At 32.4% G+C, this 58549-nt stretch overlaps 5 protein-coding genes, 1 non-coding gene and 1 pseudogene across 7 annotated transcripts; 3 read left to right on the top strand and 4 right to left on the bottom strand.

Moving 5' to 3' along the window:
- Window positions 1-7073: 7073 nt before the first annotated feature.
- Window positions 7074-12385, bottom strand: LOC146941938 (purine permease 3-like). Its single transcript, XM_085755802.1, has 2 exons — window positions 11612-12385; window positions 7074-7648 (listed from the first exon to the last, which is right to left on the bottom strand). The coding sequence occupies exons 1-2, from the start codon at window positions 12362-12364 to the stop codon at window positions 7328-7330; spliced, it is 1074 nt and encodes a 357-aa protein (XP_085611928.1). The 5' UTR covers window positions 12365-12385; the 3' UTR covers window positions 7074-7327.
- Window positions 12386-17530: 5145 nt separating this feature from the next.
- On the bottom strand, window positions 17531-19443 carry LOC146941937 (purine permease 3-like). The gene is made up of 2 exons (XM_085755801.1): window positions 18617-19443; window positions 17531-18163 (listed from the first exon to the last, which is right to left on the bottom strand). The coding sequence occupies exons 1-2, from the start codon at window positions 19373-19375 to the stop codon at window positions 17807-17809; spliced, it is 1116 nt and encodes a 371-aa protein (XP_085611927.1). The 5' UTR covers window positions 19376-19443; the 3' UTR covers window positions 17531-17806.
- Window positions 19444-26333: 6890 nt separating this feature from the next.
- On the top strand, window positions 26334-26405 carry TRNAG-UCC (transfer RNA glycine (anticodon UCC)). The gene has a single exon. It is a non-coding gene; the product is annotated as a tRNA-Gly (tRNA).
- Window positions 26406-26605: 200 nt separating this feature from the next.
- On the top strand, window positions 26606-30123 carry LOC146941935 (protein DETOXIFICATION 27-like; annotated as a pseudogene). Its single transcript, XR_015032520.1, has 8 exons — window positions 26606-26988; window positions 27072-27603; window positions 27693-27779; window positions 27884-27940; window positions 28932-29169; window positions 29292-29410; window positions 29604-29690; window positions 29806-30123. The product of XR_015032520.1 is annotated as a protein DETOXIFICATION 27-like (transcript).
- Window positions 30124-33217: 3094 nt separating this feature from the next.
- On the top strand, window positions 33218-42592 carry LOC146941934 (protein DETOXIFICATION 27-like). Its single transcript, XM_085755798.1, has 8 exons — window positions 33218-33603; window positions 34561-35102; window positions 38072-38158; window positions 38441-38497; window positions 41506-41863; window positions 41938-42027; window positions 42133-42249; window positions 42400-42592. The coding sequence occupies exons 1-7, from the start codon at window positions 33301-33303 to the stop codon at window positions 42205-42207; spliced, it is 1512 nt and encodes a 503-aa protein (XP_085611924.1). The 5' UTR covers window positions 33218-33300; the 3' UTR covers window positions 42208-42249; window positions 42400-42592.
- A 1832-nt stretch (window positions 42593-44424) lies between these two features.
- LOC146941933 (blue copper protein-like) lies at window positions 44425-45089 on the bottom strand. Its single transcript, XM_085755800.1, has 2 exons — window positions 44924-45089; window positions 44425-44831 (listed from the first exon to the last, which is right to left on the bottom strand). Exons 1-2 carry the CDS (start codon window positions 45087-45089, stop codon window positions 44425-44427), a joined length of 573 nt encoding a protein of 190 aa, XP_085611926.1.
- Window positions 45090-49476: 4387 nt separating this feature from the next.
- LOC146941932 (putative clathrin assembly protein At4g40080) lies at window positions 49477-50840 on the bottom strand. The gene has a single exon (XM_085755799.1). The coding sequence runs from the start codon at window positions 50811-50813 to the stop codon at window positions 49803-49805; it is 1011 nt and encodes a 336-aa protein (XP_085611925.1). The 5' UTR covers window positions 50814-50840; the 3' UTR covers window positions 49477-49802.
- Window positions 50841-58549: the final 7709 nt, after the last annotated feature.

The following is a 58549-nucleotide window of genomic DNA, read 5'->3' as shown; positions in this document are numbered from 1 at the left end:
CATCTCCATTCCCTAATCTTGAACTTGCTATCACTTTAGAAACAAATAGTTCATAGAATTCTCCAGTTCCATTTCATATTTCAACTATCTCTATCTCTCTAAACTTTCTAATAACCTTGATAAGCTTTACACATCAATCTGAAGTCCTTAAAAAATGCTCGATATTACCCCTACACTAAAGCCTTGTCCTCTGAGTATCTGCTACATTAAAAATCAAACTGAACCTTCACTACAAGAAAAATGGCCATTTGCCAGGGATTTTGACAGGAACAAAAAACCCCTGGCAAATTTGCCAGGGAAAATGGCAAGGAAACCCTTCACAAACAGACTTTAAAAAATGCGGGGACCACTTACCATAAGACAGGGGTTTGCCCTGGCAAAAAGACACAACCCCTGTCTTTAATTTGAGCGCCAAACTTGAAATTCAAAAAATCTAGTTGTGCAGCTTTTTCAAAAAATAACCTGCCAAAAGAAGGGATTCCCTGCAAACCTGCTGTTTTGACTTGACAAAACCTGCTGCAAAAACTGTGTTGCCAGCATGCCAGGGGTTTTACCCCTTGGATATTGCTCTACGGCCGTGGCATATTCCTGCACCACTGCCAAACCGTGTACCTTCAATTTTATATATCACCAAATGTGTCCACAACTTATGTTTTTATCCATTTGGTGGCCATTGCCACTAACACACCATATGCATCATATCCATTTGAAAATCACTCTGAAGTCTGAAACCGCTAATGAAGACGTTGCTGCTATGGTTCCTAGTTCTTACACTCTATTTCCATTAATCATTGTTTTACTCATGAAAGCTTCTTCTTGTTTTTCTTTCTATTTTCAATTTAGCACCTTCTTCATGCTCCTTCTTTTACACGTGATCTTCTAGTTAGGGTGTCAAGCTAGTACTTTTACTCATGAGCTTCTCTTTATATTGCTGCATTTTTCCTTCCTATTACAAGCATGACCTTCATAGCGATTACTGGTTCAAAAGGAAGATGATGGTCATGGCATTTTTTGTAATCATTTTCTTGTCTTATTGTTGTGTGATCTTTTTAGTGTTGCTCTTAGATCTGGAAAGAAAAAAAATCGGTTGTCTATCATCTTTGCCCAATATTGATAACAATTGTGTTTTGTCATAAAAAGACTACATAATACTAAAACCATCTTTTAAAATAAAATTGTTAAGACTCAATAACGAATTATGTCGTAAAATTCAATCTATAGTAAATGTAATTGTTATATTAAAATGTGTGTTATATCAATCCTTATGATTTTCTGAATATTTCGTTCATTTTAACAACACAATTTTTACATGTGGATAAAATTAATTCAATTTAATTAATAAATTTATAAATATCTTTTATGCCAATATTTTTTGAAGGATCTTTTATGCCAATATGAAAACAACTTTAAATATACATTTTTTTCAAAAACAACTTTGAAGAAAAATCGATTTTTAATTAATTTAAATACATTTTATTAATTAAAATTATTTTAAAAACATTTAATTAATAATTAAAAAAATCAGTTTAAAAAATAAAACCGGTTTTAAAAAAAAATTAATATACCATTTGCCAGGGGTTATACCCCTCACAAAGGCCTTGGCTTAAGTTACCCTGCTGATTTGACATTCCGTCAGTCAGCAGTCAATTCAGAGCAGACCTGCATAGTTGCAGACAAAAGTGACGAATTTTGCCAGGGAATAAGACAGGACTTATGTGACGCAGTTTGCCAGGGGTTTAGCCCCTCTTTTTTTCCCAGGGGTGTAACCCCTGGCAAAATGTTAGGGACGAGCGCTTTTGCGAGTGCTTCCGCCCCTGGGAAATTCCCTCACAAACGTCCCGTTTGCCAGGGATTCTGTCCTTTTCTCAGGGATTTTGCCCCTGGCAAAATGTAATGTTTCTTGTAGTGCTTTGAACACGTGGAAGACGAAGATGAGAAAGAAGCAACATTTAAAATAATTCATCCTTCCCACAATCAGATAATTGCATCTCTTCAACACCAAAATGATTAAGTGGTGTGTCTGGTATTGCAAAGTGGTCAAGTGGAAAACATAAATACAGTTAAAACTCTATAAATTAATAATGTCAGGACCGGAAAAATTTATTAATTTAGAGAGTTATTAATTTATCGATAAATTAATAATTATTAATTTAAAGAGTTTTTAAGTAATTATACTGTACATACCAAACCAAAAGGCAAATTAGTCTATGCCTCTTAGAATTACGTTGCAGCGAACCTTATGACTCAACGTAAATTAGTAACTACTGTGTTCATATGCATTGGAAATCAATAATGACTTTTGAAGTACAGTAAATGTAAACAAGAGGAACAAATGTGTTCAATGTATTCTTAATATATTTTTTTTCAGTTTCTATGAATTATTAATTTATGATTTTCTTGGGACCGAAAATTATAAAGGGATCTCCCGAATAATTATTATCTTATTATTTTATCGAGTTTTTCAATTTTTTACATTGGCCCAAGTCGGGACCGGACAAATTTATTATTTTAGAGAGTTTATTAATTTACCGAGTATTAAATTAAAGAGTTTGTACTGTATTCTGCAGAAGGAAAAAGCGCTTGTTAGAAATTTCAAACAACTACTCTAATGAAAACCAATCCTTGTGATGAAAAAGAAGAAAACGTGATGATGCAGAACAAGGAATTAAATCTACATGTAAGTGCAACAAAATTAGTCGAAATCAGCAGCAGGAAAATTAGTAATAAATCAATGGACACTCTTCAAAGAAATAAGTATAGCTTTGATGCAACAAGAGATGGAATCCTGACAAAGTATGTAGCTAGTCAATGGAGTACTTAAACTGAATTTACACTAAACTCTCTTAGTGAATAATGGTATATACGTAAACTTATTTTACACTAACCTCTCATAGTATAATTGTACATACGTAAATTGAATTTACACTAACATCTCATAGTGAGTAATTGTACGTATGTAAATTGAATTTACACTAACCTCTCATAGTGAGTAATTGTACATAACCTCTCTTAGTGTAATTGTACATACGTAAATTGAATTTACACTAACCTCTCATAGTGAGTAATTGTACATAAGTAAACTTAATTTAAACTAACCTCTCACAATGAGTATTAGTGCCTACGTAAAATCAAATTACGTTTACCTTAATAATTGATACATAATCTTAAATAACGTCTTATTCACATTGACCAAAATATTATGGAAGTGACTGAACCAAGAATCTCTAGAGGAGCATCTGCCCAAACAAAATTTGCAGCTGAAGAAACCTACCGAAATAATACTTACTTAATCTAAACTCATGTCTACCTTATATGTCGCCCACGCAGGCAATCTCATAACAAAACAGAAAAAGAAACAACGAACAAGAAATAAATGGAAACTCTTCGATAATGAAATTCATGAAATTCACTAACATTTATGAATAGCGTACCGATCAATAAAAAAGATGTTGATTCAATCTTTGATCTTGGTTTAACATCTATGGTGGTTTGTGGGTGAAAGAGGTTGAAGGTTCAGAATGATAATGAAAATGGGTTTTTTAGAATTTTACATCGAGAGGACAATTTTGGTATTATTGTAAAATTTTAAATAAATTTAGATGTGACTAGAATTATATGGGGTGAGACTAGAAAGAGTCCTTGTAAAATTGATTTTTGATGAAAAAGTAAAATGATTTGCGTGAATACATTGAGTAAAAGGGAATAAAAAATAAATTTGATTCTAAAAGTTAATTTTTGAATCAATAGCTATACATTACAATTACAAGTAAAAACAACTCAAAAACATTCAAGTGTTATAATCATTCTACACCTGCATAATCAATTCTAATTTTTTTAGAAGTGCAACTAAACATACACTAAATGTTGATTTTCTAAATGTTTGGATATACAATTTATTTGCATCTTATAGCATAAATGTTCACCATGATAATTGTTTATGTATAAGTTTTTATAAGCTATTTTTATAGTTAAACATAGTTGGTTTTATAAACAATATTGGAGAACTTGATAGAATAATTTTATTTTTTTTTTAGAAAATTGTCATAAGTCGTCATGATAAATCCTCTCAAATAGTTTTACAAAGCTTATGATAATAAATAAAGTGAAATAAGTCAATCTAATCAGATTCATATTCTATCAATTTAATACTACTTGGTTACCTTTGCTCTAAATTGTAAGCATTTCAATTGTATCTCTTTTTAATTGTATAGGCGTGAATAGGGGTGTAACAATCTTTTTTGGATCAGTTTTTTGCTCAAAAAATGTCTGAATCGATGGAATATTCGTCGGTTTGATTCGACACAGTATTTACTGTTTTTTTTTAAATGAATTGAACCAAACAAATCGATTTGATTCGGTTTGGATCAGTTCGGTTGATCGGTTTGTTTGAAAATACAATTTATTTTTTACCAAGTTCTTTTTAGTTTTATTTCATTATGTAGTTCTAAAATCTCTAACATGTAGGTTCATTCCCAAATCCTTGATACCTATTACTCTCACCCTAAATTTTATGGTGTTCTTTTTCTATGTATTCAGTATGATTTGATAAGGATTATTACTCATAGAAGAAAATTAAATTAAATGGGAAGTTTCAGAAACTGGTAATTGATTCTATACATGCCTTTATTCTTTTTAATTGGTACAAATCTATTACGCCTATTTTGAGATAACAAATAGATAATGGCAACTGATTCTTTTTGGCGTGGCTTTCTAATCTTCATTAAACAACGGCATATGATGAATATAAATCATTGACATAGAAAACGGGCATAAAATACATTGTAAGATATAATGAGTATAAATCAATGGCACAGAAAACAAGCATATAAGACAATGGAATATAACGAGTATAAATCAATGACATAAAAAAATATTTTTTTCCAAAAGCAGGAAGGCATAAACATGATAAAAACAAACCAATAGACAATGGATGATCTCAACGGTGGTGAGGAGCAATGAGTTAGGTTAGGTTTGACTTGTGACTAGGGTTTCCTTTTAGTAGAAATGAAATAAATTTCGAGTGATGAGATGATGATGGGAGAAAATAAATGAGTTAAGGAGTATTTTAAGCTGGCCTATGCCTAATCATAAACATGTGTGAGGAGGGATAATATTAGTAAAATGGGGAGTAAAGTTAGCATCAGTTCGGTTAATCGGTTCCTTGGATCTCAAAATAAAAAATCGAGAACCAAACCAAACTAGAGTGGTTTATATTGGTTTGGTTCGATTCGATTTTAAACCGAACCATACAAGGTTGGATACTTTTTCGGTTCGGTTTGGTTTGGACTTTCAGTTTTGTCGGTTTTGTTTGAACCACTTACTCCCCTATGCGTGAAGAGTGTTTGTAAGTGGAGATGAAGCGGAAGTAATTGAATTCCATATTACTAGGGTTCTCTTCCCCTAAAAACCGAAGAGTCAGCACAAGTATTTTAGCATTTTTTGTCAATCCTCTAAACATCCATTATTATTTTATTGAATTCCGCGTGTATCCCAACAAATGATTAAATATTGAAAAACAAATCAACTACCGAGGTTAACTGGTTGACACTATACTTCCTCCGATCACAATTATAAGCAAATTTCTACTTTTTAGATTCATTCAATAAATGATGTATGTGGCCTACAATATAGACCACATACATCATTTATTAAATGAACCTAAAAAGTCAAAATTTACTTATAATGGTGACCGGAGGGAGTACGAACCATAACATTTCAATGCGTTTGGGCAAATCAAAAAGAAAGGTGGAACATGCTTAGCCACTTTGCTGGGAACACAATGTGGTGCAGGGAGATAAAAATGGAGTAGCATCAATTTGGTCTTTGAAATTAATAGTGGAAGCTTGCATATGCGCCACCAAAACATTTAGCAGACATCATAATAGTCTCTAACCATTGTTAAATACTACTCCCTCCGTTTCAAAATGAGTGTCGCTTTAGGTGTTTACACACATATTAAGAAATGCAATGATTAAGAGAAAGAGAATGGTTATTTTACCAAATTATCCTTATTAACTATTGGTTAGTTTTAAAAGTAATACTTTGGAAGTAGTGTGCAGAGTATTAATTGGAGGGTACAATTGAAAAGAAAAAGTTATTATTGCATTGGAAACTGAAAGCGACACTCATTTTGAAACAAATTTTTTTGGCTAAAGCGACACTCATTTTGAAACGGAGGGAGTAGTTACAAACTATAACGGATGGACATAATTGATTAATGTTTTGAAAATATATATAGACTATATTGATATGAGCAGTGTCTAATTTTCATGACAAATCTTGAATGTCATATACTTTTTTTTTTTTTTTTATATTCTTTCAAAAAAAATATACTTTTTTTTATACTCTTCCTTGTTTGTTTCTCTTGTCACTTTGGTATATTATTGGTCAAAAGCCGCAAACGAAATAGAAGAAAGCTCCAAAGTTTATGACATTTGTTTTTGGCTGAATGATTTGCTTAATTTCAAACTAGTATTTCACTATTTTATGATGTACTGTCGGTCTATGTTGGTAATATTTTTGGTCAGAGCATTACGCTTTCATATGATTATTATTTAGTTGATGGATTTGCCACGGTTTTTTATTTATTTGTAATAAGGAAAGGAACACAGCTAATACAATCAAATATAAGAATCTGAATTTTAAATATGCTTGCTTCCACTTTGGCCAGTAGAAATAGTTGGTGTTCCGTGTGGATAATGTTGGTGGATACCCATATTGAACGGTGGAAGAAATGGCCGTCTGTTGTCCAGTCGTTTGCGACCTCAAGCTAGCAAGTAACATCAGCTGACCCACGAGATGACACAAGTTCAACATTCTTATTCTTTTTCATTCATTAAGGTAGTTTTTTTTTTTATTTTTTACTAGCCAAAAAACGAACATTCACATGCCATCTTTCCGCTCTTTTACTTTGCTAAAATTTGAAAATTATGAACTATGTTTTCTTAAAAAAAAAAAAGATTATTTTTATTAAAACTAAAAATATAAACGTTTGTTGCTTTCTGGTTATGACAAACCAAATTAACATGATTATCTATTTCCAACGATATAACAAAAAAATATAATTCAAATTCTTTTTTTTACACCAACAACAATCTTTATTATAGAAAAAGTTGTTAAAGGGTATAATTGGGATAATAAAAAAGTAAGTCTATAATGTAACCATACTTATCAATATCTATGAGACTAGTTACACTTGCATTTCCCTTCTTTCCCTAAAAAAGTAAGACATTTAATTAAAGCATTTAGCTTAATTTAAAACACACAAACATTTGTATACCCTACATTCCAATCACGGAGCAGGTACCCCCTCAAGAGTTTGACCCATCTATATTTCTAAACCACGTTTCTTCTTTTCTGCCTTAGCATGTTTAATCTCACCAAAGAAATAGGACACAAAACCCCAAAGAGAAAGTACAAGTGACACCGCTTTTTCTGCTTGGAATTTTTCTTTGTAGAAAACAACTGCCAACACTTCTGTTAGTGGTAACAACACAGCAATCAAAATACCCGACACTAACGATGAGGCACAAAAAATAACCCCAATAGCTCCCAAGAAAAACGCTTGCCACATTAACGCACTAACAACCACCACAACATAGTAAGTGCTTTCTCCTAGCCCAAAATTTCTAGCTTCCCTTGGAATCACCTACAATTTCAAATCCAATATCTCATATTAGTGTTCCTTTATTGATCACAGTTCTTTTTCGTTAGGCCAAATACCTCTCTGGGTCCTTTAAGTTTCACGTTTGTAACAGATAAGTCCTTTAAGTTTCAAAGGTTACAGATAGGTCCTTTAAGTTTCTAAGGTTTCAGATAGGTCCTTAACAGAGGTTGATAGAAAGGACCTATCTGAAACAAACTCGAAACTTAAAGGACCTATCTGAAACCTTTGAAACTTAAAGGACCTATCTGTAACTTTTGAAACTTAAAGGACATATTTGTTACAAACGTGAAACTTAAAGGACCCAGGGAGGTATTTGGCCTTTTCGTTATTATTACCAGCGAAAAGACGGGCACTCACGTGCTCGTCTTTCCGCTCTTTTTATTGTACTAACGTTTGAAAATTATGAACGATGTTTTCTTATGAAATTTTAATTTTGATCAAAAGAAAATATAATTGTTTTTTACTTTCAAATTATAACAAATCAAACTAATCATGATTATCTATTTCAATGAAACCAACAATATAAACAAATATTTAATCTAAATTCTTATTTTTTTTAATGACACTAACAACAATCTTTATTATAGTAAAATATGTTGTTTAAGGGTATAATTTCGATAATGAAAAAATAAATATATATACATTCGTCTAGTTTGTTACACTTTTTAAATGATAAAAAAAAATCCATTTGTTACATTAAATTTTTTTTTATCTATTTGTTACATATGTTATTTGTATAGAAAGTTGAGGGTATTTTTGGAAGGAATATTTCAACCTAAAAGTGTTGAAAGGGGTAATTTTCTTTATATATAGTATAGATTATTATTATTATTATTATTATTATTATTATTATTATTATTATTATTATTATTATTATTATTATTATTATTATTATTTTCTTTCGTTACCGTATAAAAGTTTCCTTTTCATTTTTTTTTCTTTCGGTTATCACATATCATTTCCATTTCCTTTTTATTTTTATAGATCTAACTACCATATCATTTCACATATCATCTTTAAAATAGTTGATAATTTGACTGATTCAAATGATAATTTAATCATTAAAAACTTCATTTTTTAATGTAATTTTTTCAGGTTCTTTGTTTCTCCTATATTATATTACTTGAAGTTATTTATTCTGACTTTTTATTTGCAAAAATCACTACACTAAATTATAACATTACTTTGCTTTCTCGCTTTGACTTTTGAAATATGTTTACTATTTTCAATTTATTTATTTTAGTTGTTCTTTTAACATAAATGCAGTCTAATATGAAGGTTGAGAAATAATAAATTCAGGAACACAACCTGTTAATATTAATTGTTAAAAAAATAAAGTTAATAGCTTAAATTGGTGTAATTTTTGCACATTTTTTTTGTTGCTTTTGTAATCGTTTCATAACATAGTACTGAAGTAGCACATGACAACACATCATAACTTTTTGTTCCTTTTCATTATTGTTTTTTGTGTTGGTTACTACATAAGAGTTTCTTTTCCTTATTTTTTTTTTTAAAGATTTAGTCGCCTTTGGGATTAGCTCTTTCTCAAAGCAATTCCTTTTCATTATTATCTTTTTCTTTCGGTTATCACATAATAGTTCCTTTTCATTATTCTTTTTTTTTTCTTTCCGTTACGGAATTCCATCCAAAATCAAACTGAACCGCATATAATTTTATCTTTGGATTAGATGAGTTTTTGCCTAAAAATTGATCGAAACCAGACCGTGAACACCACTGCCAGTTCCTTTTTATAGATTTAGCCGCCCTTGCGGGTAGGACAAGTTTCTTCGTGTAGACTTTGTTGGAACAAAATGTGTTTAACAATAAACCTTAAAGAGTTTTGATGATAACAAGGTATTAAAAATTGTAAATTGGATTAGCTAATATTTGTTCAAGTGTACAGGACCATAATTATAAAGTTACATCATCATTGGTTCTGAATGAGCAAATAAAGAGCTATGGAAACAACAAAAATTTGAAGCTTGGACGCTCCTGAAGGCAACTTGCTCCTGAAGAAAAAGCGCTCCTGAAGTCAAGCTGCTCCTGAAGAAATAGCGCTCCTGAAGTAAGCTGCTCCTGAAGACAAGAGGTCCAGAAGTCACATCATCAGAAGCTGCAGAAGTCATCTCATCAGAAGCTGCATCATCAGAAGCTGCATCATCAGAAGCTGCCTCATCAGAAGCCATTTCACCAGAAGCTGAATATCAACTGGATTTGCAAAGAATCAAGAATTGAAGAATCATCAATGCAAAAGCTGTCTATTGGATTCGAAAACACAAACAAAGGATTAGTGGAGCTTGCAACGGTCATTTCAAAGGTGTTTGAAGGTGTGTGTTTGCAATTTGGACGAAAGCGTTGACATTGTACTTTGTACGAATTGTACAACCACGTTCTCCACTACTCTGTTTTGTGTCTGCACTTCAAGACAAGAAAACAGCTCCAGAATACGGTCTCGCCTGCATAGATGTTCCTTTGGATAAGGAATGGATTTCAAATTTGTTCTTCATAGGACAACAACCAAATCAGGCAAAAGATCATTGGTGAAAGATCAAGCTTCAACAACGACTCTTTGGTGTGCTGGCAATTTCACAACGTCTCTTTCACACCTCTATATAAAGGAGTGAAGACCTAGAGAATTGGGAATGCAAGAACGCTGAACGAAAGACTCACAAGATTTTCACAAGTACCAAACCTCTGCTGAAATTGTTCTGCATTCACTTAGAATTTCTGTGTCTCAAAGTCATATCTTAGAAATTCTTAAGTCCATTGAGTCTGTATCTGATTTGTATTATGAGCACCTCTGATTGTATATCAAGTGTTCAACCTTAAACAATTTTCTGTGTAATTTTGTTTAGTTAGGAAGTCTCTTGCAGTTGTGCTTGAGCAGGAAGTCTCTTGATTGTGTTCTTGAGCAAAGGAAGTCTCTTGCTTGTGTGCTTGAGCATTGGAAGTCTCTTGCTTGTGTGCTTGAGCATTTGTAATCAGATATTACTCATAGTGAAATCTCCTTGGAAGTGCAAGGGGGACTGGACTACTTCCGGATTGTGGAAGGAACCAGTATAATTGCTTTGTGTCGTTCTTCTTCTCTCTCTCTGTTTTATTCCGCTGCATTTAGATTCTGATCATCACTTCAGAAGCTGTCTCACTTAGCTTCTGATCAGTGTATTCAGTTGTTTAGAGAAACGAAGAATTTTTCAAAACACAATTCAACCCCCCTTCTTGTGTTTTTCTCACCTTCAGACTTTTGTATATTGTTTTCTTTCGATTACAAAGTTCTTTATGATTTATCATTTTTAGTGCGTTCATTTCCACTTTTGATTAGTTCCACTGAATTTAATTTATGACTTTGATTCCATATTCATTTTTGTTGATGCAAACTAAATGTCACTAATTTGCTTATTTGAGATTGTGCATGTAGAAGTTTGATTGTTTCTGAGTTTAAATGTAACTCTACAAGCAATAATATAGTCAATTTGATCTTTTATATATGAAACTCTACAAAACCCGATTAGAGTCTAGCAAAAACAAAAATTAACAATTATGTCCTGGAAGATCCAAACCTAATCAATTAGGGTTTGAATCTTCTACACCAGAAGAGATTCTCCTTCATAAATTCAACTACTGTGTTTTCCACTTAGTAAAATTCAAACTCTAATTGTATGAAGCACATATCAGACACAACACAGACAACACCGATAAATTTTGAGAAAATAATTATAAATGCCGGTGTTGTGTCGAACATGACGCAAGTCATATATCGGAACACACCTTCAATCAGAAGTGTCCATGCAACAAGGTTTTCATATACTCTCGAACAAAATATATGAAAATAGCTTAAAACTTGTACGAAAACAACAACTTTTATAAAAGTAACTCAAACTATAAGCTATAAATTGCAAATAAGTTGTTTATCTAAAAACACTACCTTACCTAACATAATCTTACCTTAAAGTCATTGTTTGCAATCATGCCTATAGCACAGAAGAGAGTGGCAAGCATGCACATAACGAACTGAAATTCCATAACAAGAGAATAAGTGATGGGTTGTTTAATCTTCTTATAAACCAACTCAACCGAAGGCAAAACAAATCCATACAATGCAGAAGCAGCAACCGTGGTTGAAAAACTAATCGCATATTGTTTTGCAGAAACACCAGCAGGACGATCACTACTCGTATGCATAGCCAAAACACCAGAACCAACCGTAAGCAAAACAATGGCGTTTACAGTAAAAGCTGTAAATTTTTGTTTCACAAGAAGAAAAGCGAAAAACGCGGTGAAACCAAGCTGAGATGCTATTATTAAGGAACCAGTGGAAACTGGAAGCCGAGCAACGCCATATGCGAAGAGATAGTCGTCAAGGCCGGTGAGGATTCCGATGAAGGCGGCTGCGAAGAAAATAGAAGGTTTCATGGAGATTATATTTAGTTTTTCTGTGATGGAGATGGTGGTGGATGGTGGAGGATGGTGGTGGAGACGGTAGCGTATGATGTATGAGATTGCGAGGGGAATGAGCATCAAGGGGAAACTGGCGGTTTGGAGGAAGGCGGAGAGCCAGACACGTTGGCCGCCGTGGATGAAATAGAGACGCATTATGAGGGGAGCACCGGAGGTACCTAGGGCTAACATGAGACAATTTACTATCAGAAGGAATCTCTTCATTTTTTTATCTGCAACTTGTTCCTTTCCTTCTTCCATGTGTGTGTTCTCTCTAAACTTAATGCTCAGATATGTAGGGGCTATATATATATATACACGCACCTTTTTAAGGTAGATATATTACTGCAATAATGAAGTTGAGCATATACAATGCTTGTGTTTCTTAGGATAAATATACTAATATGATAATGAAGTTTCATCTGAAATTTTAAACAATTTGTAATAAGGAATACAGTTAATACAATCAAAATATAAGAATCTGAAATTTCAAATATGCTTGCTTCACCTTTTGTGTTGTTTTCTTTTTTCTTTCCCTTTTGCCTTGTAACCAAAATAAACATGCTTGCTTCCACTTTGACCAGTAGAAATAGTTGGTGTTCCGTGTGGATAATGTGGGTGGATTCCCATATTGAATGGTGGAAGGAAATGGCCGTTTAGTGAACCTCAAGGCTCAAGCAAGCAACATCGGCTGACCCACGAGACGACCCAAGTTCAACATTCTTATTCTTATTCTTTTTTGAATGTGATGGTGAAGATCTCTTCCGGCTTAAATACTAGAGTAGAGATTCTTAATTTGAATTCACTCATAAGTATTAAAGTATGTGTATGTAGCAGCGCTTGATCGGTAAGGGAGAGTTTTGTTGCATAGTGCCGTCTTACTTGATTCACACAACAAGCAGTTAAAATTAAATCTTACATTAAAATATAAAAAATTTAAATATGATTTTAATTCCTACAATTTTAACAATTTTTTTTGGTTTTTCCTAAAAAAAACATTTTTTTGGTTTTAATCTCTCAGTTTTGTTTATTTAGATTCAATCTTTGCAAATTTTAAAATTGTCATTTTTGAGCCAGTGTCATAAATGACTAAATAAAACCATGTCATGGACCCAACATCAATTTGATGTCATGAACTAAAAAGACTTTTTTTTTAAAATATGCAAAGATTAGGTACCGTTTGACCCAACTTTTTTTTCGAGCTTCTCTACATTTTTAAGGAGAAGTTAAAACCAAAAACAATATCAATAAAGTACCTTATTGAATGGATAAAATTGAATGGAATGAACTTTGACCAAAAGTTGTTGTTAGCTACTTCAAAAAACTACTTCTCGGCAATTTATTTCACAAACACCTCTCTTCAACTCATGCTGGCAACATTTTTTGTTCTTTTTTAATATTATATTTCAATTTGCTTTTTTCTTCCATTTAATTTAATTTAATTTTTTTGAACCGGTCCATTTTTTTTTGAAGGAAAGAACTGGTCCATTTAATTTTTTTTAAAGGAGGGTCCATTTAATTTAATTATATTTTTTTGAAAGAATTTTATTATCTTTTTATCACTTATATATTTAATTTCTATATCGTTTAATCATCACAACCTCATAAATATTTTTATTTCCTTTCTTCAACCTCGCAAATTCACACACACTCACATTAGCGTTTAGAGTAATACTTTATGGCTGTCTGTTAGTTTTTTTGTTACGCTAATGCGTATAATTTCTTTTTAGTGTTGCATAATGCATATAATTATTTTTATAAAATTTTGATTTCAATTAAAAGTACAAAGTATAGATGCCGAAAAAAATTATACTTATATATATTTTGCACCTTTATATTGTAACAAACCATGCATATCTTTTTCTTATTCAAAAAAATTAAACATATCTTTTTCAATGACACCAACAATCTAACAAATATAATATCATATAATATAAATTCTTATCTTTTTGAATGACACCAAAAATATGGTATTCTTATAACAAAATTTGTTATAGAGTATAATTGGAAAAGAAAAAACCAACTATTTTAATATTATTTATGTTATTATTTGAGCCTCCTTAAATTATTTTTCTTATTCAAATATTTAACAAGTCCTTTATATGATGATACGAATTTGTATTCATGTTACACAAAATAAACGTCATTGAGTAAATATAGTATTTGTAAAAAAAATATCTTTTATATTTAAAACACTTTTTAAACATTTTTTATTTATTATGTTAATTCATAATAAATTCAAAGTTTTGTACAATAATTTGCCAAACAACTTTTAACTTAAAAATAGCTTTGAAACTAAAAAAAATAAATAAAGAAACCAAACAACTTTAGCTTATTTTCTAAAGACATTTATTTTAACTTTGTTTTAAAGTAACTTTTAGACCGTAAAAAAGTCTGACCAAACGGTACCTAGATCTAAACAAAAAAAAACTTACATGGACTAAAAAACAAACAAAAAACTCACCGTCGTCAGCATTATCCTAAATAAAAACTCTTTTTTTTAATTTTATTGAATAATCTATATGATTTATATTATTTTTTTTGAAGAAATCTATATGATTTACATTATAAACCAAATATATTGATTATTTAATAAACCTTAAAAAATAAAATTTTGCTTATCACAATGAACAGAGGGAGAAGTGTTTAACGAAGTTGGTGTAGTTGTCTTAAAAAAAAAAAAATACTAAATTGGTGTAGTTGATAAGAAATTAGTTTGGTGTAGTTGTCTTAAAAAAAAAAAATACTAAATTGGTGTAGTTGATAAGAAATTAGTTTTTACTTTTAAAGAACATAAGTTTAACTTTCATTGTCGACATAAGAAATTGTTCGTGAATAATTTGTTGGTACTTGTACTTATGTGAGGTCTATTTAAACCTTGATATTTGCTCTAGTCTACGGTTTCCAAAACTCAACTTTGTATAAAAAATTTCTCATTAAGATAACAAAAACAAGATTTCGACACAAATTTCGATATCAGATATAGTGTGTGTTTGGCCACATGTTTTTCCCAGCCAAACCTCCGTTTACTTTCCCAAACGCAATTTCCTTGTTTTCTATTTTGTTTGGATGAATGAAAATTGATTCCAGGAAACACAGTTTAGGCCTCAAAACGTGGTTTATGCTGAAGCTGGTATTCCTAGCTTCCACGGCAGAGAAAACGTGGTTTTGGCTTTAATTTCTCAAGTGGCAGATACTTTACCAAAATACCCATAACAGAATTGTAGATCTGTCCTAATTTTTCAGATTTGCAGGAGAAATAGAGAGAAGATGGGAAAACATGATAAATTAACTTGAAACAAAGAAAATAAATCAAAGCTGTTTGATTTCTGTTCTTACTCAATGTTTTTATGGAGCTGTTTCTTTCATGCGGTGAGTGGGAGCAAGCTTTTCTCTTGATTTGGTTTATGAAGACAAAGGACAACGGGTAATGGATAAAAGCCAGATCCTTTTTTTTTTTTTTTTTTTTCATAAAATGCCAAATTGTAAACAACTAAACATAAGAGTTGACATGTTTTTTTGTACAAGACATTTATTTATTAGTTTTTTTAAGGGAATTTATTAGTTATAATAATAATAATTACAACTTTTGTTTTTGAGGGAATTAATAATTACAACCTATTTTAGTAATATTTTAAAACTAATTATAAATCGTTACCTACCATTAAAAAGATGTTAAAAAAAATACAATTAAAAGGGTAAGTTGGTCATTACACATTCAAAATCAATTTTGATTCAAACTACCCAAACAACATCAACTCCTAAGAATCACTTTTAAATAAGTGTATCCAAACATAATCAATTCTCATTCAACTCACTTTTAACCAAAATCAATTCTCTCAAACTCAATTATATCAAAATCAATTCTCCCCATCGCCATACCAAACACACACATAGTCATTCACCATTACATAAGAGTTAGATAGTACTTTTGGATAAATGCTATTATATTTATAGGAGTACCTCTCTGTTAGCGCTTTTGTGAAAGCGTTATTATACGTTTGTATCCAAATTAAAAAATAAATACAACAACAACTAAGCCTTGTCCCATTAAGTGGGGTCGGCTACATGGATCAAATTATGCCATAGTGCTATATCATAAATCATATTTGGATCCAACTCACTGACTTCTAAATTCTTTCTAATGGTTTCTCTAATAGCTTTTCTAGGTCCCCTCTACCTCTTTTAACATGATACTTCTCCATTTGATATACTCTTCTTACGACGACATCTACGGGTCTTCTCTCTACATGTCCAAACCATCTAAGTCTATTTTCTACCAACTTTTACTATAGGTGCTACCCCCACTCTCTCTAATGGTGTCATTTCTAATCCTATCTCGTTTCGTCTTACCACTCATATCCAGCGCAACATCCTCATCTCCGCTACACTTACTTGATTCTCATGCTGACTCTTAACCGCCCAATATAAATTAAAAAATAAATATTGTGCAATATATTTTTCCTATTTCCGTGTTTTAATTCTTTCTCACACTCTCGATACTCACTCCAACCTTCTTCTCCTTAGTTCTCTTCCAACTCACTTGAGCCTAACCCTTCTACGTTCTCTTCTATGTTGACCACTGTCGTTCTTTTTCTTCGTTCTCACCTGAAGCTAACCCTCCAACACCCAACACACGTTCTTCTTCCCCGTCGACTCACCATCATTCCTTCGTGCGACAAACCCCACCCCGTCATTCATGAATGAAAATACAAATGTGGAATATGTATATGCTTTTGTCATTTTATAACTATGTTGAATAAATGATTAATCACTTACACTTTATTGAATTTTTTTAAGGGAGACTCGCACTTTAATGATTAATGAATTACTTTAGGTGATTAATGTGAAATATGTTGGTTAAATAAGTGGGTGATATAAATACACATTTAAATGGTTAATAAAATATGGAAAATGATAAGTGTCCTTAGGGCACTTGATAAGAAATTTAACAACAAAACTTTATCTTAAAAATGATGCATTCAACACCTTAAAATTTTAAAAAACGACTTTTCTATTTAAAAAAAAAAATACTTTTTCTACCTAGAATTGATCCCTTGTTTCCTTTTTTAGCAAAACTCATAAATATTCTAAGTGGTTCCCTAAAAAAGAAAAATACTCCAAGTGCTTAATAACTCAAATCTATATTGCAAAAATATTTCTCCATTTTGAAAAGAAAAAAAAAAGAAAAGAAATAAAACATGGTTTACGGTACAAATACGGGACAAATGTGTATTTTACTCTAGTATTTGTGTCAAATTGTGTATTTTAAATAAATAAAAGAGAAAGACTAAGAATATTATCTCTAACACCCATCTTTTCATTTGATAAAATTAATGTGGATTTTACACTTTAAAAATGAGGTTAACATAAAACGGTGGAGTTCATAAGAGTGTCATCGTACAAAAGAGTAAATATTAAAAAGAGTAGTAGAAATAGAGTATTAATAAAACTCCTCTTAAACAAAATACACTCTTTTTTACGATAAACGAGAAATGCACATTATACCAGCTTTAAGTGAAATTCAATTATATTATTGGTAAGCCTGCCTATACCGTAACCATACTTACTGGGATCAATATTTATGAGATGAGACTAGTTTACACTTGCATTTCCCCTCTTTTTCTAAAAAAAAGTAAGACATCTAATTAAAACATTTTGCTTAATTAAAACACTCAAACATTTTTACACCCTACATTCCAATCACGGAGCAGGTAGCCCCTCTATAGTTTGACCCATCTCTATTTCTAAACCACGTTTCTTCTTTTCTGCTCTGGCATGTTTGATCTCTCCATAGAAATAGGACACAAACCCCCAAAGAGAAAGTACAAGTGACACCCCTTTTTCTGCTTGGAATTTTTCTTTGTAGAAAACAACTGCCAACACTTCCGTTAGTGGTAACAACACAGCAATCAAAATACCCGACAATAACGATGAAGCACAAAAAACAACTCCAATAGCTCCCAAGAAAAACGCTTGCCACATTAACGCATTAAAAGCCAGCACAACATAGTAAGTGCTTTCTCCTAGCCCAAAATTTCTGGCTTCCCTTGGAATCACCTACAATTTCAAATCCAAAATCTCAATCACAATTATTATTAAGTAGAACTAATTAATAAAATAATAAAACAAAAATCATTTAGTGTTTGGATCTTCTATACTAGTAGAAGAGAGTCTCCTTCATAGGTTCAACTACTCTATTTTCCACTTAATAAAATCCAATCTCTAATTGTACGAAACCTAGACCTAGACACCGGGCACGACACTAACATGTGATAAATACAAATAAAAAATTAAAAAAATCACAAGTGTGGTGTTGTATCGGACACTGGACACGCTTTCAATCAAGAATGTCCATACAACATAGAATTTCATAAACTCCCAAACAAAATAGATGAAAATAGCTTAGAATTGTATGAAAACAACTTTTATAAAAGTAACGCAAACTATAAGCTATAAACTGCAAAATAAGTTGTTTATCCAAAAACACAACCTTAATTAATGTAATCTTACCTTAAAATCATTGTTTGCAATCATGCCTATGACACAGAAGAGAGTGGCAAACATGCACATAACGAACTGAAATTCCATAACAAGAGAATAAGTGATGGGTTGTTTAATCTTCTTATAAACCAACTCAACCGCAGGCAAAACAAATCCATACAATGCAGAAGCAGCAACCGTGGTTAAAAAACCAATTGCATATTGTTTTGCAGAAACACCAGCAGGACGATCACTACTCGTATGCATAGCCAAAACACCAGCTCCAACAGTAAGCAAAACAATGGCGTTTACAGTAAAAGCTGTAAATTTCTGTTTCACAAGAAGAAAAGCGAAAAACGCTGTGAAACCAAGCTGAGATGCTATAATTAAGGAAGAAGTGGAAACTGGAAGCCGAGCAACGCCATATGCGTAGAGATAGTCGTCAAGACCGGTGAGGATTCCGACAAAGGCGGCTGCGAAGAAAATAGGTGGTTTCATGGAGATTATATTTAGTTTTTCTGCAGGGGAGATGGAGATGGTGGTGGATGGTGGAGGATGGTGGCGGTGACGGCAGCGTTGGATGTATGAGATTGTGAGGGGAATGAGCATCAAGGGGAAACCGGCGGTTTCAAGGCAGGCGGAGAGCCAGACACGTTGGCCACCGTGGATGAAATAGAGACGCATTATGAGGGGACCACCGGAGTTACCTAGGGCTAATATGAGACAATTTACGATGAGAAGGAATCTCTTCATTTTTTTCTCTGTCACTTGTGCTTTTCCTTCTTCCATGTGTGTGTTCTCTCTGTTCTCTTCTTTGTCACTACTTTGGTTTGTGTGATTGCTTAATAATGAAACTTGATGCTCAGATATGTAAAGGGCTATATATATATATATATATATATATATATATATATATATATATATATATATATATATATAAATTATATTTGCCGTATTCGTTTTCAATGGAGAAAATAGAGAATAGGTACTTAAATTTCTTTAGAGTGGTGATACATGTACATCCCCATGTGACAATACACCCTTTACACTCACACAAAATTCTGACATGTAGCAAGGAAGAGGGAGTGAAGATGAAAGAGAAAGTGTGGTTGTAAGATAAATTTATCGAAATGTCCCTGATGCATCGGGGTGTGTGGTTAAAAGGTATTCATGTAACATTTTCCAAGTCTTTAAGGTAGATATTTGCAATGACGTTGAGCATACACAATACTTGTTTTTTCTTATAGAAATATAATATAATAATGGAGTAGTATTTGCCATATCTATAGGAACAGTTTTCTCCATATAACATTATTCTAGCAGTATTTTTAGTATTATTGTTTCTAACCTCTCATTTGAAAATGTGATTTTTTAATATAAAATATGTTCTTAAATTTATCTATACTATATATAAAGAAAACTACCCCTTTCAGCACACTTTTGGGTTGGGATTTTCTTTCCAAAAATACCCTGAATTTTAAATACAAATAGCAAATTATAAAATAACATGTGGATTAATAATCAATGTCACTAATCGTCACCGCTAACTTTCTTTTACCATCGTTAACAACAGATCAAACTCACAAAAAATTTAAAAATTATATTTGCATTCTTTATGTCTCTTCTCATGAATTCAAATCGATCCAGAATTCATTATAGTACCCTCTGATCACATCTCATCGCCTCTAAAAATTTAAAAAGTTCCAAGACTCACGAACTTGATTAATACTTCTGAAGCACCATTGAATGGAATATCTTTAAGGTCCACTTCATGAATTGAATATCTTTCTGTTTTATCCTTCGAGCAATTTACTTTCCGCCAACATTACAATTCAAGCTTTGTTTTTACTTTTTTTTGTTAGAAGAATGAATGAATCAGAATTTGAGAAAATCAAAGTTGAACAATAATTACTTATGAAAAAAAATAATCCAAAGTTTATGTTTTTTTCCTGCTTTATTTCTCATGAGTCTATGAGTTTTTTTAATTTTTTTAAACAAAAATAATAGCCGATGAGGATTAGACTATAAATCCTCTAAAAAAAAATTAGTAACAAACGTGAGCAAAAAATATTGTTAAAGATTGGACTTTAAATCCTCTAAAAAAAGATTAGTAACAAACATGAGCAAAATATAATGTTAAAGATTAGACTTTAAACCCTCTAATAAAAGATTAGTAACAAACGTGAGAAAAAAAAAGATTAGTAACAAACTAAGCAAAAAATAATGTTAAAAATTGGACTTTATAAAAATATTAGTAACAAACGTGAGCAAAATATTATGATTCAAAATCTTTTAGAAAAAGATTTGTTAGCACTATATTAAATCGACTATAAATCCTCTAAAAAAAGATTAGTAACAAACGTGAGCAAAAAATATTGTTAAAGATTAGACTTTAAATCCTCTAAAAAAGTATTAGTAACAAACATGATCAAAAAATAATGTTAAATATTAGACTTTAAATCCTCTAATAAAAGATTAGTAACAAACGTGAGCAAAAAAAAAAGATTAGTAACAAAAAAAAAATAATGTTAAAAATTGGACTTTAAATCCTTTGATAAAAATATTAGTAATAAACGTGAGCAAAATATTATGATTCAAAAATCTTTTAGAAAAAGATTTGTTAGCACTATATTAAAAATATTAATAAGTAGGGTTCTCACAGTTCATAGTTCGTTCCCGCATTGTTTAGTTTTTCTCAACCTCTCTCCGCCCTCTGCATCAGAATTCAGAATTAACCTGTAAGTTTTTTTTTTCTTTCATGTTACAACTAATCAAAGTTGGTTAATTTTATGGATTATTTGACTTTGTTAGTTTATAAGTGATTATGATTTAAATTATTTACGATTAATTTTAAGAATTATTTGACTTTGCTGGTTTATAATTGCTTATACAAACTATGATGCTTTTTTTTTTTATCTATAAGCACACCTTTGGGTTGGACTTTTCATTCCAAAAATACCCTTAATTTTAAATACAAATAGCCAATTATAAAATAATATGTGGATTAGTAATCCATGTCACTAATCGTCACTGTTAACCCTCTTTTACCTCTGTTAACCAAAAATCAAACTCACAAAAAAGCTAGCACAAAACAACAACTCATGTTACTTTTTTATCAGCTGTTTTTATGTTGTACATCTGTGTTGTTCCCCTCAATACAACCGACAAAGACTGTCAAGTATTTTCATATCCCTTCCACAAAAAACAGTATTTCACATTATTTTATTGATATAAATTACTCATCCTTAGTCTTTGATCAATTGTAACAAACGTGAGTAAAAAATAATGGAAAAGATTGGACTTTAAATCCTCTAAAAAAAAGATTAGTAACAAACGTGAGTAAAAAATAATGTTAAATGTTGGAATTTAAATCCTCTAAAAAAATTAGTAACAAAGAGCAAAAAATATTGTTAAAGATTGGACTTTAAATCCTCTAAAAAAAGATTAGTAATAGACGTGAGCAAAAAATATTGTTGAAGATTGGACTATAAATTCTCTAAAAAAAAGATTAGTAACAAACGTGAGCAAAAAATAATGTTAAAGATTTGACTTTAAATCCTCTAAAAAAAGATTAGTAACAAACGTGAGAAAAAATAATGTTAAAGATTGAACTTTAAATACTCTAAAAAAAATATTAGTAACAAACGTGAGAAAAAAATAATGTTAAAGATTGAACTTTAAATCCTCTGGAAAAAATATTAGTAACAAACGTGAGCAAAATATTATGTTAATGATTGGACTTTAAATCCTCTAAAAAAATATTAGTAACAAATGTGAGCAAAAATTAATGTTAAAGGGCAGACTATTCCCAATGTCGGAATCTATCTTCCACGACATGTTTTCAGTCATGGTCAATTATATGTAGCTTTATCGAGAGGAGTTTCTCAAAATTCAACAAAAGTTCTCATTAATGAAGGGAAAATAGAAGGAGAAGATGAAGACTTTACGAAAAATGTAGTTTTTAAAGATATTCTTTTATCGCAATCATAACAATGTTTCTTTTACATAAAATGTCATTTATACATTTATGTTATGATGTTACTAATTACTATTAGAATAAACAATAAATGATCATTATTTTTTCTTTATTTTATATGCAGACAAACTAAAATATGTTGAGTTCATAAATAATTGTTATATAACTTGACAATATTTTCTTTATAAATTAATATATCAATAATTTCCATTAATATTTAAAAAATTTAATCAAAATTATACAAACAAACATAATAAAATAATCACATGCGTTAGTGCAGTATCGTGTCCGTCTTTCCGCTAGTAATATATAAATATAATATAATAATGCAGTTTCATCTTTAAGTATTTGCCATATCTAGGAGCAGTTTTCTCTGTATTACATATTCTAGCAATATTTTAGTGTTATTGTTTCTAAACCTCTCTTTTCAAAATGTGATTTTTTAATGTAAAATTTATTAACTTTATTCTATTGAAGTGAAGTGAGCGCTTAAATGAGATGATCCAATATTTTTTTAAGTTAATCAAGGTTGGGCACAGAGATTTACCTAAGATGACATTGGACCCGTTAACTTGTTTTTGTCTATGAACAAATATATCATTATCATTATCATTACACTATTAGAACGAAGTTCCTTTAAAAAATAAAAAAGGAATTTGATGTCAAAGTTATTTTTTGAGGAGTTCTTTCCTTCTCTTTTATGTCCCTTTTGATTTTGAGTGATCATTCTACCATATTTTTTATATTATGTCAGAGTATGTGTTTATGTGTGGGTCAATAGAAAAATGTTGTGTATTTTGTACGGGTCATTTAATCAACATTTCAACTATAACTATATATTACTATATTACTATCACCTAAAAAAAAATCTCAAAATTTAGTGCAGGCACAAGCCTACACCCTTGTGCACCTGCATACGTTCCTGACGGGGACGAGCCTCAATTTTTTTTTGTTGATCTAGTAGCCTAGTGACTGGAGCTTATACATTTAAATGTGGAGAAGTGGATGTCCGGGGTTCAAACCTCAGCCGCTGCATAAATTATGCGATGTTCCTACCAATTGAGTTAAACTTACAAGGACTTTCTTTCTAATACACAGGGAACGGATAACTATGAATAAAAGAGCATCTCCATTGCTAAAGATTAAGACCGGTTCATAATTTCATTTTTTGTGGGTCCAACATAATGTTCTTTGTTTTACATTAAACTCGGTCCCATATGCTATTATTTCTTCTCCCACATCTCTACTTTCTCACATCTCCACTTTTTACCCTCTCTATGCTGCTTTATTATTTATGAGTGGAAAAATAAAACAATTGATGTTCTTGGCTTTAAAACCAAAGCTTTGAAGATGGCCTAATAATACTTGCACAATTATTGTTAAGAAAAAGATACTAGCAACAATTACTTTATGCCTATTTAAGAGCAACTAGAGATCATATCTACTCTTTTGTTATATAAAAAAAAGTAAAATGATCCTAAAGAAAAAAAAGTTAAAATACTAACTTGTACCCCTATAATATTAGTTAAGGGGCTTGTTAAAAAAAAAAAAATACTAATTAAAGAATCAAATATGGTCAAACTTTATTGAAAGATGTATAGTCAAACTTTTAAAAATTTGTATTTTTTTAAATACAAATTTTTTCTTTTTTGTTTCCTTAACCAGTGTCTCAGAGACACTAGTTAGCATGATCCTAAATTTTTTTAGCAACTTCTTACATAAATCATAATAAACTCTATAGAAATTGTTAGACCGGATGTCATGACCAGGGTTCGAACCCCGGTACCTCCACTTGTGTGTGTGTGAGTTTATAATTATTGAAAGATGTATAGTCAAACTTTTAAAAATTTGTATTTTTTTAAATACAAATTTTTTCTTTTTTGTTTCCTTAACCAGTGTCTCAGAGACACTAGTTAGCATGATCCTAAATTTTTTTAGCAACTTCTTACATAAATCATAATAAACTCTATAGAAATTGTTAGACCGGATGTCATGACCAGTGTTCGAACCCCGGTACCTCCACTTGTGTGTGTGTGAGTTTATAATGGTTTTGTCATTTCGTCTATCTAAAAAAAAAAACTCTATAGAATTTAGTCTTTAACTTTTTGCCGGTAATAATATATGGATAAATGTCAACCAATATATATATATATATATATGGGTTAATGAAAAAAGTTCCCCAACTCTTATCCACAAGACCTATGCACATTGCACAACCAATATCGACATCGTTAGACTTAATATCATATGTGGTGTTCTGAGTTTGAATCGAGAATTTTCACTTTGAGCCCCGTGAATTTATAGTGATGTTTGTCACTTTCTTCACAAGCTTAGAAAACAAAACTTCTCAACTCTGTTAACAGTTGGTGCTTGTGCTTGGAGAATTAGCGTGTGATGTAGACCTCATCATAAAGTTTAATTTTATCCATGGCCATATTTCTTTATCTTGTTGTTTTGCCTGAATGTCGCACTTGTACCTCTGGCTCTAATAATGTGACATTAAAAAACCAACATTATGAGAAAAAGTTAAAGTGAGACCATAATCAGGGGCGGACCTGGACTCACAACACTAGTGGGGCAATTTTTCAAAGTTTGCAGGAAAGATTTGTTTTAAATATTTCAAAGTCAATAATTTTATTACTCTCACTACTGCTAGTTTTGTTTGTAGGCATAACTGGACAAAAATTCTTCATCCTGATTGTGTGTCTAAAAAATTCCACTTAGAAAATTATTTGTTTCGATTATTATTCTTTGTCCGGTTAAAAAAATAGATTACTGCCCAAACTTGTTTCGATTACTACTAGAAAATTCTTCATCCTAAAGTGAAATTCAATTGTACGACAAAATAAATAAATAAATTACTACACATTCAATATAAAATCAACAAACAAAACACGTGAGGGTAGGAAAGAAGAAAGAAAACGTCTGCTGATACAGATAGAAATCAGAAAGAGAAGGTATGGACTGGACTGTTGAGTGAGTGCACTATAAAAAAAAAGTTGGGCTTGGGCTGGTGTCGCTATTGCCACACCCTGCCCTGCTCAAATCCGCCCCTGACCATAACCCATAATCTTTAGCTATTTTCGATTGAATGCTTTGGCTTTCCAAATTGTCGTTGATTTTACTTCTGGGGAGGAGAGTGTTGGGTTTATATTTTTTACAGGTTTGTTATTGTGGTGTAGTAGTTGGTGTTACGATGGAAGGTTCATCTCGATCTCATCAGTTTTGTTAGCCGTAGTCTTCAATAAAATTGCATAATTATCGAGAGAAAAAATATAAAAGAGAGAATTTAGCCTCGGGTTCACTTCGGTTTTTACTAACACATATTCTTCCCTCAAGTTTAGAACACAATATTTTTGAATAATTGTTCCCTTTAAGCCTCGTGTAATCCTTCACAAGTTTGTCATTTGTAAGAACTCATTTCCGAATCTGCGTGGAAGATATGACCACTATTGACATTCGACAATGCTGAAATATGATTACCTCTGATGAGGAGAATCTATGCAAAAAAGTAAAAATTAATTATTCTAAAAGTTCATACTTTATTAAGGGCTTGCTTGATTAGCCTTTGTACTTGTAGCCTTTATTTCCAGTACATATGAAACTGCTAACAAGTATCATCTATTGATGTTCCCATGGCTTCTGAACCAGACCACCGATTAGACTTAATTAGCCATGAAGAACAAGAAGAGTATTACAATGAAAGGTTGATGACTCATATAAGAGCTAAAAAAATAATAATAGCTACGAACGAAATGAAGGCATGCGCAAGCGTTTGTAGTCCAACGGTTAGGATAATTGCCTTCCAAGCAATAGACCCGGGTTCGACTCCCGGCAAACGCAAGTGTTGTTATTTTTAATATTATATATTATATATTCGCTTAAGTTAATTCGTTAATTCCTCCAAACTGTTTTATATACATATATGCATGCGGGTAAATTACATTAAGTAGAAATATTTTAACATATGGTAATTAGGATTTTTGTTCCTCATTAGGCATATAGATCATCATGTCATTTAGTTTGCTATGAGATTTATCATCAAATCAGCAACAAGATTTTTTTAATTGAAAAAAGTCATCTCATTGATATCTATCTAGAGAGTAGTTAAAAAAGAAGGTGGATTTGGTTCTTTTACAAACATATGGGAAACAACAACAACCCAAGTGAATCTGAAACAGAGAATCTTCCACTGATACAGTCAACGCCATCACAACTTCAACCAAACAATAACTCCTTGATCCAAGAAACATATTTGGAATCAAAGAAACTATGCCACATTGCTGCCCCTTCCATCTTCAGCCGTCTTACCATGTTCTCCATCACCGTCGTCTCTCAATCTTTCGCCGGCCACCTCAACGATCTCGACCTCGCCGCCATTTCCATTGCCTGCACCCTCCTCATAGCCATCACTTTCGGCTTCTTGGTACACACCAATAGTGCTTATGCTAGAAGCGCTTAATTAAGTTGTTTATCCAAACAGAGCCTTACTCTTTGTTTATTCTGTAGCTTGGAATGGCGAGTGCTCTTGAGACCCTTTGTGGCCAAGCTTACGGCGCAAGGCAATACCACATGTTGGGTGTTTATTTGCAACGTTCCTGGGTTGTTCTGTTCTTGTCTTCAATTATCTTGCTACCTATGTTTGTGTTCACCACGCCTATGTTGAAGTTCATAGGACAACCTGTGGCTGTTGCGGTTTGGTTGCAATTTGGTTGATTCCATTTCATTTGAGTTTCCCATTTCAATTCACGTTGCAAAGATTTTTGCAGTGTCAGTTGAAAACTGCGATTATAGCTTGGGTTTCAGGGGGAGCACTTGTGACTCATGTGTTAGTGAGTTGGGTTTTTGTTTATAAGATGAGAGTTGGGATTGTTGGGATTGCTCTTACCATTGATTTCTCTTGGTGGCTCTCAGTTTTGGGAATGTTTGTGTATACACTCTTTGGTGGGTGTCCACATTCATGGAATGGTTTTTCAGCTGAAGCTTTTGTTGGTTTGTGGGATTTCTTTAAACTATCTTTGGCTTCTGGTGTCATGCTTGCGTTAGTATTTTCCTTTTTTTGTGCTGATTTTAACTTATTTTTTAGGTTTCGTGATTCTTTAAATTGTTTGTGTTTATGTGATATTCCAGGTTAGAGAACTTCTATTATAGAATGTTGCTTATAATGTCTGGTTATATGTACAACTCTGATGTTGCAATCGATGCTCTTTCGGTTTGGTAATTTTTTTATTTCCTTTTCTTTTTAGTTTTATTTAATCAGATTGCATGTTTCACTGTATTTAACTATTTATTGGATTTTTGCTGAATTTTGTTGTTGGCAGTGTAACTATTTATGGTTGGGAATCCATGATACCGCTTGGTTTTTTGGCTGCGATCGGGTATGTTTCTGGTTGTAAGCCTCCTTTATTTATTCCTCTCAAATCTTTCTAATTTAATGATTTTTGGTAGCGAGTAGCATAATCTCTCATGTACCCATTAAATGGAATCAATGCTAAGAAGCAGAACCCTGTAAGTCAGTAAACAACCATCCCTGTGGGGTCTTTTAATCGAGTTTGACAAGACAAACTGATCATATTTTATTCATTCTAATTTGCTTCATAATATGTAATTGTAACTTACAGTAGACTTGTGAGAAGTGATGCATTAGTTTATCTCTTGGAGATCATTGTCCGTATCACATGTCTATACACCTTTTGCTTAATAGTATGTAACTTCTGCGTGTTTATTCCATTTGTGGTGCAGTAACACAGTATCAGATTGTAAAATTTGTTAACACTTGCCATTTGCCAATCAGTTCTCACTAAGCATTGAATGGTGTAATGTAGCAAATATATGTCACAGGATAATGGTTTAAAATTGCATTTACAGTTATACTGTGAATCTTTATATACTGATAAAATACGGGAAAATGTGTCTAATGCGGTCAAAATTGCAGCTGTGATGCTGTTGCGGAGACTTTAATAAAGTCCGCAATATTGCGGCCACAATTTAAAACCATTAATTAAAGGTCGCTCTTGTTGCAATGTGTCAAGTGTGATTTAAAGTCCCGCATTAGATGAAAGAGTTGAGGTGGAACAACACATAAGTGAGATGATCCATAAATCAAATGCCTTAAGGTTTTGAGTGAAGATGTGGTGTCCAACTCACTTGTATGGTTGCTCTTAGCGCTCAATGTGACGATCCAACCTGGTGAGACTTCCCCTCAGGGCCAACAACTCCAGCTCTAGTATACATAATGTTATTCCTATATAAGCGTGCCAAAGTGATAGATCCTTTTTCTTCTATTGATATCTTCTTTTTCCCAACAAAAATAACTCTCTCAAATCTCAATATTCCCCTTTTTTAATCATTTCACAATGTCCATATCAGGGTGCGAGTAGCGAATGAGCTTGGCGCAGGCATGCAAAAGGGGCGAAATTCGCGACGGTGGTTTCAGTGGTAAATACTGTGATCGTTGGATTCATATTTTGGTTGATAATTGTGGTTTTCAATGAGAAGCTTGCTTTGATCTTTACATCAAGCTTATCTGTAATCCAAATGGTCAATGAACTATCAATCTTGTTGGCTTTTACTATTCTTCTTAATTGCATTCAACCTGTTCTTTCAGGTAAATCTCTAATAATATACTTATAATAGAGACACTCAACTCCAATGTCAGTTTTCTGAACTTAATATTACAATATTTGATGCTGTACTTACCGATTGTATCTGTTGGTTTTCGATTTTCAGGCGTTGCAGTTGGATCTGGTCGTCAAGCAGTAGTGGCTTATATAAACATTGGTAGTTACTACTTGGTTGGAATACCTCTTGGGGTTCTCCTAGGCTGGCTGCTACCTTCCGGCATTGTGGTAAGTGTCATCACAAACTAATATTCCACTCCATTCTTGCGTAAGATAAATAAAGTTTAAGGTTTAAACGCTATGCAATTTAAGAGTAATTTTTTCATATGAATTCAATCATATCTCACCACATAAATATTTGTAAAGATAATCATAAATGCAGATGATGTGTCTGACGGTGATGATTTATTTATCATATCAGGGTATGTGGACTGGAATGATGAGCGGAACGGTGGTTCAAACATCGATCTTGGCCATTATTATGTTGAGATACAATTGGGAAAGAGAGGTAAGGTTTTTTTTTTTTTTTTTTTTTTTTTTTTTTTTTTTGTTGTTGCTTGTCTTGTTTGTGATAACTGATAACATAACTTGTAACAGTGGTGTGCTTGTTATCTTGTTTGTAGGTACGGAATGTCCAAATTCATGTTAAGGACGACACAACGTCCAACCAATAAAAAAAGGTAAATTCATGTTGTATCATTGTCTTGTACTGAAAAATATTACTTTGCTATTTAAAATAGTTTTATTCTTTGCCTCTTACAAGACCACCTCAACACAGATTGTAATTCTTTACCGATAAATATTCAGATTTATGAGAACATTTATCTGTAAACACAGAAACTGGATGCATATTTCACATATTCTAGTGTTATTTCAATCGATGCATGATAAAGCTTATTCTTCAAGAATATTAATTTCAATCTTACTGTGTATTTGTTGTATCCCTCAAGAAGAAGGTAAGTATGTTTTACAACTCAATCAACAGCATAAAGCATTTTAAAACACTTATAAATCCCATATTATATACTTCTTAATCCCCACTTGTGAAAATTTGTGTGACCAGCCTCAATTCTCCTCCTTAAATGTCAGATTACCAAATTAACTTACTCATCTATGCCTCTTAAAAAAAAAAAAAAAAACTTATCTATGTGTTCCAATTTTTATGTTCTTCCAAATTAGCAAAATGGTTATTTTAGTTGTAGGACTGAAATATATGCAATTTCTATTGATGAGTTGGGACTTGGAGGAAATGAAGTACCTGAATGAGAATAAGAATGAGATTACTACTATCTGATAAAACCAAGGCAAGGTTGAGAATGGGATAGACATTTCCAAGGTATTGCAATTTGGAGTTGATTGCATGGAAAACTATAAAGTGAACATAACTGGCACATTATTTCAACTTTAGCATGAAGGAGAACTGTAAATGGACTGATTTTTCCATTTACACATTCAAATATCTTTTGATTAGATGAATCTTTTCTGTGCGACCATGAACATTGGCATCATTTTCTTCCTAGAGTTATATTACAATATCTACGGTTGATTTTAACTCCAACACAACTCAATCATGAAGAATTTAATTAGGGTTGGAAAGTAATTTGAGTGTCGAAGTAAATAAAAAACATTTTTTATGGACACTTGTCTCGGATTTCCAACAAATGTTGTACAAGTGTCATATGAGTGTCGGACACCGACGCATATCGATCACCGACACACCTACTCGTAGAGGTGTCCAAGCTTCATAGCTTATGAGGAAAATACTCATAAGAGTTCATATCGAAATGAATATAGTTTGATAAAAGACAATGTAATAATACAATGAAGATGTTTATTTATAGGAGGAGTTGGATTAACTAATTCTCTAACCACCTAACTAAATTGTTAACCCAACTACCTAACTCTAGCTGAATATACTGAGTAATATTTTTGTTGATGATCCACTAATTAGTAACATTATCAGCAAAACTGCTGCTGGACTTTCTAGAACATCCACTGTGTCGGCTTTTGAAGTTGTAGAAGAGAAATCAAGTGGCGTCAAGGAATGTAACCCTAAATTGTTGCTAGTGTCAAAGAGGTCCGTTTTAGATATCTTTTATTGATTCATGATGCGGCTGCTATTAAAATTTTGATTGATAAGTTTCAAAGCTTGGTAGGTAGTGTTGTTACATTTGTATTTGATTGTGCCGCCACAATAAAGACATGCAAACAGGGGCTAATCTAGACCTCTATATATATACACCCTGTTTTATTCTAGGGACTAAAATCAAAAGACTATATTTTTAAGGACAAAAGCTTATTTAACCCTAATAAATGTGTGTCTTACCTTCCTTCTACTTCCACTTATGCTAAACAACCAAATAACCATCTCCCTTTTCACTTACTTTTCACTCACTTTCTTTTCTCTAACAATCTTCTTAATTCCTTTTCTTTCACTTTCTATTTTAATCCAAACTAAGCGTACGTCTTCAAAATTGTAAAGATAATGACATAATTTAATTCTAAAATCGAAGAATATCGATATATCTATAAATCAATCAGTTTATAGATTGAAATAGATACCAATAAAAGTCATAAATAAATTTTTATAAGTATGTTGCAAATGCTCCACACAAAATGCTTACCAATATTTTGAATTCTATTAGATGAAAAAGAATATTTTTTTTAGAGGCCAAAATAGATTAACAAGGTATATGGATTTTGTTTTGCGGCTAAATATATTTCTTATCCCTAAAAAATTTATAAAATTAAAATCTTTTTAGTCTCTCATTTGAAAGGTATTTTTGGCTCATACCTTTCAAAATATGTCAATTTTTGGCTTCTCCCTCACTTTTCATTTGCTCCTCCGTTAGTTTTTTTTTTTTTTTTTTAAGAACTCGAGAGGAGCACACTCCCAAATCATAAGTCAATACCACCGGGCCAACTAAAGTGGACTCCTCCCTTAGTTTTTTTTTTTTTTTTTGAGGATATCCTCCCTTAGTTTCAAAATGTTGTTTATGTTTTTTTTACAAAAAAATTAAATAATACAATAAATTAATAAATTGCATGATATTTTTAATAAACTAACTTTATTAATTATTTGGAGTCTTTTCCACCATCATATATATGGTAAATGAAATATAATATTTTGGTTGTAGTGCATATATTATTAGTTAGATGATATAATTAAAAAAAAATATTAATTCTATATTGAAAGTGAAAATTATATTTATTTTGAAATAATTTTTCTTTGTTAACGCAATACTCATTATGAAATGGACGGAGTATAACTTACACATATCTATTTCAAAAATGCACACAAATAACCAAGTTGTAGTATTTAGGGGTATACAAACTCGGCCCTTTAACCCACCCCAACCAACTATTACTAAAGTTGTTGGTAACCTATACGTTTTATTTAGTTAGTTATGTTGTTAATATTATGCATTGTACATATCAACTGAGTTAAATTCACGAGGACAGTTAATTATGTTGTTTAAAGTTTTACACTTTGTGCTTTTCATTTTAATTTTTTTTCATAATTTGTGATTTTAATTAAGGTGAAATGGTGGAATATGAACATGATTTTTGTTAAGGTGACTTATTTTAGAATCTAACACGATCTTGTGCTTATATTGTCTCATCCTTAATGAACTCGTATCACATCAGATTCAACCATATTCAATAATTGACCCGATCTAAATTAATTAGGGTTGGGTTTGGGTCTAGCTAAACTCGACCTAACCTATCACGTGTACACCCCTAGTAATATTTCATTATTTCACGTCAAAATTTTGATTGGAAAATATCTTTTGTCTTAATTAATAGAAATTCATGAATGGTAAGAATAGGAATAGAAGGAAAGAGAGGAAAAGGAAAACATTTAAACGGAAAGTAGAGGAAAAAGATAGAGTTTTGAAAGACTGGGAAACCCTTTGGCTGCAACCAAATTGGTTGTCCTTATATGTAACGTGTGACTGTAAAGAGAACAAATAATTCAATTCGGAGTTGTGCACCTCACACTTTTATTTACATACATATCTACGCACACAAAACACAACACAAATATTCATCTCTTGTACGAGGTTTTTTTGTTTTTTTGTTTAGGAGAATCTCTTGTACAAGGTTGTAGTATCGCAATGGGCAGCATCAATAGAGAGAATGATACTGATCACAATCTTATCCAATCTCTCTTGTCAAAAGAAATATCGTCCATTAACGAACATCAACATGAGGATGAAGATGAACAAGAATTTGGCAAGAAACTATGGATTGAAACGAAGAAACTATGGCACATAGTTGGTCCCTCTATTTTCAGCCGTGTTGCATCTTTCACCATGAACGTCGTTACTCAAGCCTTTGCCGGTCACCTTGGCGACGTTCAACTCGCTTCCATTTCCATCGCCAATACCGTCATCGTTGGCTTCAATTTCGGCCTCCTTGTAAGTCCTACCTAATAGTCATTCTTTCATATATTTGTTTTCATAATAACTTTTTTTTTAATGAGAATATAGTTGTGGCCGCAGTTATATTTCTGCTGCAATTATTTTTTTATAATCAAAAGCTGCAAAGTTTGATATATCAATTTAATTAGTATGCATTTTCAATATACAATTATTTTATGCATGTACTCGATGATATGTTGCTGCCTCAATTAAGTGCTAAATAGTGCGAAGATTTCTCTCGCACATAGCGCACGAATAAGTAACTTAACGTGCTAACTACATTACTTAAAAGGCTAAATTTCATTAAAAAAAATGGTCAAAATATAATATTTTCATTATGGAATTGGAACCGCCTGCTTGGGTGGCTGCTAGACTGCCACCACCGGTAGCCTTTCTGCAACCTCTTTGTTTTGTCGCCGCCATCGGTACCGTTGCCGCCGTTGATAGTCGTCATTGCTTTCACAGAAGGGCCTTATGGATTGGTTGTTGCAATAATTTTCCGCCTAATAGTTGCGGTTATCAGTCGCTGTGGTTACTTACTACCACTACAACCACTGCAGTGTAAAGACTATAAATACCTCTGCTATGTTTATTTTTGTCTGATTCTGCAGCACTGTTTTCAATTAGTGGAGAGGCAAAATTTGCATAGTGAATAGTGAGCGGTGGTAACATCAGCACAATATAGCACCCACGACTTATTTCAAGGATAAGTTGTCATTTTGGCTGAATGAGAAAGAGAGATATCAGACTGTCCTTAATGCTACAGCTCCTTCGCGTGGATTGTGCGACAATTATTTTCGCACACTTAAGTATTATCCATTAATAAATATGACAACTTTATATTGTTGATGTATTTATTTTATTTTTTTGAATATTAATTAAACTCTTGATATATTGCACTTGATAGATTAATTTGTGTGTTCTTGTGTGTTTGTGCTATTTATGATGGACTAGTTGGGGATGGCAAGCGCATTGGAGACACTTTGTGGGCAAGCTTTTGGGGCAAAGAGGCATAACATGTTAGGAATATACCTACAAAGATCTTGGATTGTTCTGTTCCTTTGTTGTTTTCTGTTATTGCCATTTTATATCTTTGCCACTCCAATTCTCAAACTTCTAGGACAACCTGATGACGTGGCAGAGTGGAGTGGTGTTGTGGCTATCTGGCTTATACCTTTGCATTTCAGTTTTGCATTTCAGTTTCCTCTTCAGAGGTTTCTACAATGCCAGCTCAAAACTGGTGCCATTGCTTGGGTTTCTTTGGTTGGTTTGGTGGTAAATGTGGTACTTAGTTGGCTGTTGATATTTGTTTGGGATTTTGGACTTATTGGTGCTGCTATTGCTTTGGATGTTTCTTGGTGGATTTTGGTTTTTGGGATGTTGGCTTATACTGTTTGTGGTGGGTGTCCTTTAACTTGGACTGGTTTTTCAATTGAAGCCTTTTCTGGTCTTTGGGATTTCTTCAAACTCTCTTTTGCTTCTGGGGTCATGCTCTGGTACGTTATAACAATCTCTATTTCCTTATTTCTTACCAAAATTTATAAACAAGATGGTTAGCAATTTGTTTATATTGAAAAATAATACAACACACATTATAATTTCAAGTACCATGAAATAACATATCAAAAAACGCTATAAACTCTTGAAAAATGTTATAAGCTCGCGAAAGAAGAATCATCACCATATTTAGAACATACGAGTTTTTTACTATTACTTACAAAAGAAGAGTTTATTATACACACTATAAGACCATATGCAATGGTCTGTTTACACTGTGTTTGTTTCTAGAGAAATAGAGAAGAGAGAAATAGGGGAGAGAGAGATAGAGGAGAGATTGTGCATTTCTTCAGTTTGGTAAAGGAGAGAAGTCAGAGAGAGAAATAGGAGAGACCAAATTTTAACTTTTTGGTTTCTCTCCATCACAGAGAAGAAAAGAGAGAGGGGGCTAGCTAATTGGTATAATTACTATTTTATCCATGTTTTTTTTTAAAAGTTTTTGAGAGAACCATTTTATCCACGTTGTTTTTTTTTTTTTTTGAGGGGTTATCCATGTTGTTGTTATGTACTCATGTTGGTTTTTTCTATATGTTAATTAATATCCCACTGTAGCCAGCAGCTAGTAACTTGCGAGCTTCAATTTTTTTAAGCTATCTTTTTATAAAAAATTAATTTGTTTGATCGTTGTTTTATTTTTATGTTTTTAATAAGATATTATGGTTGTTTTATTGTTCTTACAAAAATTAAATTTCACAAACAAATATTTTTTAAGCTGAAGTATTTTTTCCCTAAAAAAAAGTTGAAGTATTTTTTTGATTAGATATATTTTTAGGTAGGGGCTTATTAGTCATTGTTTCTTTTATTAAAAAAATTCTATTTAATTAAAATAAGTAGTGGAATTAATTAATTAAATATATTTAAATAAAATAAAAAATTAATTTGATTGAAAATGTTATTCAACATAGGGGCATTGTAGTACTTTTCAAAACAAGTATTACTTCTCTCTTCTCTATTTCTTCTCTCTATCTCTTATACCAAACAACCCCTCAAATCTACTCTAATTCTCACATACTTCTCTCTTCCCATACTCTCTCTCACCTATTTCTCTCTTCACAATTTCTCTTCCAAACCAAACACACCCTTAATGTGACTTTCAACAGTAATAAAAGCTCCAATGGTGTGATGAAAGTGTGTTGAAAGGTGACTTGGATGAGAGAGATGATGAAAGGATTCAACACAATTGCATGCTATACCGTGTGCCACGTGTCGCGTTATAATTTGCTGAAACCGTGTGCGTGTGATACACGCGGAGACAAGGCGCGTGAGCCTGGCAGAGGACAGTGAGAGAGAATGAATTATGGATATATAGGGACACGTGGTGATTTATGATTGGTTGTCCGGATTTTTATAATTTTAATAATTGGACCTAAATTATTTCTTTGTAAATTAATTTAAAAAAATAAATAAAATATACCAAAATTCATGATTTTTTTTCTATATAAATAGAGATTTGCTTCATTTGATTTGGACACAGAAAAAAAAACAAGTTTTTCACTATCTTCATCTTATTATCTTTCTATTAGCAAACTAAGTGAAGTTTTAATCTTTCTATTGCATTTTAAGTTAAGAAAATAAAAATAAATTATTTTACAAAATTTTGTTTTTCCAAAAAAAACTAAAAAATAAATTGTTAATTGTATTATTTAAATTTAATTATAATCGATAATTATAATTTTATGTAATTATAAAAACAAAAATTAAATAAGAATAAGAAATAAATAAAAAGTGATGGGGTAGGGTGTTGAATGAAAAACCATTGGAGAGGTAAAAGTTGAATGAGTGTTGAATTAAGAGAGAGAAACTGATATGGAGTTTTGAAAATTGAAAAAGTAGATGTTGAAGGGTGTTGAAAGGGGTTAACCATTCTACATGGTCTAAGTTAAGAGTAATGATATTTTGACATCCATTTGATGACAACTTTATTGACAACCTTGTTTTTCTCACTTCTTATTGGTCAAAAACAATGGAGAGAGAAAAAGGAAGAGAGAGGATAACAACATCATGTGAGTATGAGAGAGAAAGTTGTCCAAAAGTTGTCAAAAAGTGGTTGTCAAAATATCATTTCTCCTAAGTTAATGTTTTGGTCTTGACAGCGTCTAGAGCCTAAATCACGTATGGGTGCATGTGACCCTAAATTTGTATTTCTTTTTGAATATATTAAATTAAGGCTGATAGGAAAAGTTTGGTGTGCAATTATATACTCCCTCTCTCCTTCAATAGATGATCTGTTTGACAATATACATTATTGATTTGACATACTTTGACCATATTTTTCTACTAATTCACAAAGATAAATAATACTCCATCCGTCCCGTAGTAGATGACTCATTTGAAAATATGTAATTTTGACATAACTTACTTTGACCATATTTTTCTACTAATATACTCCCTCCGGTCCTTATTATAAAAAACAATTGACTTTTTTGGTTCATTGTATAAGTGATGTATCTAGTCTATATTTACAATAAGATACATTAATTATTCTATGAACTTAAAAAGTCAACTTTTTCTTATAATAAGGACCGGAGGGAGTACAAAGATAAATAATATCATATAAGATGTCGTTAGATTTGTCTCGATGAGTATTTTCAAAATATCAAATTTTCATAATTTTTTCTAATATATTATTCAAGATATTTAAGCTCAAAATTATGCATTCGCATGCGTAATAAGGTCAACTGTGTCAAGTATTATGGGACGGAGGGAGTATCATGTAAGATGTTGTTGGATTCGTCTCGATGAATATTTTTAAAATATTAAATTTTCATAATTTTTTTACTAGAGAATTGAAGATATTAAAGATAAAACATATGCATTGGTATGTGTGTCGGAGTCAACTAGGTCATGTATTGAGGGACGGAGTGAGTATCATTTATGGTTGGAGAAGTAATGTCGGTGATTTGTGCAGTTTAGAGAACTGGTATTACAGGATACTGCTACTTATGACTGGCCAGTTGGAGAATGCGACTGTTGCTGTTGATGCCTTGTCTGTATGGTAAGTTATTTTGTCCACAAGTATTCTGTGCCTCTTCCAATAAAATTGCTTTTAAATTTAATCAGTTATTTCTTTATTAAAATAGTACTCCTAATTTTTATTTTTATTTTGAAAGAGTACTCCTAGTTATTTTAATTACATCAACAATAAAATTTAATCAACGTGCTCTTGAAAGAGTACTCCACAAGTATTCTATGATTTTTTTTATGATTTACAACGTTTATGTGTTTTTTTATTTTAAAAACTGTTTGACTAATGTGGTGGATTTAATTGGTTTTGCAGTATGACTATCAATGGGTGGGAAATGATGATTCCCCTTGCTTTCTTTGCTGGTACCGGGTACGATATTTATCCCCTCTCTTTACAACATCATTACATAGAAATTCAGCGGCGGAGCCATTCATGGGTTGGGGTGGACCACAACCCACCCGGAAAAATTAAAAAATTTAGCGATTATAGATTTATTTTGCGAGATTTTATACAATTTTATGTCGGTTTTACGTTTTGACTGATCCAAAATCTCGCAAAGTGGTATAACAGTCCACCCAACAAATTTAAATAATTCAATTGTAGGTCTATTTTGCAAGACTTTAAATAATTTTTCAATAGTTATAGTTTTTCGCAGTTTTAAAAGTGACATACGTAATTTTTGTGATACTTATGCTTATGGTTTCAAAAATGACATACGTAATTTTCAATAGTTATAGTTTTTCACGGTTTTTCACTCGAACTTTTTTCCTGCCTCTAAAATTAATCTCTAATCTCTTACATATATTCTGCATGCATTTGCCAACAACCATTTCATTCCACATCACATCACTCAAATTGTCCTTTGCATAAAATTTGCGAACGAAATTTCTTGACCAACTTTTTTCCTTACCATCTACTCCCTCCGTTTCAAAATAAGTGTCGCTTTAGCTAAAAAAATTATTTTAAAATGAATGTCACTTTACATTTCTAATGCAATAATAACTTTTTCTTTTCAATTGTACCCTTCAATTAATACTATGTTACACTACTTTCAAAGTATTATTTTTTCTTTAATGAAAAACAAACCAATAGTTGATTAGGATAATTTGGTAAAATTGCTATGACATTTGACTAATTTATTCCATTCCTTAATCTGTGTGTAATTGGCTAAAACGACGCTTATTTTAAAACGGAGGGAGTAGTATCAAAGAGTAGCAACCTCTCAAAAAATGTACTCCCTCCGGTCCTATTTATAAGAGAAAATTGGATCAACAAAACTTAGGGTCTGTTTGTTTCAACTGATAGAGTGAGGAAAGATTGTGAGTGGAGAGAAAGAAAGTGGAAAGAAGAGTTTTCTATAGTTTGGAACACTATAGAAAGGAAGAGGAAAGAAGCATCTTTGATGGGACCCACATATAAAATGTTTCCTCGCTGCTTAGGACAGAAAGTGAGAAGAAACTCATTTTTAACATGAAAAGTCACATATATCCCTACTTTATTACTTTTATAATTTTCATTGTTTTTTTTTAATTTCCGACGCTTTTTTAAGTGAGTGGCGTTTTTGTCTGTCAGGTTTTAATAACTTTTTTCTTACTACTCCTATGTTCTTACTTTTGGCATTATTTTTTTTCTGGTACCATTTTTTTTGGTATAATATATATATATATATATATATATATATATATATATATATTAAGGTTATAATTGTCATTTTGCAAATATACATATCTTTCTTTCCTCTCACAATCTATTCACTTTCTTTTATACCAAACAACTAAAATAATCATCTCACTTTCTTCAACCATTCTTTCCTTCTACTATCTATCCTTTCACTTTCTTTCCTTAAACTTTCTTCGGTAAACCAAACATACCCTTAATGTATCTAGACTGAATTTTTAACCAAATACATTACTTTTTGTTGACTCAACTTTCTCTTATAAAAAGGACCGAAAGGAGTATCAAAGAAGGCGAGGTCTAACATAAGGGAGCCAATAGGTCCCTCATGACATGAGGGAGCAAAACATTTAAATTGTTTACCGAGTATCTTTCTTGACCAACTTTGTCTTTATTTTTCCATTCTCGTGATTTTCTCTTTTTTTGAGCATCCAAAGTTGAAATGATAAATCTAGCAAGAGATCTAAAAATATATGGGGTGACAATTGGCCATGTGGCCAAGCAAATTACCACTCTTTAGTCAGGGTGTTGGAACGACAGTATGTTTGTCTATAGCAATGATTTTGTCCGTCCCTTTTTTCGGTAGAAAAAAGCGGTTTCGTCCGGGAAATTTTGTCTGTCCTTTTTTTGTTTGAAGAAGCAATTTTGTCTGTCCTTTTGATTTAGGATATTATTAGTAGTTTATTACATAATCGTGTGATAGTTACTGCATGATTGGTTTGACTGAGAGAAAAATTGATTTTGATAAAATTAAGTTTGTGATAATCAAATAGATTTATCATCACAAAAAAAAAAAAATCAAATGGGCTTTATTCGGATTCTTTCTTTGCTGAAGCAACAATGAAAATGCAGCAGAAAAACAAGCGGTAAAGCTGGAAACGAGTTTGGGGTTTTTGTGAATTAATTTAGCGGACGCAAAAGCTTGGAATTACAGTTTCAGTTCACCTCACGTTTAGAAAAGGAAATGCACAATTCCAGGTCTAGTTTTCATCATGCCTAAACATGACAAGAAAAATGAAACTCGCGTTTGAAGGTTTGAACTCGAGTTTGAAATGAAAAAAAAAATGGGAAGAATATATTAGAGCATCCACAATGGAGAATTACTTCTGTGGATAGTTAAATGGGTCCGTACACAAAACTCGTTTATAATTTTTCAATAGTAGTTGTAGTATCTAATAAGCGCTCGATACCTCCAACCCAACATCTTATACTACTAATTTTTCATAGGGATCCACTAATCATCTATCAATGATTTTATATTATTACATTTTAAATTTTTAATATTAAAAAAGTGTGGAGCCCACAAACAAAGAGAGTGCTTATCTAAAACTCTCAATTCATTACCTTCATTAGGTACCCAAAAAAATTTCTTTTCCAATGATGGTACCTAATAGGTACCAATGCCTATAGTGGTAAGTACTACATTGGGGATGGTTTTAATGATTATCATCGGAGGAACGCTAGATTTCATTCAATATTCATTTTTTAGAGTACTACTACCATTGATGGGCGCACTCTATTTTCAATATTCATTTTTTTCAATACTACCATTGGTGGCCATGAAATTTTTATTCAGTAATAATTAAATTAACAAAATAAAATAATATCTCACCTTTTCAATCTTGCATAAAAATTGCACCATTTTGTACGTAATTTTTTCCATTGAATTTATCTACAATATCAGAATATATGTTGATTTGCAGGGTAAGAGTAGCAAACGAACTAGGAGCAGGAAAAGGGAAATCAGCAAAATTTGCAATGCAAGTATCAGTGGCACAATCAACAGTGATTGGGTTCATATTTTGCATTCTGATAATGATATTCCATAGACAAATTGCATACATTTTCACCACCAGCCCTCCTGTGCTTGAAGCTGTTAACGATATGTCAATCCTCTTGGCTGTCACAATTCTTCTCAATAGTGTTCAACCTATTCTCTCTGGAGTAGCTGTTGGTTCAGGATGGCAAGTATTTGTAGCATATGTAAATATAGGATGCTACTATCTAATTGGACTCCCACTTGGAATTCTTATGGGATGGGTCTTTAACACTGGTGTTGAAGTAAGTATATAATTAATTACCACAAACTTAAATTATTTTTTATAATGATCGCTTACATTTATATATGGTGACAGGGTATATGGGGTGGTATGATATTTGGTGGTACAGCAATCCAAACGTTGATACTTATCATAGTAACAGCACGATGTGATTGGGAAAATGAGGTATATACACTTCAACATAAAACTATACACAACTCATTTTACTCCTACAGTGTTAACTGTGTGTACTAAGTTTCTTTTTTTGATTAATTGCATTTGTACGTGCAGGCAGAGAAGGCTAGGTCACGTGTAAACAAGTGGTCTGCCACAAAACCTGATGACCAACTGCAGATTACCGAGTAATATTTGGATTTTACAAATGGATCAGTTCATTTGCACATAATTGTATGTTTATATTATGAGTTGATTTTTTTACACAATTCTTGTTTCAGTTAATTAAGCGGTATTCATCATCAGTATAGTAAATAAGAGAATTATAATTATACATGAGTTATTAGATTATTACTAATCAAGTTTTACGCTCTATAATTGCAGCATCAGCAAGAAGATGAAGCTAGCACAACATTTTGTTCCGATTATTATATCTTTCAATATTTTTCTCTCTGTTATTGTATTTGTAGTGAGAATTAGCTAGTTGGGTTTTGTTTTGCATCAAGTTTGTTAAGAAATGCAGCAAAAGTTAGAGAGGAAAAAATGAATAAAATTCAACAAGGTTTTTTTATGTCCATCTTTTTTTTTGTTCAAGATTTTTTATTTATATATAAACAACAGCACAATCTTTACCCTTATATTGAAACTCATTAAATATATCATTTAGGAATACACTAGTTGTCTACACCACATCTCATTTGACAAAATAAATTTACATGAATTTAGCAAGTGATGCACATATGCACACATTTGGTGTGGGTCCTCACATTCGAACAATCTTATATAAGCAGCTCTAAATGATAATGACCTAGGATCTCTAAGACTTGATGTAAAAAACAAGCAGCCTCTTTTAAAATCTTGATCCCTAAATGTGTACCTCTTATTATTGTCAGTTCTCATTTCCGGATACTTGGGTGTTAAGCAGCTAAAAGATGATTTACTCTTTTTGGCTCTCTGAACTGCAGCTTGTTGAATTTGTTGATTTGCATACAGCTGATTGGCAGTCCTTGTTTTGCGCATTCAGTTATCAGTTTCATAATTCATTGGCAGTTACAACTACTCCAGGATTTTGATGTTCCATAGCAGAGCAGGCAATGCTGAAATCTATTCAATCCTGTTTACAAAAACTAGATTAGGAGGGCAGTGTTAGAAGCTAGGAAAGTAATTGGGTTTTCTTTTCCTGAATAAAAACAATGATGCTCAAATTTCCATTCCTTCTTTTATCAAGGAAAATTTGTTCCTTGAATAAAAAACTTATAAGACGGATATTTAATTATGTTTCCAGGATGTTTAGATGGCTAGATCAATAAACGACATCCCACATCCCATTACCAATCACAGAGCCATAAGGATGGACAAAATAATATAATGCACAGCACACATCATAAACTTCATTTAGTTTTATTTTGCAATCACGACTTTGTGGTATGGTATACTATATACCTAAACCTCAAACTTGCATATTATATTTACCAACTTTGTCTTGTCATTATTAGTGAAATAAAATTTGACACCAAGAATATGAGGCAGAGGCAACAATGAAGAGGCTGAAATTAACTTCAGTGTATAAATCAGATATTCTCCCCCCTCATATCTTAAGCAAGGTTTTAAATAGAAGCCACCACTCCGTTAAGGATTGTGTTAAGGATTTCACTATTTCAGGTGTTACGAAAGTTGTGTTACAGATTACAAGAGCTGGTCAATTAACTCAAATTTTTTTAATTTTTTTTAATTTACTGATTGTCGTAGTCACAATGTGAATTAATCACAACATCCAACAACTCTTGTTAAATAATGTATAATAACTTAAATAGATTAAATTAGAGACAGATTACAAAATCAAGTACCACTTCACATATTTGATCTTCACTGAATGAATAAATTTGGATTAATTTTTAGATATCCAAAAAGCACCATATGTAAATTAGCCTACAAGATTACATATCTGTCCACATAAGATAAACATCTTTTCGACTGTTTGATCGAACAATGTATATAACTTAGTTTTACTTGAAGTAATACCACTTTATTTTACTTTAGTACTTGTGTTTGTTCCTGCACTTTTACGTTTATGTGTTCTTTCACTTGTGTTTTTTACAACAATAGTTCACCATTACACGTTTCTTGTACTGCAAGCTAAGGCTTGAAACTTTAAACTTGTCAACTAAGAATCCCTGAAGGATAAAACTTGAGTTCCAAATTTTGCTCACCAATAATTATTCAATATATTAAGAACAACAATAAAAAACATAAAAACAATGCATTTCCTAAATTATTAATTAATATTACAAGAAAGTCTATAAATCTAAATAGATCAAACAATAAATCAAATCGATAGATAATAATATGAAAAAGGAAAAGAACCCGTGAAGCATCGCTTCTATCCTCTCTATATATTAGAAAACTATCTCACATCAATATATAACTGATCAACATAACAACGAAAAATAAACCAACGATTGGTGAGAGACTAGTTGAAGATGCATTTTGCACGGTAGGAGTAGCAATGGTGGTGGTGGAGGGTGCAATAGTAATTGTGTCGGGGGTGCCATTAGAAGGTGAACCTTTCCCTGATGATGGCGTTGCTGAAGGAGCAGCAGAAGCGGAAGAAGCCTTAACCTTAACAGAGAGTTTCATGCCACCACTTATGCAATGTACAGGAACAGCACATATGAAGTAATGAGTTCCTACTTTTTCGAGGGGAATGGTTGTGGCACCACTACTATCTGTACTAATTGAATCTCTAGTTGTGCATGTTTTATAGTCACTTTCTCTAACTTCATCCACTGTGTGCCACCCAGCTTCATAATTGAACACTGTCATAGTAAAGTTACATACATTAGTTTTGTAAATTGTAAAACTAAACAAACAATAGAATTGATAAACTTCAATTAATTATGATACTTACCGAGACTGTCACCAACTACAAAAGTTTTGTCACTAGCCCATGTTGTATAATCAGAATCAAGTGTCCAACCTAAAGCATCTCCAACAACGTGGACAGTTCCCTGAGTCGGCAATGCCATAGTGATCGCAAAAAAGAAGCATAAAACCAAAGTATTAGAGAAAGCCATAGAGACGGTGAGGGGGAATCAAGTAGGCTACGAGACGTTGTTTGGGATAACGGGTTAGCTTTATATAATTGCAAGAAAGAAGGGGATTGGGAGTTGTTAAACTCTTTAGCTTATATATGGTACGTAGAAAGAGAGACAGGAGAGATTTTTGAATTGGGGAAATCTGAAGTTGAAAGACAATTCATTAGACTTCTCTATATATAGAGAAACTATGAAACAAATTTACTTTGGTTCTCTATCTTTCTTCCGTAACAAACAATTGATATTCTCTCTAACAAACTCCTTTTGTTTTTCACTCATTTTATATCTTCCCATAACAAACAATTGATTTACTAAGTTGATATACCAGTAAGTTTATCTCTTTCCCATAACAAACAATTTATCTATTCTATAATATATATAAAGAAAATAACCTCTTTTAAATAACACATGTAACAAATAGATAACAATAATATTAAATATTAAAAAAATGTAACAAACACGATATAAATATATATGTCTATTTTTTTTCTTCTATCATTTAAAAAGTGTAACAAACTATATGAGTATATTTATACTTACTTTTTTATTATCACAATTGTATCCTTAAACAACTTTTTTTTATTATCACAATTGTATCCTTAAACAACTTTTTTTATAATAAAGATCATTGTTTAGTCATTAAAAAAAAGAATTTATATTAGGCTTAATTACATTTTTGGCCCCCTAAATATCCAAAAGTTGCGATGTTGACCCCCTAAAAAAAATAACTACTTTCGAGCCCTCTATGTTTACCGCATTTTGCGGTTTTGGCCTCTCAGACCAATTTTGACCCGTCAATGCATACGTGGCGCACACATGGACGCCACATGTGTAATTTTTATTTAAAAAATAAAAAAAATGTCACGTGTAAATGCGTTAATAAAAAATAAATAAATAAATAAAACAAAATAATTTTTAATTAAAAAATAAATAATTTTATTTATTTTAAAAATTAAAACAAAAGTAATTCAAAAATAAAAAATAATTAAAAAAAATTACACACATGTCGTCCACGTGTGCGTTGACTGGGTCAAAATTGGTCTGGGGGGCTAAAACTACAAAAGAGACTAAACATAGGGGGCTCAAAAGTAGTTATTTTTATTAGGGGACCAAAATTGCGACATTTGAATACTTAGGGGGTAAAAACTGTAATTAAGCCTTTATATTATTATTTTTTTGTTATATTGTTCGTGTCATTGAAATAAATAATCATGATTAGTTTGGTTTGTTATAACATGAAAGCAACAAACATTTATATTTTTTGTTTTAATCCAAATCAAAATTTCATAAAAAGAACACCATTAATAATTTTCAAACGTTAGCACAATAAAAAGAGCGGAAAGACGGATGCGATCGCTAGTTTAATAATAATAATAATAATTAATATAGCAAAATATTTTTTTTTAGCTTCCCCTCAAAAATAAAAAACTCCAGCAAACTCTTTTTTTTTTCTCGCACACTCTATATCTCTCCTCCATAACAAACAATTTATTTAATAATTGTAAAGTCATAAAAAAATTCAACTTCCCTTCATTTTCAAATAGGAGAAGATGTTGAACCAAACACTCATAAATCATGTTGTTACAACCTTATTTCTTATTTATACTTGGTTTTCATTGTTTGAACCCACAATTTCTAAAGTTGACCACCATTTTCAATCTACCTTACACATATAAGCTCCATTTAGGATTTTCAAACACCTAAACCCCAACCCACCTTCTATTTTTTATTTACATATAGTTTCCTAAGAAATTGTGTGACATTTTTTATGTTTACTAGTGTTGCCCCATATGAAGTTTCTACAAATTCTTTCAGCCTCTTCACACACTGACACTGGCAGATGAACCATTTTCATAATATATAGTGGAATACTACCAAGTGAGGATTAGGCCAAAGTAATTCTTAGCGATCAACATAGTGCTTGCTTTTCATGATGAAAGATTCTTCCTCATTTTATTAAGCATGTTGGAGTTAGTATTCTTTGCGATCCTTTGATGGAGGAAAGGAACTCCTAGATAGATTCTCAAGTTATCAGTTTGATCTATGCCGAAAGATTGGCTCAAATTATTTGCTTCGACGTAATTTTTTTTTTTTTGAAGAGACGACGTAACTAGTATTCTTGTAGAAAAATACTCTGGATTTTTGCAGACAAACTAAAACTATCTGTAGAAGATTCACGAGAGAGACTAGGTTTGTTACCTCTTCTAAATTTCAAGGGGCGCCACTTGCCTTGGTCGACCAAGTCTTGAATATACTCAAACTTTCCAACCTAAGAACAAATTAAAGAGATAATGAGGTATGGAATCTCTTTGTTTTACCCCTCTTGCAGATTAAAAATCGTTAGTTTTAGAACAATTCTAATTGATGTTCATTGAGGTAGAGGAAATACAACTCAATATCACATTCTCGTGTTAATAGGCAAGTGAAATTGTTTTAATTGCTTATCAACGGTATCAACATCATCATCCCCAACAAGATAACATTTCAATAATAAAAGGAATTATCCATCAATTCATGCGGTTGTTTATAGCGAACCAAAAGAATACTCATATACCTCACTAAAAATTTTGGAAGACAATGTTGTTGGATGAAAATGAAATTGTAATGTTAGATAAAATTTAAAATATTGTTAAAAATATGTTGTGTTTTAGCCTTTGAACTTGATTTTAATGTTGGAAAAAAGTTGTGTTGTCTCGATAAAAACCACATCAGCCGATCAACCCATACCACATTGGTTTAGTTTGGTTGGGATTTTATTTTAAAAGTCAATCGAGCAAAACCAAATCCCAAACCGCATGTTTTTTATCATATGGTTCAGATGATTTTTAGCCTCAAAACCGAACCAAATCGCACCGTAAACACCCAAGTCATTACACGCCTCCATCCTATTGAATTTTTTAGGGGTTCCTATTGAATACTATTTCTTTGATATATATTATTTGACTTATCGATCAAGAGCACAACTCAATAAATCATGATCGTTGATATGATCACTAACAAACTTGTGCCCCCCATCCCATCCTCTCAGATTTTCACAAGTTCAGTTACAATTAGACTCATCTATATAAAGGTGGTTCGCGACTTCACGTCACAAAGAGAACAACATACCTTTTCACCACTTTTCCATCAACACTCCTATTAAGTCTATTATGAAATCTCACCAGAAAACTTGTTCCGCCATGAATGTTAATAGTTCCACCATATTAGAAAGCTTCTTATATACACTACATTGATTGAATGTACATTCATTTGGTCCACACCAAATCAAAATTCATTTTTTTTTTATTGAAAGTGACAAATATCCATAGTTGATCGGTTTTAGATGTACATATTAGATATCCTCATTGTTGTAGTTCTAGATTACTACAAATAGAAGGGGTCCGGGAAGTAAAAGCTAAGTACATAATTTGTACCAATGAAATGAGTGTTTGCCATAATACCAATGAAATGAATTAGTGTTTGACTATTCATGAGAGATCCATTCGAACTTAAAATGTTTTTGAAATAATTAAAGTTGTCCTCATCGCTTTTTGTAGCAAGGGATATGTTTCTTGATTCTATTTTGGTGTTGCAAGTGTATTCAAGAAATCTGCAATTTACCCAAGGTTAGAGAGATCATCTCTCAATTTGTTTTGTTTAGAAAGCTAACGGAAAACTTCACTTACGGTTTTCAGAAATGATTCAATTCCAGAAAAAATTCTGTACCAGAAATATTGTTGGGTGAAAGTTGAAATAGGGGTAAATAAGTTAAATTATAAAAGGATAAAATTGACATTTTTAATGAATTGTTGGGGTAAAAGATCAATTGTAAGGGTGCATGGTATAATTTCCTCGTTACTTGAGGTCAGACATAAGACTTCATGTTCTTCTTACCGCTCAAGAGCACAACTCAATAAATCATGATCGTTGATACGGCCACTAACAAACTCGTGCACCCTATCAGCTAGACTCGTCAATATAAAGGTGGTTCGTGCCACAAAGAGAACAACTTAACAACATACATTTTCACCACTTTTCCATCAACACTCCTATTAAGTCTACTATGGAATGTCACCGAAAAACTTGTTCCGCCATGAATGATAATAGTTCTGTCATATCGGAAAGCTACTAGATTGATTGAATGTACATCGATTTGGTTCACACCAAATCAAAATTCATTTCTTCAACTACAAGTGACAAATATCCATATTTGATCGGTTTTAGATGTACATATTAGATACACTTATTGTTGTAGTTCTAGATTACTACAAATAGAAGGGGTCGGGGGAAGTAAAAGCCAAGTCCAATGTACAGAATTTGTACCCAAACTAAGTTAAGTACTTGTACAGGAGGACAACAAAGTATTAAAAACTCAAAAAGTCAAAACTCTCATAAATCTCTTTTTTCTTTATTGATTTTGCCAATCAAATCTTTATTTACTTTGATGTATGATGATTATTACTAACATCTCTATGGTTTCTACTTTAATTATGCACACAACAGCAGACATGAAACCCCACTCCAAAAATATCAACAAAAAGGTGCACCTCCAACTGGAAGGTACAGATTCCAGAAAAGAAAAAAAAAAGTGAAAAATATTAAAAAAAGAATACAAAAGTATAAAAAATAAAAAATAAAAAAATAAAAAAAGTGGCCAACTCAACTTTGTTGAATTTTGTTACATACAAAAAGCAAAATGACCGTTGCCATATGTCATCTTACCGTTGCAAAACTCAACTGTGGGACCGAAAAATATTGTCCCGGTTCAAGAAACGGGTTCGTCGACCGAGTCAACTCAGCCGCCACCGTAAGCCACTTCCCTTCAATCTCTTCTTTCTTCTCCAACCCTCCAATCTTTATCTCTTTTATCATTTCCCAAAACCTATTATTTTTTCTTCTATTCACAAACAAAAGCACCAAATTTTCTTTACTTTCTTCCGATCTCTTCAAATAGTTCAATAACTCATTCAACTCACCAATATCCAAATCCTCCATTCTCTTACCAAGTTCCTCCAATCTCAACAAAATCTCACCTTGCACGTTTCTATAATCTTCACCAACCATTCTCACAATTTCATAAACCAGCTCAGTCTTCTGAAGCTCCAAAGATTCCGGTACACCGCTAATTTGCTCGACGAAAACAACCAAACATTCTAGTTTATACAACAAATCAGCATTGGAAGCGTTCAAAATCAAAGAATCTTTCTTCTTCGATGAATTATTATTAGAATTTAGATAATAACCTAAAATTCTTGAAACAGTTAAAAGCTGTTCAAGAAGAGCAGCATACCAACGAACCCAAGAACTAAGCTGCAAGGATTCAAAATCCAAGTCATCACGAAAAGTTGAAAGATTAAGAAAATTATGACCACCATAAGAAGGATAACAAGAAAGTTGATCTTTAAGAGTGAATGATCCTTGAACAGTGATGTTATGAAGAGTGAAGAGACATTTCATTGCAACAGTGGCGCTTTTTGTTCCGTGAAGACGGTCCATGAGGGAGATGATGCAGGTGCGTGGGAGTATGTGAGAGGATTTGCTGATTGAGAGAACGGCTGCGATTTGTGACTCTGACGGTGGGGATGAGAGGTTGTGGGTTGTGGCACGGAGGATGTTGATTTGAACGGTGGAGATATTGCGTTTGATGGAGAGTGATGCGTAGATTAATGAAGCTTTGTCTTTGAGAGTGTTTGTGAGTGTTCTTAGCCTTTTTTGTTGCGCCATCGCATGAAGAAGAAGAATGTTGCAAATGAGGATATAGTTTAAGAGAATGTATTTAAAGGGTGTGGTTTGTGTGTTTGTGTCGAGAAAGTATTGGTGATTAATTTAATTAATTAATTAATTAATTTTGTTGGTATAAAACAGGGTCAAACACTCAAAGCCATGATAATCTCACTCGGACTTGAACACGTCTTATTTATTTATATTAATTTTTAATCACAGAAAAATATGAGGTCGTTGTTTTCGGTAATAATTGAATTTTGAGGGGTACATTCTATTATGAATTCAGACCATGTAATATATTTGATATTTTTATATGGGTTTTTTTTTTTTGAAGAAATATTTTTATATGGGTTGATAAGTCTATTCATTATTTCCCTAAAAAAAAAAGGTCTATTCATTATCTATTTCCCGGCTATTTCTATATTATGTTAATTAACGCGGGTAAGTAAGCGAGTTTTATTTCAAACATGTTGATAGATATCGGAGATTTTTTTTTTTTATGATAATGATGGAGATTATTTATTAATGTGGAATCTTATTCTTTTTATAATTTTTTACTAATATTTATTCCTAAGTTTCTTTTTACAATAAGGTGAAGAAAAGAAAAGTAATAGTGAGGAATCATTCAATCAATATACAATTTCTTAGATAAGAGATCTACTACTACTATTTCTTATTTCTTATACACAAGGTTTGGTGTGGTTTAGTCAAGTTTTACCAAGAAATCAGCATATTGATTGATGATCAATTTGCGTTATTATAAAAATGTACTGCACTGAATCTTTCTTCTATGAAAATTGCTGTTCACACATTAGAGAAGGCTGGGACACACATGTAAAATACGCTTTTGCCCCCTCGGCAGTTAACTGCCGAGGAATTTGAAATCCGGCTGCAGTTAACTGCCGAGGAATTCCTCGGTAGTTAACTGCCGAGGAAAGCATTTATGCAGACAGCAGGTTCTGCATTAATGCTAAGCATTTCCAAGCCATTTTTCGGCCAGTTTTTACTTGTAATTTTACCAGAGCATTTCCATATGCAATTCAAATTATACAACAATGAAACTCGGTCATAAACAAGAAAAATACAATATCTTTTACATATGTCCATAATTAAATCAAACCGAGACTTTTACAATATCTTTTACATATCTTTTACAATATCTTGCCGTTTTCCATGTGAATTCATCTCTATCTTCTCCTAGGTCTATCATTGGCATTAGAGCAGACAAGTGACGTGTATATTGATTTTCACCAAGATGCTCAAAATAAGTGTTAAGTTGTGTCTTCAAATCATCAATAGAGTCCGTCGGTGTTATCATAACCTTAACCGTCTTTTTAAACGCGCAATACCTAACACGCCCTTCAATTCTTGCAACCTCTGACATGTTTCACTTGACAAAAGCTTTAACAAAATAATCATAGATTAGAACAAAATTAAATGGAATGTAATAACGAATAAATCAAATGTGCAAACATTAATAAGCTATAAATAAGTATTGCACTAGTTTCAAGTCAATAAAAGTCATGTTATCATATATATCAATATAAATTACATAATGTTACTTATATATTGGCCACAAAAAATTGGCATTACAATTTTGACCCCAAAATATACGTCGGTGTAATTTCTACCAAAAAAAAAGGACTAACACCGACAAAAAAATCCCTTGTTAATTGCCAAGTGATTGGAGAAGATCAAGTGACATAAAATCTTCCTCATCTTCCGCAATAACTTCAAATTGTTGCTTTGGTTTTTCGGGAGTGTCCAACAAAATAGGCGCCGCTTTGTTTGATTCCTTTTGTGGTTTTGGCGGTTTGTTTCCACTTTCAATAGCCATGAGCTTTCGGAACAACTCATGTTGATCCAAATACTCATCTTCCCAAGTCACCGCATCTTGTTTCTTGTGATTGTGCCACTCCGTAGATGATGGAGGTAGTGGACAACCATTCCTCAAGTAAATAAGCACAAAGTGATTAGGAATTACCCCAAGGCACATGATGGGAGTTTTTTGCTTGCCCGGCGGTGGTGGCCCTCTTAGTGGGAAAAAAGATTCTGAGTTACCAACTTCAAGATTTGTCAACACAACCACACACCTTTTGTAATAATTGGCAACAATGTGCCCCATGTCCGGAAAAGTCAACCACTTATCAACAAGATGTGCACAACTTTTTGTATTTGCGGGAGGATGTAAGCCATTTAAAATGTAGTTATAACGATCCTCACCCGCAAATACTTCAACATAATCATCTCTATGATCTTTCAATTCTTGAATAAGATGTGTACGAATCATGAGATGATTTTGTTCGGTTAAGCCCATGAACTCGGCTATAGCCCGGAATCCACAATGTCCATCGCCAATAACATCCACCACTTTTTCAATAAATGGAAGCATGAAGCGTGGCATATAATCAATAGGCCTCATAACCGGGATAGCCTTAGGCTTTGGATACCGAGAAGGTGGTGGAAGTGGGGAAATTGGTGCTTTACCAAGACGAGCACCTTTTTTCCTTTTATATGATGATGTTGTTGGTGATGGTGACGGTTGACTATCCGGATTTTGGGAATCAACAACCTCCCAAGAAGAAGGGATCCGGCTAGTGGATGTAATTCTTCCTTTAGACCTCGCAATGTCCACTTTTTTCTTGGCTCCCTTGGTTGTTGCCTTTTGTGGTGGTGGAGACATCATGGTGGTTTCAGGAAATGCCAATTGCCGCAAAGCCTCCTTGACTTCAAGCTTCATTTGGAAAGGGAGTTTCTTGAGACGTTCTACAATACCCTTCAACTCATCATCCACCGAAAAACCAAGTTCATTACTTTCTTCTCCCATGCGTAACCTTTGCCAATGGTGGTGTATCTCATCCAATAAAATTGGCTTTTCTTCAAGGAGTTTAGTTGCAATTTCGCATGCACATGGTAAGCCATAAGATGTCCTTTGAACACAACCACAAATTTCCTTGTTCATGCACAACGTTTCCCTACAACGTGACTCTTCCATAGCAATGTTGTCCAAAGCATATCTAGACACATGACCACCTAAGCCGGAGTACAAAGTGACATCTTTGAATCTATGTTCCAACACGGTAACGCTTTGACCAAAGGCTGTTTGTATCGCAGTGTGTTGAAGCAACAACATGTTATGTATTTTCTCCCAACAAGTACCCAAATCACCCACACTATTGTCTAAATATTTCTTCACCAAAGCATGAGCCGATTCTACCCTATTGGTGGATCTACAACCAAGATGCAACACACGGTCTGTCCATACCCTCACTATTTTCTCCTTCACTTCATTCAAGGTGGTCATGGCATAGGCTAGGAAAGGTGGGAAATCACTACAAGCATCTTGGAACTCCACTAATGCATTTGCATATAACTCTTGAGTGGACGATTCAACCATATCTTTCCATGCCCTCATGATCTTCTTGACAACATCGCGATTACTCACCTCTTTCCCATCCTTTTTTCCCATAGGATATTTACAATCTAAGACGCACCTTTGTTTAACATTTGCTTGCACATGAAAGTAACAATTCATACCATAACTTTCCGGGAAAACAATTCCAACCGCTTTCATCAAAGACCCATCTCTGTCGGTAACAATCACCTTAGGCATATTCATCTTTGAAGTAAGAAGTTTACGCAACATTTTTAAAACCCAAACAAAGTTTTCCTCTTTCTCATGCATCAAGAATCCAAACCCAACCGAATATGTCAAATCGGTCGAAGTTACCCCAACTACCTCAAACATTGGCATCTTATACAAGTTGGTTTTGTAGGTGGAGTCCATAACCAAAACCGTTGGAAAATTGTTAAACAACTTAACGGATGTTGGATGAGCCCAAAAGATATCTTCGATTGTATTACTTTCACCATGTGTTCTTGAGTAATAAGTATAGTTGTGCTCCTCCAACTTCGAGATTAGATATTGCAACGGCTTCTTGTCACCTCTATTTGCCTTCCATATTTTTTGACGTTCATTGTACACTTGCTTCACATTTGTCATGCAATGTGGTCTTTTGTTCTTCAAGTGTATCAAAATATTTCTTGGAAGCACCTTGCTCTTGGTCAAGTCATGTACAATCTTCTTGTCATCCTCCTTTAATCTACCGGCAAGAATGTGTCCTTCTAAAGCCGGCTCCATCGCATGGTTGTGAACTCCATTAAGAATGTTCAATCCCCATTCCTTTGTTTGCGTACTTTGATATCCACTAATCATGAACAAGCACCCGCATTTTCTTGAGCCCGTTGTCGCATGCTTCGGTTTTTTTTAGGCACTTTGTGAGCTCCACTCCTTTCACACACTAGGCGCAATATTGGATGGACCAAGCTTGATCTTTGTGTAACAATTGTAAATCCCGCCTTGTTTGCTTGACAACGTACCCACCCAAGCAATTCTTCTCTATCTTGAAACTTAATGTCGTCAGAAAAAAAACCTAGCCGTGTCCACTTCGTGGGCTTGAAGTGGGACGACACCGAGGCTAACATATTTAGAAGCTTGTTCAATGTTTGGTTTGACTTCAACCTTAGGCGGCTTGACATCTCCGGAAATTTGGACAAAATTACGTTTTGTCTCTTCCGAAACATCTTCCGCGTTCTCGGTCATTACTATAATTAAACAACACATAAATATGAATTAACAACTAACTAATGCATAAACATCAATGCCATAATGAACTAAAACAAAAAAAACAAAAAAAAACAAAGAAAAAAAAAATTTTGAAAAAATGGCAGTAGCTGCCATTTTTTCGTCCTTCAAAATTTTCGTAAGTGTTCCTCGGTACTTAACTACCGAGGTTTCCCTCGGCACTAAGCTACCGAGGATTTCCTCGGCAGTAAGCTGCCGAGATTCCCCATGCCAGTCTTACGTGACTGACGTTGTAAACCAACATATGACAGTGTAACATATAACAAAAATAAACCGAATAAAATGCACAATACCTTTTTTTTTACGTCAAAAGTATGTTGAATGATCCTAGGCTTGATGTTTGAATCATTTGGGGGAAGATTTGATAGAAAAAAATTATTGGATTTGGGGGAATGGATGGGTTTGATATGGAAGTTGATGAAAATAGTGTGTAGGGGAGCAGGTTTCCTGTTTCATCTGATGAAACAGCTTTTTTCGGCAGTTAACTACCGAGGAAATCCTCGGCAGTTAACTGCAGCCGGATTTCAAATTCCTCGGCAGTTAACTGCCGAGGGAGTAAAAGGGTATTTTACATGTGTGTCCCAGCCATATGGAATGTGTCAACAGCAATTTTCTTCTTCTATTTTTTTTGCTCACGAACATGCACTAAATCCGAATATAAAAGATATTTTTTCAATTTACGGAAAATATGAAAGATTATGAAGGTTAATAAATCTTTTGAATCAGGTATTTTATATGGACAATCAAAATCAAAAGAACCCAAGTCTGCCAAATGAAGAGGGATGAATATTTATAAGAAAAAGTTGGGTCAACAAAAGTTGATGTATCTGTACTGCATTTTTAACTAGATACATCAGTTTTTGTTGACCGAACTTTATCTTATAAATAGGACCGGAGGGAGTAGTTAATAGTAGTAGTACTACATTTAATTAACTCTTTTAAATCACTAATTTATCCTAATCATTGGCCTTTTAACGAGTATTTTTAATAGTTTCTCTTTATGTTTTGTTTAGTTTTTATCCACCTGTAGCAATCAGACTACTCTCCTCTCTACATAATAAGCATGTGTCATCCACAAATTTATTTCTAAACCACGTAAGTCGAATACAATAATTTTGTATTGGTGACATTCCTACCCTATTGCTATAATTCATAATCTTATCTCATCATCTATGATCTCTACAATCATCCACCACAACATTCTTATGATACACAAGTGTTCATATTTTACCGACATACCTGCTTGTACGATAAAATCTTATTTTGCTTTAGTCATGTCTTTTTAACACATTAGGCATCCAACTCCCTCCTCCTTTCATCCATTCAGATTTATATATCTTAGTCAATTTTAACATTTGTTCCAATGGTAAAAAGACATATCTTAAATTTGAGAGTTTTTAAGTTCAAGCCCCGTTGGCGTCTTTAGAAGAAGTGTCTTTTAAAACTTTTCACCTTTATTCAATTCTGTTGCCTTCAAAGCATTGAAATTGGTTAAATGGTGAGGAGTTAGAATAGTTTGCATAAAAGACACGGCACTCGTTTTTTAACTAATGTTTAATAACCACCTAATCTCAAAACCTCAAGAAAATAAGTAAATGTATCCCAACAATAACTCTATATCTTTAAATTTTAACAATAATCATCTATTCTTTCATAATTACTAATTTAATATAAAATTAATCCAATAAAAAATGTACTTTTTTTTCAATTTTATCAATAATTTGAAAAAATGGCTATTTATTTTTGCTATAATCAAACAACGATGCATTGTATGATTTTTTTTTCCCTCCCCTGAAGGATGCATATACAGTTAAAACTCTATAAATTAATAATGTCAGGATCGGAGAGATTTATTAATTTAGAGAGTTATTAATTTATCGATAAATTAATAATTATTAATTTAAAGAGTTTTTAAGTAATTAAACTGTACATACCAAACAAAAAGGCAAATTAGTCTATGCCTCTTAGAATTACGTTGTAGCGAACCTTGGGACTCAACGTAAATTAGTAACTACTGTGTTCATATGCATTGGAAATCAATAATGACTTTTGAAGTACAGTAAATGTAAACAAGAGGAACAAATGTGTTCAATGTATTCTTAATATATTTTTTTTCAGTTTCTATGAATTATTAATTTATGATTTTCTTGGGACCGAAAATTATAAAGGGATCACCCGAAAAATTATTATCTTATTATTTTATCGAGTTTTTGAATTTTTTACATTTGTCCAAGTCGGGACCGGACAAATTTATTATTTTAGAGAGTTTATTAATTTACCGAGTGTTAAATTAAAGAGTTTCTACTGTATGTTAACGTTGGTCAAACAGACACTTATATCAATTCTTTTTATTTATTTTTTAATGTTAAAATAATACAACAACTTAAGGGAGAAAATTATTTTGACAAATAATTGTGCATATGGATCCATAAATAATAGGAAAGAGTTGGTGACTATAAAAGTACATATTTCTATAGATATCTAATTTTTTTTTGAAGGAATTTCTAGAGACATCTAATTTTTAGATGTCACAACAGGGGTTTCTATTTAGAAGAGTGTTAAATGGAGGAAGGATCTCCATCGTAGATGGTTTTAAAAAAATTGAGTTTTTTTATTAAAAAAAAAAGTGAGTAATACATTGAGAAATGATATGGATATAATTTCTTTTTAACACTCTCTTCAATATTGACTTTTTTATTGAGTGAAATTCATGTGAATTTCACGCTTTGAAAATAAATCCAACATAAAATGTGAGACGTGCATAAGTTTCACTCAATAAAAGAGTAAATATTAGATAGTATGAGAAAGAGAGTGTTACTAGTACAATATTTCTTTTTTTCCCTTTTTTTTTTTGTTATAGAGAGGGTTAGTGGCCCAAAAAGAGAGAATACAGTACTTCTAAACGAGGGGTAGTTGTTATCCCCAACATATCAGCTTGTAACAAATATGTAACTTAAGACGGACATGTCTAAAAAAAACCACATTTAAATTTAGGGTCATGTTAACCATTGCATCCTTAACCAGTGCATCGGGGGCACCGGTTAACATTTTCCTTAAATTTAAAGAGCACCTAAGATTCGCTAAAGCATCT

The sequence above is a fragment of the Medicago sativa genome, chromosome 3 (genome assembly GCF_051527215.1).
Source record: "Medicago sativa cultivar Bolivia chromosome 3, Bolivia_mono, whole genome shotgun sequence".
NCBI classification, from domain to species: Eukaryota; Viridiplantae; Streptophyta; class Magnoliopsida; order Fabales; family Fabaceae; genus Medicago; species Medicago sativa.
Note: the sequence above shows the minus strand (reverse complement) of the source record. Positions and strands in the feature narration are given on the sequence as shown.

What these genes read in the sequence shown, in the direction of transcription:
- LOC146941938 (XM_085755802.1), bottom strand. Translation starts at nt 12,364, where the DNA reads ATGGAAGAAGGAAAGGAACAAGTTGCAGATAAAAAAATGAAGAGATTC. An exon ending in TTGCAAACAATGACTTTAAG is followed by an intron (nt 7,649 to 11,611) that starts GTAAGATTATGT and finishes TTGAAATTGTAG; the next exon opens with GTGATTCCAAGGGAAGCTAG.
- LOC146941937 (XM_085755801.1), bottom strand. Translation starts at nt 19,375, where the DNA reads ATGGAAGAAGGAAAAGCACAAGTGACAGAGAAAAAAATGAAGAGATTC. An exon ending in TTGCAAACAATGATTTTAAG is followed by an intron (nt 18,164 to 18,616) that starts GTAAGATTACAT and finishes TTGAAATTGTAG; the next exon opens with GTGATTCCAAGGGAAGCCAG.
- LOC146941934 (XM_085755798.1), top strand. Translation starts at nt 33,301, where the DNA reads ATGGGCAGCATCAATAGAGAGAATGATACTGATCACAATCTTATCCAA. An exon ending in GTTGATGCCTTGTCTGTATG is followed by an intron (nt 38,159 to 38,440) that starts GTAAGTTATTTT and finishes TTGGTTTTGCAG; the next exon opens with TATGACTATCAATGGGTGGG. An exon ending in GATGTGATTGGGAAAATGAG is followed by an intron (nt 42,028 to 42,132) that starts GTATATACACTT and finishes TTGTACGTGCAG; the next exon opens with GCAGAGAAGGCTAGGTCACG.
- LOC146941933 (XM_085755800.1), bottom strand. Translation starts at nt 45,089, where the DNA reads ATGGCTTTCTCTAATACTTTGGTTTTATGCTTCTTTTTTGCGATCACT. An exon ending in TGTAGTTGGTGACAGTCTCG is followed by an intron (nt 44,832 to 44,923) that starts GTAAGTATCATA and finishes TTACTATGACAG; the next exon opens with TGTTCAATTATGAAGCTGGG.
- LOC146941932 (XM_085755799.1), bottom strand. Translation starts at nt 50,813, where the DNA reads ATGGCGCAACAAAAAAGGCTAAGAACACTCACAAACACTCTCAAAGAC.